We start from the raw sequence: 72,089 nt of genomic DNA, 5'->3' as shown, positions 1-72,089 counted from the left end.
AGGTTTGTTACTTATTTTGTGATTGTTGAAAATGGGATTTTTCTAAACTTTATTAATGGATGCATATATCTCATGTTTTTATCATATAGCATTGTTATGATTGTTGCTATGGTATTAAGAAGTCACACCAAATAAACCGACGCTTCCGCAAAGCCAGGGTGTGACAGCTTGGTATCAGAGCCTCGATCATAGCGAACTAGGATTCTTTCTCGAGTCTAGACTATGATCATCAGGGCTCTCACGAAAACGTTTTCAAACCATTTTTACATTGCATACACTATACGTCCAGATCCAGGGAACAAACCTTTTTACAAACAAAAAGGCACAAATACACATTTCCCAATTTAAATTTATAAGTTCAGTCTGGGAGGTTGGGAAGTTAATCTAGTAGGACTAGGAGGATTAGTCTGAGAGACTGAGAGAGTAATCTAGTGGGACTAGGAGGATCAGTCTGAGGGACTGATAGAGTAATCTAGTGGGACTAGGAGGATCTGTCTGAGAGACTGAGAGAGTAATCTAGTGGGACTAGGAGGATCGGTCTGAGAGACTGAGAGAGTAATCTAGTGGGACTAGGAGGATCGGTCTGAGAGACTGAGAGAGTAATCTAGTGGGACTGGAAGGATAGTCTGAGAGACTAGAAGGATCAGTCTGAGAGGCTGGGGGAATAGTCTGAGAGACTAGGAAGTTCAGTCTGAGAGGCTGGGAGGATAGTCTGAGAGACTAGGAAGTTCAGTCTGAGAGGCTGGGAGGATAGTCTGGGGAAGACTAGGATGATTACTTGCTTACATTAATTGAGACTTACATGCTTATTTGATTTAAGGTTGATGTACGTGCATATGTGGTAGTTGTTCGCATACACTAATTGTTAGAAATTACTATGAATATACATGCTACGCACCGGCACACAAGAAACTCTAATTAACGAACGAATAATCGGACATTGATAACCCTACGACCGCCGCTACAGATAATGAGACTACATCTGCGCCAGAGACAATTACGTCAGATACTGAGAGTGATCCTGATATGCTAATGACGAGGACGACTTCTAACAGTCCGCACTACCAGATTCTGGTGATACATCATCTTTGCTGATGGTTTCTCTGACAAGAATCTTTCTGTCACTCTTGATTCAATCCATGACCACTCCATCACTGGTCATCCCGATGATGGACACACCATGGCTCCGATCCACGATGATGCGCCTCCTGCGGACGTTTCTACTGAAGGTTGGCTACTCGACAAACATTATATGACTACGTTGGCATGATGGTCCTCCTGCCGACGCCCATGACGATGGAAAAATTAGACGAGAACACTGTTACTAATTTCACTTCTTAAGACCCCTGTTAACAGGCCATCCTCCGATTCTAGTATGCATTCAGACTCCTTTGAGTCTGTGATACCTGCAACTTGACAAACAGCTGGATTACAACATTCTGCTACTGACACAAGACGACGATGACATGGCTGCTGCTCTATCACATGCTCGAGAGGCCACACCGTTACACGACCTAGAGCCTGCTCTTGAGCTAGCTTCTACACCTTATGGGTCAGCTTGATGTTGCGCCTGCTGAACCTACACCTTTACGTGATCACGATCCTGTTTCATTTTGGTCTGCCGGACATTGCACCCCTTATATTTACCTGCATCGGCCAATCTCCTCATTTGTGAGATGTTTGTTTTTACACCCGCAACCGCTGACATTACTCCTTTCCCCTATGAAGACCGACGTCCATTGCGCCAAGGTGCCTATAGCTTTCTTTCATGACATACCCGCACCCCGGGAGAGTACTCCAGGTCGGCACCAGCATAACGATCCTTTTTTTTTTGCTACAACAGCACTTTCCCCGACTTCACAGGCCGCACCGTTTGCTATCTTCACCTCAACACAGCCGGACGAGCCATTACGATGATTCCTATTGTACATTGTGCTGAAGTTAGACCCTTACGTATGAAGGCCACACTCGAGATGACCTGTAACATCAACTACAGTCTAAGGATATGAGTCACAGAATGTTGGAGCTTGAGCTGACTTCACAATTGGCAACTTCAAATGCAAAACATTACATAACCGAAAACATGACTTGAGTGTCTACATCACAAGACATCATATTGTCTGAAAAGTTTATGCAAAATACCACGTTCTCCACCCTGTCTATCACCAGCATGCTTTGATCCGCCGCACACATCAAGACTTCTTTGTGCTCTTGCCTTTGCTCTTTCACCATTCCCGGGATTCTGATGCTCACTTCTTTACTATCGAGCGGCAGGGCAGATAATTACTTCAACGTATATACAAGCTCAAGGAGGGACTCACGCATGTTGACAGTTTACTTTTCTTTCCTCCTCCACCTCAGTCACCAGTATAGTTGGTTTCTGGATTATGCAGATTGCATTACTTTTCTTTCCTCCTCCACCTCAGTCACCTCAGTCATGATTTACTAGAGTCGCATCTTTCTGAGGACATGGTCCAAGATAGGACTTCGTGGAGGCGTAGGATTAGGGTTAAGGACTTCTAGAGGATATTGTAGGAAGGTCTTAGGTGTATTTTAGGACTTAAGTTTTTCTTATTCTTTAAATGACTTAACCGGTGATTGACTTTCTTGTGTACATGCCTGAATGATGTTCTATGCTATTATACACGATTTACATTATACTGTGTCAATTTGATCACTAGCTTGGTGTAGGTGAATTTTTTTTTTCTATATTCTTTGACTTGATGTGTTGGTTTGCTGTTCGTTTTGGAGCCGGGGGTCTCTTCTGGAAGCAGCCTCTCTATCCCCAGGGATAGAGGCAAGGTCTGTCTACATCCCACCCTCCCCAGACCCTATGAGTAGCATCGCTATTTGTGGGATTTACTGGGTATGGTTGTTGTTGTTGTTGTTGTTGGGAAAAGACGCTAATGATAAGCTAGGATTGCGGAGACTTTTGAGGACCACTTCTGACTACGTAATTGTGATGCACTAATATACTTGTTGGACAAGGGTAGGGTGACCCTGTGTCCCTCCTGCTGTGATGCATTTTGTAAGACACACTGATTGTGGCCGGAGGATAATGAAAGCCCGATCATCTTTAAATACGCGACAATACTTATGACTAATGACTGACGAAAAATATCGTCGCTATGCTCTCACTAAGCACGTTGATGATCTAATATTTGTGCTATAACTATAATACCACATGTTTACTTGCTACATTCCTATTTGCAAGCTGTGCTATAACTGTGATGATATGTGATTAATTGTTAAACAACTGCATATTTAAGTAAATGTAATATACCTCTGAGGTCTTATTCGTTAAAAAGAGACTTGTGTGCTCGCGTCCTTCACAAGACCCGACCTAACCGACTTTCTTCTAGGAAGATGTCGACTCGAGGGAACACCGATACCAACAACCCTCTGCCGATGACAGAGGCGGAATTTCAAGAACGCCTCTTACAGTTCATCGCACAGTACGAGGCCCTTTGCTCCGAGCGCAGCGGAGGTACCTCAGGAAATAAACCACCCAACGGTAATGTTTAGCCCATTAAGACACATTACAAAATGTTTGGACATTTCCACGAGTGCTTTGCTAATACCTTACGCGAATAATGTTGCTTATATCGCAGGCTGCACCTACAAGCAGTTCTTGGGCTGCCAGCCCCTACATTTCGATGGCACTGGGTGTGCTGTAGCCTTCATGCGCTGGGTTGAGAAGACGGATTCTGATTTGCGTGCGAGCAAATGCGCCCCAGAGGATCAGGTCACGTACATCTCCGGGCTGTTCCGAGATGGGGCTCTGTCATGGTGGAAACTCCAGGTTCAGACGATGGGCGAGGCTGTGGCGTATGCCTTATCATGGGACAAACTGAAAGAGCTAATGCGTAAAAAGTATTGTTCGAGAACAGAAAGCCAGAAGGTGGAAACTGAGTTCTGGAACTTGAAAATGGAAGGTCCAAAAATAGCTGAGTACGTGGAGAAGTTCCAAGTTCTGTCGTGTATTGTTCCATACATGGTAGATCCAGAGTTTAAGAAGATTGAGCGTTTCATTTGGGGATTGGCACCTCAAATTATGAGCATGGTGACGACATCTAAACCTGCAACGATTGCTGAGGCCATTAATCTAAGTGTGGCCTTGACTGAAGAGGCAATTAGGATGAACAAATTTTCGACTTCTGAGGAGAAGAAGGAGACTCATGTAGATTTATATGGAGATAACAAGAGAAAGTTTGCAAATTTCAAACAGGGTACCCAGACGAGTAGCAACAACAAAGCCAAAAAAAGAAAAGAGTACATGGGTAAACTACCTAAATGCGACAGGTGCCGACGTCATCATACCGGGCGATGTAAGAATGGGAAGTGTGACAACTGTGGCAAAGTGGGACACAACAGGGAAATGTGTTGGCGTGAGACGAAGCGTGGAAAGAAAGGAAAAGATGTTATAACTGCGGGGATATGAGGCACTATAGGAAAGATTGCCCAAGGGAGATTAAACAAAATCATGGGAAAGATGTCTAACAACGGAGCTAGGGAAGCACGCCAGGAATCCAAGCATGGATATCGGTACGTCCCATATTACTCAATGCTATGCATTTGCGTTACTTGATACTGCTGTAAATTTTAGCTTCATATCTCTAGAGTAAGAGTATACTTGGTTTAGTAGCAAGTAAGTTAGATAACCCGCACACGATAGTACTAGCTAACGGGAAGCTAGTGGAAGCCAACGAAGCAGGTGGAATTGGCAAGATAGAACTTGGAAAGCGCAGGTTTACGCTAGATCTATTGCCAGTTGAGTTGGGAAGCTGCAACGTGGTAACTGGGATGGGTTAGTTGCCAAGCGATCGAACAAAGATTGATGTTCGCATCCAAATGACGAACGGAGAAACGATCGGGACTCACGAAGCAGGATACACCTCCACAGATCACGGATTGTTGGAAGGCACGAAAGTTGTTGTGGGAAGGATGTGTTGTTCTCCGACTCATGTCGGGGACAAGGGAGCCGAAGAACTAAAACTCGAAGATACCCCCGTGCTCGGAGAATATAATGAAGTCTTCCTTGAAGACTAGCCAGAATTATCTCCTCAACGACAAGTTGAATTTCGCATCGATTTAATTCCAGACGCAGCGTCTGCTGTTGATGCACTTTAGCAACATACACCTTCGGAGATGCAAGGATTGCCAGTGTAACCTCAGTGGTTGCTAGAGAAGGAAGATAACAGACCAAGATTCCCTTTTGGGTAACCCTAATTCTACTCATCAATAGGGAGGACGATACCTTCCGAACTGACGTCAAACTACCAGGAGCAGAACGACCTAACTAACTGGGGTTGATAACTCTTGCTAAGAAGTAACGAATTATTTAACTTACTGTGAGGATTCAACTACTATTTCACGACTGACCGATGATTGAGTGTGATTAGCTGTGACTCCAAGAAGAAAGTATACCAGGGCGAAATTGTGGGACAATGGCTTGATCTTAGACGTAGACAAAATGGTGTTTCCTACACAAGGTACAAACCGGATCTACACGGGATACGAAATCCGGAGAATCTAGAAAACTGATATCTAGGACCTTTGGGAACCCAGGACCAAACTCGTGACTGTTTTACTTAGAAACCATATCTGTCAACTCAATCAAACGTCATCAACTTGACAAACTTGTCACTTCAGTTAACAAAACCGAAAGTACTTAAATTTGCTTCCGTGGAAGTCTTCACTTTTACTTCTAACGAGTAGATATTTGCATCTCTACTCCCCTCAAAGTAGTTGCATCACGCTGATTTCATTCGCTGAGAGCAAACACACGTTTGCTTCGTATACTTGGTCACTTCTCCCTTTTGGTGGAAAAACATCGCTTCATCACTTGAAAACTTATACATAACCCATGCACCTTTTGCTACGTATGCGGTTTCATTTTGAATAAACGCTTCATTAAAGTTCAAATGTTACGTGGCTAAATCTAATTACTGGTTTGTGATTCGAATGACCTACGTATTGTCATTGTTGACTCTTTTGTTATCAAGTCAACACACGTTCTTGAAACCGTTTTCTTTCAAGTTACATGTTTGCTGTCATGCCAAGATTCCCTTGTTGATATGTACGTTTATTGTTGGGTTACGTTGAAACTAAGTTCAATTGCTTGAACTTATCCAGTTCACATGTTTGATTTGAGACGCCATATGATGTATTGAGAACATCATATTCTAATACTTTGGCACAGATTCTTTTGTTTCGAGTCGTAGTAGACTTTTTGGTCTATGACTCCACTAAGTCGTTGATTGCTTTCGATACCTTATGGGATACTTTCACAAAGTAGAAGCTTGCGCTTATTTGATTACTCACCTCGTACACGGATTTAGTTAATTATTTGACAACTTGCCCTAAATCCGTTTTGTTTATCACAATTAAATCACTCTCGACACACTTGCGTGCTGAGTCAAAGGTACATAAATTCATTTCATATCACGGTGTACCTCCTAACGATTCTTTTGTAATCAATCGAATGCCTTGCGGCACTTATTGCTTTCTCACCTTCAAATATAAACAACGACTCTTCGATGCTTCCGTATTCAACCGAAAACTTTATGACATTGTGTAGATCAAATCTTCCGGCTTGTTTCGGTACACTTTCATTTGGTCTCAAACACGGCGAACTTGTTCTATCACCGCTATTATGGAATTATGCCATTGCGACACCTTGTGGTGTCATTATAAAGTTGTAGCCAATGCTAATCATGGTCAACCATTTCACGCAAAACTACATCAACTTTTGTTGACTTGTCATTTAAACATTTCTGATGCAACTACAAATCAAAGCAAGGATACACCAGATTCGCTTGTATTCACTCGGTGTATTCTCGCAATTCAAAATGTTCAACACATTGAACCTTACCACTCGTCTACTCGGGAGTTGACAGATCATTTTACTATTTCATTTGAGTTGATGATTTTGAATTCACATTGCGGATTCTATGTTTCGTGGAAACTCGCTTGCGTATTGCAATCGATCGTTTGAGAGTCTTATTAGTCAAGGCTCCTCTTTTGTGGACCCCCCTACTAGCTGGATTACACCAGGCTATACGTCAAGTACATCTTGTACCCTTGACCTCAGCTGCTATGAGCACACACCTTTTAACCCTAGGATTCGGGTTGATATATATTGGACTCACCAAATATGAGTAAGGACTGATTCGGTACGAAGGTTATCCACCTTGATATCATTCATATACATGTATGTGTGACGTAACCATACGGAGTTAAGGTAGTACAAATTTCGAGGATGAAATTTTTCTAACGGGGGGAGAATGTGACAACCCTAAAATTACGGGTATCCGTACAATTAATTTATATTTAATTAATGCTTAGTTACTGTGCTTGCTTACAATTGTGGTTAAACTGCTACTTGAATTCTGATACATACATACATACACATGCATCACCTTCATACTATCACTCCATTCATTATATACAAACTTTAGTGACAAACTTGATGCCCAATAGCACAGTAGCACAATGAACGGATAACCCAGTAAACGTGCTGACATAGCCAGCACCAGACAGACACTGTCTCTAAGGCCAGTATGAGCCAGGAATAGTTTACTACACTAATAGGGAGTGTAGAGAGGTGAGGATTGTAAAACTGTGTCACTAGGTGAAAGTTATAGTGCCGGGAAGTGCCTAAAACATACTTTAACTGCAAAATTCTGCACCTTTAAATAAAATTCAGCATTTAAATAGGCTAGTATTGTGCAAAGACTTGGGAAAATGATACTAGACACTTTCCAAAGTGGCGGGAATTAATTGTGGCACTAAAAAGAATATTAAAGGCACCCAAAACGCTTATTAAGCACTTTAACGGATCCGTATCCAACCGAACAACCGGACTTTACCCGGAACATAAAAATATTGTCAATGACATTGTTTTTCCTTTTCTGAGCTAGTTAGGGTCCCCGAACACCCTAACACCCGTTACAAAACACCACACACTAGTAACTTATTTTAACTCCTAGCTAAACAAACTAGCACTTAACCACTTGGTTGGAATTGAACTATAACCCCCCCCCTTGACCGATTCGGTTCCCCTAGGGAACATCCTCCACAACTTTTGATTATTTTAATCCAACTTGTTTCATATCTAGAGGACATTATATCCCATGGTTAATCAAAATGGATGGGTTATAAGTAGAACCAAGGGACCACTTCATTCTACATCTCCACCACTCAAACACCATCATACTCCTCTCTCTTCTCTCTTGTTCGGCTGAACCCAAGCAACACCACCATCATCATCATTCAAACACCTTCATCCAATCTACAAGTGTACAAAGGTGCTAAGGGTCATACAATGAAGCTCGGTGTTCTCGGAAGTGGAAGGACCACCTCTATTTGCTATTAACCGCCAAATTTCTTCACTTAAACTTTCCTAGCCTTGAGCTAGTGGTAAGTCTCTTAGATCCATTCATTTTACATCTTATGAAGGTGGTTAATAGTTAAAGTTTGATGAAAATCTATGAACACTAAAAGATGTTACACTTAAATCTCGAACATGAAGCTTCACATAAAGATCACAAGATAAGAGATGATGGTACATGATAAATCTGAATAAAATGAATAAAAATCTGCTGTAAATGATGTAGGGTCTGATGTTAATCGTATTAGAATGAATGGTAATCGTATGTGTGCGTTTCAGTAACCTTTAACCTTCAAACAGCATGCTGATTTACACTTTCAGCCGACTTTAACTGGCTGTAAACGGGTCATAACTTAGCGAAAAATGTATTTTCTGAAGTCTGGGTTTATGTACTATGAAATACAGTTCTAATGGCACTGAAATCATAATTTTTGGACTTCATTTACTATTTTTAATGCGTCGATTTGTAAGAGCAGCTAAAGCTGCATTTTTACAGCAGTAAATGAGGGTGATACTTTCAGTCATAACTCGATTTCTGTGTAGAGTTAGATCATAAAATTTATACTGTAGATGGTCACTGTTGTCGCCATGATCCTCCAATTGGAATTTCGTAAATCGGACTCTCGATGAATTTTAAATAAAATATTCCGTGAACTGCAGTCAGAAAAAGATAGATCTGAATGCACTCCGGAAAATGATTTTCTATAAAATATTGGTGATGATTTGGACCATGATATTTTTACACAATAATACTTGGATCGTATAAGTCATTCTGTAAAAATTTGGGAATTTTAGAAATAAGATAACTATTTTAATAAAATATCCGAAAACAGCCAGTTTTGTGTTTGAAAACTGAATCGGTACAAGTAGTATTTTGCATGCCTAAATGTCGGGTTGGTTATTTGGAAGTGATCTAACGTGTTATATGTTAAAGAAAATGATACGCTAGTAAGCGTGGACGCCTCCATTTATAAAGGAAACTCTGGCGAAATTTTTCTAGAAATATAACGCTTAGAAATATTTTCGGTGACAAGTGTTATAAATATATTTTTTTTAACTTGTTTTCTAAAATATAAATTTCGCCATGATTTTGTTACAAAATAACCAAGTGTCGGAGGTGGATTTTTTGTAAATGAAACCTGTTAAACATATATATTGAGCATATGTATTTCATAATAAAACGCTTGTGTGCTTACGTAATTATTTTGTGAACTAGAGATATATTATTTTTAGGGTAAAAATAATATTACTTGGAATGTCATGAATATACGACTCCAAAATAATACCAACGCCCTCACAAATAAATATTTAAGTTACATTGGTATTGTTTTTACAACGCGAACTCTAAAATGTAACGCGCGTATTTTCAGAAAATACTCTTAATGGTGTATTTTGAAAAAGTATTATTTTGGGGAAATTGTGTGAAGTAAAATATAATATTTTTGGGAAAAATATATATATTTTGGAATTTGTATAATATTTTTGGGAAAAATATGTATATTTTGGAGATGGAATATTCTAGATAAACGAATTAAAAAGTATTTTCAAGTGAGACTTAAAATATATTTTCGGAATTATAAGGCATACATGTATTAAAAACCCCCATCCTTGGGAAGGAATTACGCATATACAATACTTGAGAAGTATAACTATAAAATAGTTGTCTAACTATTATTCCAGAACTAAATACAATTATTATAACTTGGAATAATACCAGAATCGTAACTCAAAATCATACATACTAAGACAAGGCACTACCCGTTTGTCTAATAGGCATTAGACCATTGTAGGTAGTCGTGTTTGCCGCGGAGATTTGGGTTACGAGTACGAAGACGCAATACTGTGAGTTCATGTTCCCCTTTTCCTTTAACTGTTTTCAGTTTTACAACTTCGGGGGTGAAATACATGTTACATACTGTTTACAAATGCTTTTATACATGGTATGATTAGCTAAGGAATTTACTGCTAGATCACGTGAATGGATAGGCTATTATCGTAAGACCATTAATCCTTGTATAAGGACCGAGAGGCATGAGTGATAGATCTAGCGGGTGTTGCGAGCCCCACACATGGGCCAGCGTGTGGCTGCATGTGGTGACTATGTCGTTCCACCGGAAGGACCGGTATGAAATACGCGTTACAGGTTTAGTGCTTCCTAGGCCATGTCACTGATTAATGTATTAGCTACACATTAATCGATCTCTTTTTCCTTATTGCTACATACCGAGAACATACATCTATACAGACACGTTCTAACGATTTATGCATACTCACTTACACATGAACTCGCTCAACTTTATGTTGACTTTTCAAACTACATGTATTTCAGGAAACTAATGGATCTGGCACGGTATGCATGTATTTTCAAGCTGCGTTTGAATAAAGAAGTCATCCAGGGTTTAGAAGGTGTAACCTCTTCCTGGACGGGTTACATATCTGTAAACCTAGTATTGTTTAAAGTCTTTTGCTAAGTCTTTATGAACTCAATTAAATCAAGTTAAGGTTTGTAACTTATTTTGTGATTGTTGAAAATGGGATTTTTCTAAACTTTATTAATGGATGCATATCTCATGTTTTTATCATATAGCATTGTTATGATTGTTGCTATGGTATTAAGAAGTCACACCAAATAAACCCATGCTTCCGCAAAGCCAGGGTGTGACACTTACCATCCAAGGAGATACCCAGTACGGGTTACCCGAGCAAGTGTCTATGCTCAGGCATCTAGATGTCTAAAGAAGGGTTGTGTCATTTATATGGCACAAGTAACGGTTAATGAGCAGAAACCCAAGATTGAAGATATCCCAGTCATTTCTGAATACCCTGAAGTTTTCCCTGAAGAACTACCTGGCTTGCCACCAGATAGACAAGTAGAATTCAGAATCGACATCATTCCAGGAGCAGCGCCTATTGTAAGAGCACCAAATAGGTTGGCACCAACAGAGATGAAGGAATTAAGGACGCAGTTAGATGATTTGCTAGCCAAAGGTTTCATTAGACCAAGCTCGTCTCCATGGGGAGCGCCGATCTTGTTTGTCAAGAAGAAAGATGGGTCGACGCATCTATGCATTGATTACCGTGAGCTTAACAAGGTCATTATCAAGAACAGGTATCCTTTGCCCAGGATCGACGATCTATTCGATCAATTGCAAGGGGCAAGCTACTTTTCTAAGATTGATTTGAGGTCTGGCTATCATCAATTGAAGGTTAAAGATGAAGATGTGCATAAGACTGCATTCAGGACTCGTTATGGTCATTACGAGTTCCTAGTGATGCCTTTTGGGCTCACTAATGCACCTTCCGCATTCATGGATCTCATGAATCGCGTCTTCAAGCCTTATCTGGATAAATTTGTCATCGTCTTCATTGATGACATTCTTATTTACTCGAAGAACCAAGCTGTCCACGAGAAGCACCTCCATTGCATTCTGAAACTGCTTCATCAAGAAAAGCTCTATGCCAAATTTTCTAAGTGTGAATTCTGGCTTCGAGAAGTCCAATTCCTTGGACATGTTGTTAGTAAGCATGGTATCCAAGTAGATCCCACTAAGATTGAAGCTATTATGAACTGGCAAGAGTCGAAGACGCCTACGGAGATTCGCAGCTTCCTAGGATTAGCAGGATACTACAGGCGATTTATCGAAAACTTCTCAAGAATTGCAGCACCCCTGACTTTACTCACTCGCAAGAATAGCAAGTTTGATTGGGGGCCTAAGCAGCAAGAATCCTTCGATATTTTGAAGCAGAAGTTGAGCAACGCTCCAGTGCTGACGTTACCTGAAGGAATTGATGAGTTTGTAGTGTATTGTGATGCATCACACACCGGGATGGGATGTGTGCTTATGCAAAAAGGCAAAGTCATTGCCTATGCTTCACGACAGTTAAAGGTGCATGAGAAGAACCACACCACCCATGATTTGGAGCTGGGTGCCGTTGTATTCGCACTAAAGCTATGGAGGCATTACCTGTATGGAACTAAGTGTGTGATCTATTCTGATCACAAAAGCCTTCAGCATCTGTTCAATAGGAAGAATTTAAACATGAGGCAGCGACGTTGGATGGAAACTTTGAATGATTATGACTGTGAAATAAGATACCATCCAGGCAAGGCAAATGTAGTCGCTGATGCCTTAAGTAGAAAGGAGAGAGTGAAACCGATGAGAATCAATGCCAAGAGCATTGAGATCAAGAATAGCTTGAATGAAAGGTTGTTAGCAGCACAGAAGGAAGCTGTTTTGGAAGCTAACTATCCTGATGAAAGGCTAGGAGTAACTGAAGAACAGTTATCCTATGGCAAGGACGGAATCCTAAGGCTAAATGGGCGCATATGGGTTCTAGTTTATGGAGGACTTCGGGATGTCATCCTCCAGGAAGCCCACAGTTCCAAATATTCCGTTCATCCTGGAGCTGATAAGATGTACCAGGATTTAAAGACAAATTATTGGTGGATAGGCTTGAAAAAGTCTATAACTGCTTACGTAGCTAAATGTTTGACGTGTGCACAAGTCAAAGCTGAGCATCAGAAGCTGTCAGGGTTGCTACAACAGCATCAAATTCCCACTTGGAAATGGGAAATGGTGAAAATGGATTTCATCACCAAGTTGCCAAAGACAAAGAAAGGAAATGATACTATATGGGTGATAGTAGATAGACTGACTAAATCAGCACATTTCCTACCCATTAAGGAAACTTATAGTTCTGACATGTTAGCCCAATTGTATGTTGATAAGATTGTATCTCTGCATGGAGTACCAGTGGCTATTATCTCTGACAGAGATACCAGATACATGCCACACTTTTGGAAAAGTTTCCAACAGTCTTTGGGCACGCGCTTAAACTTCAGTACGGCTTACCATCCTCAGACGGACGGGCAGAGTGAGCGTACCATTCAAACTCTGGAAGACATGCTACGTGCATGTGTAATTGACTTAGGTGGTAGTTGGGATAAGCATCTGCCATTGGTCGAGTTCTCCTACAATAATAGCTACCATACCAGCATTCAGGCTGCGCCTTTTGAGGCATTATATGGTAGAAAATGCAGAACGCCTATTTGTTGGGCAGAAGTAGGAGAAGCTCAGTTATTAGGTCCTGACCTAGTCTTTGAAACGACGGACAAGATTGTCCAGATTCGTGACCGCCTGAAAGCTGCCAGGGATAGGCAGAAAAGTTATGCGGATAAAAGACGAAAACCTCTAAAGTTTAAGGTTGGTGATAAGGTCCTGCTAAAAGTGTCGCCTTGGGAAGGGGTGGTGCGATTTGGTAAAAAGGGTAAGTTAAGCCCGAGGTATATAGGACCATTCGAGATCATCGAGAACAGTGGCTTATAAGTTAAACTTACCGGAAGAGCACAGTGGTATTCACAATGTATTCCACGTCTGCAATCTGAAGAAATGTCTAGCTGATGAATCGCTAGTCATACCACACACAAATGTGCACATAGATGAGAGCTTGAAATTTGTGGAAAAACCTTTGTCGATTGAGGATCGGCAGGTAAAAAAGCTTCGAAGGAAGCATGTGCCTATTGTAAAGGTCAAATGGGATACCCTCAGAGGTCACGAGTACACGTGGGAGTTAGAGTCCACAATAAAAGAAAAGTACCCTCAGTTGTTTCAGTAAATCTCAAGGCCGAGATTTCTTTTAAGGGGGTGAGGATGTAACACCTCGTAAAATCATACCCAATAAAATAAGGACACGTGTCATGTAATGCAAACGTGTTATGAAAAAACGGATCTGGATAAAGATGTACGGTAGGATTTAAAAGCGTCGACATGTTAATTTATACTTCTGAGCGACCTATTAATAAATCCCTAACCAGGATATATTTAATCAACATATAAATTATGCAAATAATTCTGGCTATCCTAAATAATAAATTGATTATAACCTATGACATGGATCCAATGTGAATTCTTGGTATTTCCGACATTTTTTTTAATCTCCCACAAAGATCCAAAGTTGTGTAAGTACATGCAAGGCATGCAAAGCCTGAAAACTTGGTCCCCTCTTCTGAAAAGAAGCACAAGATTCGGACTTGTAAGAAATGCATGGTCAAAACCTAAGAGTTTGCATATTTTTGTCCTCAGACCATCGAATACGGACCGCAACCACCTAGGCTTATGGTCCGCAAGGATCATATCTGGGCGCATCAGACCAGGTTCGGTTACGGACCGCAACCACCTAGGCTTACGGTCCCTAAGAGATGGATACGGACCGCAAGACGTTTTGCTTACGGTCCGTAAGGCTGTCGCTGGCAGCAGAAGTGGACAGCTGCCTGTTCAGCCTGTTCCACCGCCTTATATGAGTGGTTTTCGAGAATCAGGGGCCTTGTAACTGGTTTTTAGCATCATAGGGACACCTGGGAGGATCTTATGAGAATGGTAGAGTTGTTTGGCATCATCCTAAGGAATTGGGTTCACTATATAAGAAGAACAAGTTGCAACATTCTCACTTGCTCATTTGGAAATTTATTCAAGACTTCTCTGGAGCTCTCTGGACAACAACCCACTTCTCTTAGGATCCATAAGCATACTTAGGACTCTTGTAAGTGTCCTTAATCCTTTTTAATTCAGTTTAGCTTAGTTAATTAGCTAAAAGTCAAACCATCGTAATTAAGATTTGACTTCGAGATTAATCAATTATTACCCAGTCAAATCTCAAATTAAAAATACCTATGAGTAGGTAATTATGTGGGTAACAAACCCTTAAAAGGGTACCTTCTGATTCCCATTCTAACCAGGTCAATTGTCGGGTCAAACTTAATCTTAAAAAGTCAACAGAAAGCTTTATTTCAAATTAATACATAATTAGCAATGTAGGATCCATGCAACTTGTTTTATCATTAATATAACTTGGTAATTAATGTAAGAACATGTCTAAACATGTTCACCCCGACAATTTTCAGTTTAGGTCCGCTTCGGAACCGAAAGTCGCATAGTTTGACTTATACTTTGACTTTCAGTTCTGACCCGTTTAAGCCTAGTTTAGGATTGCCTTAGAGCTTCTTATGGACCTAGTTACATGTTAATATAACCCTCTGTGATTGTACGACTTGGTTCATTAGTTGTCCAATTATTATGCAAGTTTCCGTTAATTGCCTAAATGTTGACTATTATGCCCTTTTCACCTTAAAATGTGATTTTTGAAAAAGTAAAAGAGTAGGAACCTTCATTACTGATTTATAAACTTGTACCCAAAATTTGAAATCAGTTTGTGGTCTAGAATAGGAGTTATGCTCATTAGCGTAAATAAGAAACTTTTTAGTAATTTAATGGCATAATTAGCATATAGCATATCTAAACCAAATTTTTGATATCAAACTTTTTACCTACTGATGTAAACTAATATTTTGGGATTTTTGGAGATTTTTATTTATTTTTAGGCTGAGCATAACTTAGAGTTCTAAGCTTATTTCGGTTACTACTGGTTTTGCCCTTTCGGGCTATAAAATGAGTTTTACAAATCTTTTTGATACTAAACCTTTTTCTACTGATCTAGTATGATAAATAAGTTATTTTGAGCCTTCTGGAATTTTAAACATATCAACTTTCTATACAAAACCCGGAAATGGTTTCCAATCGCCTTTTTAAGCGTTTTCAACGCATAGTATGTATCAAAACTAGTTTATATATATAAGGGTTGATGCCTATTGATATTTTTAGTAAAATTCCATATTATAACTGTAAGCAAAAGTTTTAAACTCAGATTTTCAGTTTTGACCTTTTAGGCTTATGTGAAATTACCAAAATGCCCCTACGGTGCATAGTAAGGTTATAATTAATAAATTTCACATATATATGATACCCTACTATTATAACTTATTAAATTAAGTTTATTTACTGAATAAATCAGACCTGTAAATCAGGTTACTATTTAAACTCTTTTATAACCTTTTAAATGACCAAAATGCCCTTACGAGGTATAGTTTGAGTTTAAAATCATTTTGGGCATAATAGAAGATATCTTACTGATGTCACAACATATTTAAGGCATATTAACTTAGGAAACTTGTATATGATTTATATGGTTACTCGTTACGCGCTTTTCGCGTTCGGATCGGCTTATGTAACTAGTTTACATATATTAGCCGAAGCGGGTCAAGCCATATCATTTTTGTCTCAAAATCCAGAATGTGTTTAAGTTACCTATATTAAACAAGCATGCAAGCTTTTCGGGTCAAAACCACATTCTAAACCGGTCTTCGCCTTCCATGCGATTGAACCGTATTCTTTCTTTAAAACTAACCGGTCTAAGCTTAGGCTAAAAAATTAAAGACCCGTTAGTATTCTAATAGGTTATTATAAACCTTCGTTCCAGAATAGGAGACCCGGTAAAAGCTATTTGCACTTGCTCATTGTGACTATACTTGCTCAGGTAAATACTTTTAACTTATTTTCCCTATACAGGCTTGGGGTACGGTATATAAAATACCGCTTGGTCGGGCATTGAATTTTTAATCAAATGAAAGTTAAATCATTGAAATGACCCGTTAAAATTGTTTTGTTTGCTTAAAGCCTTTGGGGGGTTAATGACCATGTCCTGGATATCCTTGGCATCATTTTACGAAATGGCCACGACCTAAGCATGCGGGTGTAGGCGTACACCCGTTAGGGCAAAAATAAATATTAAGGTATAACCGCCGGTTTTAGGTTTAACCGCTGCGGGACTATAACATGTGGTGTGTCTATTGATCTTTAACCTGGTGTCAACCTGGGCTACCGAACGCATAAAAACATGTAAATCTTTTACAAGTTTATATTCAAATAATTATCCCAAGTTATAAAAATCTTTTTATGCCATGTGCATTCAAATCAATTTCAAACCTTTTCAAAATGAGTCAGTTAAATTGTATTTACCAGTGCAAACTGACGTATTTTCCCAAAAAGGTTAAGTCCAGGTACTACTCGTAATAGGCTGGCCTCTCCTTAGCATCAATATGAGTCTCGCAAGCTTGGATGCATTAAGTCCGTTGAACAAGTTTCCTCTTTATTTTGATCCGCATGTGGATCTGTTTCAACTACTTTGTGATACTTAAATATTACAATTTTATTTGGTTGAAATAAATCTATCTTTTGCTTCCGCTGTGCATTTAAATATTGTGTAGTTTGACTATGATGATATCAACTACGTCACGATACTCCCCACTGGGCCCACCGGTAATACGTGGAAATATCGGGGTGTGACAAATGGTTAATTCCGCATGAAGACATCATTCCGTAATTCCGTGCGGAATTAGTCTATAATATCACATGAGTCTTAATTTCGTGTGTTAGTGATTCCGTATGGAGCATGTTTCATGTGGAATTACCATGTCTATAAATAGTTTTAATCTCGTGTCATTTCATACGAAATTACTTGGGTGTTTTCCGACGGCGAAGCTCTGTCGAAGTGTCTTCAGATCCGTAATCGTTTCAGAATCAATACAAAGACAATTATTAGTGTAAATCTAGCTGAATTCAACTCATTATGTCTGTTTCCGCCTTTCATTCTAAGTAGAACACCTCTGATAGACTCATTTCGGGTCCGACAACGATCCTACAACTGGAATCAGAGCACAGGAGGAAGCGTTCAAGCCAATTCAGCTTGATTTCATCTCATTCTCTTTCTTCTACACCTTCTTTTATCAATTGAACAAGTTTGAATGGTTAAAATGATATGAATTTCACACATAACATGCATAACAGTGTTTTAACAAAGCCTTGAGAGAATTGGACCATAATTCAATCAAAATCTTACAAAATCTGTATTTTCGCATGAAATTTTGTTCGTGAATGATGCCATCATCCTAATCTCGTTTGGAAGTGTACTTTAATTGTAACGCTCCGCTTTTTCGTAACTTTACTTAATTAGAAAGCTCATCTTGTATTTCTTTTTTTTTTGGAAACTTGTAATTCTTGTTATCGTATTTCATTTCAAACCATTGTAAATCCGAGACTTCGATCCTAATGAAATGAATCTTTTATATATTGTTTATACATGTTCATACATTGATACGTGCACTCGTTTGGTACATGATTCATAATTCATAAATTTTACACACATACAAGCCACTTGATTAACAAATACGAGACTTATAATTATTTGATACTTCGTTAGACAATTCATATACTTGTTTAAATCCTTGCAACATTCTTTTTATTCTTACAACATGTTTATATACTTGTTTAGCATTAAATTTCATGTCTTATATATATATATATATATATATATATATATATATATATATATATATATGTTAGACATTGTTTTATGTGGTATGAACGTTAACACTTCATAAATACTTAACATATATCACTAATATTATATGCATCTAATATGTAAAAAAAATAAATGAATAAAAATACATGGCTGATGGGGTCGCCACTTTGGTGGTTGAATTGTTGTTGTTGCAATTACTACACATCCACTTTTTTTTTCATTAATTAATTGTTCATCAATAATTAATATATATACTTAAAGATTAATGTTTAAAAAAAATGATGACAATATTTAGGGCTATTAACAGCCATTCGGTCAGTCATCATGGCTATTGAAATTACTTTTTTTTTTTATTTTATTATTCATTCAAACACCAACCTTATGATATTTAATAATAGATTATGTGTTCAGCATATAAGTCAATATAATATGTAGATATCTAAACTATTATGTCACTCCAAAGTAAAAGAAAGTGTTGATGGTTGTTAAAGACGGCCTCGATCAAACAGCATGCGGCTGTCTTGATTGTTTATTTTTCTTATTATTTAACCACCTAACTACTTGTATTAATTACTCCCTCAATTCAACCCTAAACTCATCCCCTATAAATACACACCCTCTCTAAGCCATTCTACACTTTCACAACTCTCTAATCTCTACAAAATCACTCACAAAGCTCTTGCAAATCAGAAATTCGGACAGATTCATACCTCCTTACAAAAGTGAGCATAACTTGCTCAAAACTCAACCAAATCACTTGATTCTTCTTTCTAGTTGCTTGGATAATCTTTGGTCTTGATTCCTTGATCTCTCCTTGGAGAAATCAGACCTGGAATTGCCCTAAAAATGTCCATAAACTTTCTGTTTTGTTTTAAAACTTTCTAAACTCTTGTTTACTTCAAACAAACTTGTGTTCTTATGCTTCTAGTCTATTGTATGATTAGTAAAGCTAAACCAAGGTTGTTTTACACTTAATAGGAGTGACTAAACACTCTAAACTTTCTGTTTTAATCGAGTTCTTAGCTCACAAGTGGTGTCAAGTCTTGAACTTGAAGATGGTGTGACTACTTGGTTAGCCTAGGCTAACCTACATACAAGTCCACACATCAGTTGATGTTTTGTTTAAGTATAGTTGTATCTTTTTCTTTCTTGTACATATCTATGAGGTTCCTAAATGGAAGATTCGTTTTCCTACCTCCTACATGACCTATATGTTAACATATCATTCGAGGTACCAAAGTGGAGTATTTCACATCCCACCTCCTACTTGACTTATATGACACCAAGAGGTACCAAAGTGGAAGGTTCAACCTCCCGCCTCCTACATGACTAAATATAATATTTTGTATATGATATGACTACAATAATAACCCTTAAAACCGAACCCTTGGTGGTGATTATATAAATCCTCTACCAAGTTAATAAGTTTATCACTATGTGTGTAGTTCCTTGTCACGATTCTAATAGGTCTTGAACCTATGAAATCACATACAATCCTTAGGGATTACTATAGTGTCAAGACAAGTGCTAATACCATAGTGAATATTTTCATAATATTTACTTTGTCATTCTTTGAATCTTAAGTCCGAATATCCCATCATTCTTCCAAATTACTCATACACCTTGACTTTCCTCTTGTAGGATAACTTGGTGTTCCCTCCATCAATCAACTCTTCACGGATTCAAGTAGGAAAGCTTGCAAAACCGTGAGTACACTCGACCCATTTACATTTTAAACCACTTTTGGGTTGTAACATGTTACCATACAAAATTACACTTACACACACATAAACATGCTTTATGAACTCAATCCGTTATACATGCTACTTGTTATGCTAGATAATATATGCTTTATGCCATTACTATGTTATACCCTCGCTTAACAATTATAGCGCTATAGGAGTAGCACACCACCCGACGGGGGATTGTTAGGTCATTATACTATACGGTCTCGTCACTCTTGTGGCGAGGGATGCTAAATACTAGTGGACACTTTGGGTTTAGACGTAATAATATGCATGCTAATTACCTTGCTTACAAATTGCCATATGGATTCGAGTAAAATGCTTTATACTTATGCTATACTATTTAAACCTTGTGTACTCACCTTTGCTTTTGCATTGAATTTTATTTTAACATGCTACAGGTTGATGATGATGATGCTATGAAATGAAGTAGCAATGATGCCTAGATACACATATAGACGTTTAGGTTTAAATGTTGTATCAATTTTGATTATGTTGTTATGTATTTCTTTTGAACTTGTTATGTGAATTTCCTTGTATTGTTGACAAATTAAATTATGAAATGAAATCGGTTTATTAAATATTGACACAAATAGTGTTATGAAGTCTCTAGCAATCTTCACACTTCGTCTCATCCCGATGTTTCCGCCATTGGTTGGGGTGTGACAGATTGGTATCAGAGCCATAACTATAGGGAATTAGGAAAATTGCCATGCTTTTGCCCTAATCTATAGTTCTAGGAATTTTGTCTCTTATTTGTTGTTTAAAACTTTTGTACTCTACCATGCATGCTTCCTAGCTACACTTCTTGTTATTAAATTTATGCGCCTTTCCTAAGGCTAACACGAATACACTTATGCTATTTTATACTCTTGTAACATCAACGAGACAAATTTACCAAAATAGGCGTGAAACCCACAATTTGGTAAACGACTCTCACTCTACCTTTAATCTATTTTTGCACGAAATTCACCATTAAGCTAGGAGTGACATCCACAACTTAATGGTAATTTCCATTTCAACTCTAGTGGACCCTTGTCAAAGTGTCAAAATTTTATCTTTGGCCGACAAGTACCAACCACATTTAGGGTACGAGATCGTCAAGTTAGGGGTGAAACCCGCATCTTGTCGATTAAGTCCCATTCCTTGATTTTTATTCACGCCAAAGTCCCGAATGTTCCAATCATTTAGAGATGTGTAGTAACCGGAAGGGTAAGATACCGTTAATCGCTTCTCGACGAGAGTATCTTACTTATAGGCCAAAGCACAATATCTCTAAATCGAAAGGACTTTCGACCCACTTTGGAATTGTCGACGTTTCTCTACCCGAAACAATCCTATGTTTTATTGAGCCTCTCTTTTATGTATCTCCATTTATATGTGATTTTATACTTGAACGTTCATTCATTTCGAAATGTCGTTTTAATCATTTCGCACGTTACCGCAATCATAAACAATAATAATTCTCGTGAACAAACTAAATTTATACCCTCTTTACGCAACTTATGTGTTATACTTGTTGAATGCATGTGGAAACTTATGCTCTATGTGAACTTTACTTGATACATGAACATTTACTTGCTTTTACATACACAAACCTTATTTTCAACTAATGATCAAGTCTCATCCTTTCCTTCTCTTTTTCAATCTTTTAGATGTCGTCTAGTTCCTCCAAGAGACGCAAGTCAAAGAAGGGTTCGACTTCCACCGCCATGTCTCATAAAGATTGCATGTAATTTATGGCCAAGCAATTTGCTAAAGTCCTACCCGACATCGTTAGCAAGATTCAAACCGATTCACCGCATGGCTCTGTTGACTCAAAGGCAGACAAACCCAAACCGACCTTCCAGTTTAAGCAATTCATGGCTTGTAAACCCTTAGAATTTACTGGCAAGAATGGCGCTACCGCCATGATGAACTGGTTTGATGCCATCGAGCTTACTTTCTTGCAAAGTGGTTGCCCTGATGAACTAAGAACCTTGAATGCAACTGGGGTGTTTCATGAAAAGGCACTCGAGTGGTGGACAACTGAACGTAACAAAAGAGGAAACGAGGTCGCACATGCTATGCCGTGGGACGATCTCAAACAGCTTATGAAAGACCACTTCTGTCCCCCTCATGAACTCCAAAAACTGGAGAACGAATTTTGGAACCTTACTCAGAAGGGGAGTGACATGGATGGCCTGATTACGCGCTTTAAACAACTCAGTGTTCTTTGCCCTGGACAAGTTGAGACCGTTCCTAAGACCATAGCCAAATTCGTTCGTTGTGTTGCACCTTCCCTGACAAACCACCTTGCCTCTGCTAATCCCCAAACCATCGAAGATGCTTTTCGTATAGCCACCGAACTTAACAACAACTGCGTTCTTCATGGAACCTTTGACAAGGTTTCAACGAAGAGTGCACGCCAAGCTACAATTGACGCTCCTGATGAGCTCAAACCCTCCCAACCGTCTAAGAAAAGCCAAGGCAAGAAGCGGAAGGCTTCGATCCAAAATTGTGCGGTCGTCACTCCGCCAAACCCACAACCTTTACAAACCGTACCAGCCACTAATCCCACAACCTTTGTACCACAAGGAAACTACGTTGGGTCGTGGCCCAAATGCAACCAATGCTTTTACCATCATCCTACTGGCACCCCCTGTCGCAAATGCTTCACCTGTAACAGACTAGGGCATTTTGCCAACCGTTGTCGCAACAACCTGAAGCCCGATCAAAACCAGGCTATGGTAGCTCAACACCCTGCTCCCAATCAACCTCAGAACCAAACCGTTCGTGTGCGAGCATGTTATAAGTGTGGTGATGTCAACCACATGGCAGATGTCGGTCCTCAACGAAAACAACCACAGCAACCACAACAACAACAGCAACAGCAGCAACAACAGGCTCAACAACCCGCTCAAGGCCGAGCCTTTCTTCTCACTACTGCTCAAGCTCAAAACGCGAATGATGTCATTACTGGTACGTTCCTTGTGAACCATATTTATGCTTCTTCTCTATTTGATACTGGCGCCGATAAAAGTTTTGTGTCGTTAGAATTCGAGTCCTTGCTCAAGTGTAAACGCTCTAAGTTGCCAAAATCTTTCGCTGTCGAGGTCGCTAATGGTAAAACCGTCACTGTCGATTCCGTTCTCTCCAATTGTTCCTTGATTCTCCACGATCATACGTTTTCGATCAACCTTATACCTATGCAAATGGGTAGCTTTGACATCATAGTAGGCATGGACTGGCTTAGGCGAGTTCGTGCTGAAGTTGTTTGTTCTGAAAAGTTTATCCGCCTTCCTCTTCCAAACGGTGATTCCCTACACGTCTATGGTGAAAAGCCTTCTCAAGGCCTTAAGCTTATGTCGTGTATCAAAGCAAACAAGTGCTTACGCAAGGGTACCTTCGCCTTACTCGCCCACATTGTGGAAAAGAAGGACAAAGGCCCAAGCATAAGCGACGTTCCTGTTGTGCGCGACTTTCCGGATGTATTTCCCGACGATCTTCCTGGTCCGCCTCCTGCTCGTTCTGTCGATTTTCGCATCGATTTAGTGCCTGGTGCTACACCTGTCGCTAAGTCCCCCTATCGTTTAGCACCCTCTGAGATGCAAGAGCTCTCGAGTCAACTTCAAGAGCTTCTTGACAAAGGCTTTATACGCCCTAGTACTTCTCCTTGGGGCGCTCCCGTTTTGTTTGTCAAAAAGAAAGATGGATCATTTCATATGTGTATTGACTATCGTGAGCTCAACAAGCTTACTATCAAAAACCGATACCCTCTTCCTCGCATTGATGACCTCTTCGATCAATTGCAAGGCGCGACCTGCTTTTCAAAGATCGATCTTCGTTCTGGGTATCATCAACTTCGAGTACTCGAAGAAGATATACCTAAAACCGCTTTCCGCACGCGTTATGGTCATTACGAGTTCGTGGTCATGCCCTTTGGTTTGACCAACGCACCTGCTGTTTTCATGGATTTAATGAACCGCGTGTGCAAAGCATACTTGGACCGTTTTGTGATCGTCTTCATCGACGATATTCTCATCTATTCCAAGACGTAAGAAGAGCATAAGCGACACTTGCACCTTATCCTTGAACTCCTTCGTACTGAACGTCTATACGCCAAATTCTCCAAGTGTGAATTTTGGCTAAAAGAGGTTCAATTCCTTGGTCATACTGTCAACGAACTTGGAATTCACGTTGACCCCGCTAAAATCGAAGCTGTGAAAAATTGGATCGCACCTAAATCTCCGTCTGAAATTCGCTCGTTTCTTGGTCTTGCTGGTTACTATCGTCGTTTTATCTCCAACTTTTCAAAAATCGCCGTCCCTTTAATCTCCTTGACTCAAAAAGAGAAACCTTTTGTTTGGGGTCCCGAACAAGAAGAGTCTTTTCAAACGCTCAAGGACATGCTATGCAATGCTCCTATCCTAACGCTTCCTGATGGTAACAATGATTTTGTCGTGTATTGCGACGCTTCAAACCTCGGCCTTGGTTGTGTCCTTATGCAACGTGACAAGGTTATCGCTTACGCATCAAGACAACTCAAAATTCATGAGAAAAACTATACTACCCACGACCTTGAACTTGGTGCAGTCGTTTTTTCATTGAAGATTTGGCGACACTACCTTTATGGTACTAAATGTATGGTCTTCACCGACCATAAGAGCCTTCAACACATCTTCAACCAAAAGGAACTAAACATGCGTCAACGTCGTTGGGTGGAATTGTTAAACGACTACGATTGCGAAATCAAATACCACCCAGGTAAAGCAAATGTAGTAGCCGACGCCCTTAGTCGTAAAACTCATGTCAAAAGTATCCGTTGTTTCCAACTCGTCCACGATCTTCAAAATCGCATACGTAACGCTCAGTATACATCCGTTAATAAGGGTAACCTCTACAACGAGATGCAATGTGTTCTGAAATAGTCTCGTGACCAAATCTGATGGCATTTTATACTATCTCAATCGCATTTGGATTCCCAACCGTGATGATCTTCGCAAATTCCTGATGAAGGAGGCCCATAACACGAAGTATTCTATTCACCCTGGTGCCGACAAGATGTACCATGATATGCGTACATCCTATTGGTGGCCTGGAATGAAGAAGGATATAACCACCTTCGTCTCAAAATGTCTCACATGTTCCAAAGTGAAAGCTGAACATCAACGTCCCTCTGGCTTACTCAAACAACCAAGAATTCCTATCTGGAAATAGGAGAGCGTTGCCATGGATTTTATCACTAAGCTTCCTCGCACTACTGCTGGTCATGACAGCATTTGGTAATCGTTGATCGATTGACCAAGTCAGCTCACTTCCTCCCTATTCGTGAAGATTTCAAAGTCGAGAAATTGGCTAAGGGCTACATGAAGGAGATAATCTGTCGTCATGGTATTCCCATCGACATCATTTCTGATCGTGATGCTCGTTTTACGTCTCGTCTCTGGCAAACTTTTCAATCTGCTATGGGTACTAAACTCAACCTTAGCACTGCCTTCCATCCTCAGACTGACGGTCAAACCGAGCGTACTATCCAAACCTTAGAGGATATGCTTCGTTCATGCGTAATAGATTTTGGTGGCAACTGGGATTCACACTTGCCCTTTGTCGAATTCTCGTACAATAACAGTTATCACGCGAGTATTCAAATGACACCTTTCGAAGCATTGTATGGTCGCAAGTGTCGTTCGCCTATTTGCTGGCACGAGATTGGTCAAGCCCAAATGACCGGTCCCGAGCTTATACAAGAGACCACGGACAAGATTTTACAGGTTCGAGACAACTTATTGAAAGCCAGGAGCCGACAAAAGAGTTACGCTGACAAAGGACGCAAACCTATGGAATTCGAGACAGGTGACTTCGTGCTTCTCAAGGTATCCCCTTGGAAGGGCGTGGTTCGATTTGGCAAGAAAGGGAAACTCGCATCTCGCTACGTTGGTCCTTTCAAAATTCTCGAGAGGATTGGCGAGGTTGCGTATAGACTGGACCTGCCCGAGGAACTCAGCAATGTACACCCTGTCTTCCACGTGTCCAACTTAAAGAAATGTCTAGCTGACGAAGGACTCCACGTTCCTCTCGAAGACTTACAAGTTAACGAAACACTTCACTTTGTGGAAAAACCGGTCGAAATCATGGACCGAGGAGCCAAGCAATTGAGGCGCAGTCGAATTCCTATCGTCAAGGTTTGATGGGAGGGAAAACGTGGCGCTGAATTTACTTGGGAACTCGAGAGTGATATGAAGGCGAAGTATCCACATCTTTTCCCTACTTCTTCCTAAATTTCGGGACGAAATTCCCTAAAGGAGGGGAGACTGTACCGCTCCGCTTTTTCGTAACTTTCCTTAATTAGAAAGCTCATCTTGTATTTCTTTTTTTTTTGGAAACTTGTAATTCTTGTTATCGTATTTCGTTTCAAACCATTGTAAATCCGAGACTTCGATCGTAATGAAATGAATCTTTTATATATTGTTTATACATGTTTATACATTGATACGTGCACTCGTTTGGTACATGATTCATAATTCGTAAATTTTACACACATACAAGCCACTTGATTAACAAATACGAGACTTATAATTAATTGATACTTCGTTACACAATTCATATACTTGTTTAAATCCTTGCAACATTCTTTTTATTCTTACAACATGTTTATATACTTGTTTAGCATTAAATTTCATGTCTTATATATATATATATATATATATGTTAGACATTGTTTTATGTGGTATGAACGTTAACACTTCATAAATACTTAACATATATCACTAATATTATATGCATCTAATATGTAAAAAAAATGAATAAAAATAGATGGCTGATGGGGTCGCCACTTTGGTGGCTGAATTGTTGTTGTTGCAATTACTACACATCCACTTTTTTTTTCATTAATTAATTGTTCATCAATAATTAATATATATACTTAAAGATTAATGTTTAAAAAAAATGATGACAATATTTAGGGCTATTAACAGCCATTCGGTCAGTCATCATGGCTATTGAAATTACTTTTTTTTTATTTTATTATTCATTCAAACACTAACCTTATGATATTTAATAATAGATTATGTGTTCAGCATATAACTCAATATAATATGTAGATATCTAAACTATTATGTCACTCCAAAGTAAAAGAAAGTGTTGATGGCTGTTAAAGACGGCCTCGATCAAACAGCATGCGGCTGTCTTGATTGTTTATTTTTTTTTATTATTTAACCACCTAACTACTTGTATTAATTACTCCCTCAATTCAACCCTAAACTCATCCCCTATAAATACACACCCTCTCTAAGCCATTCTACACTTTCACAACTCTCTAATCTCTACAAAATCACTCACAAAGCTCTTGCAAATCAGAAATTCGGACAGATTCATACCTCCTTACAAAAGTGAGCATAACTTGCTCAAAACTCAACCAAATCACTTGATTCTTCTTTCTAGTTGCTTGGATAATCTTTGGGCTTGATTCCTTGATCTCTCCTTGGAGAAATCAGACCTAGAATTGCCCTAAAAATGTCCATAAACTTTCTGCTTTGTTTTAAAACTTTCTAAACTCTTGTTTACTTCAAACAAACTTGTGTTCTTATGCTTCTAGTCTATTGTATGATTAGTAAAGCTAAACCAAGGTTGTTTTACACTTAATAGGAGTGACTAAACACTCTAAACTTTCTGTTTTAATCGAGTTCTTAGCTCACAAGTGGTGTCAAGTCTTGAACTTGAAGATGGTGTGACTACTTGGTTAGCCTAGGCTAACTTACATACAAGTCCACACATCACTTGATGTTTTGTTTAAGTATAGTTGTATCTTTTTCTTTCTTGTACATATCTATGAGGTTCCTAAATGGAAGATTCGTTTTCCTACCTCCTACATGACCTATATGTTAACATATCATTCGAGGTACCAAAGTGGAGTATTTCACCTCCCACCTCCTACTTGACTTATATGACACCAAGAGGTACCAAAGTGGAAGGTTCAACCTCCCGCCTCCTACATGACTAAATATAATATTTTGTATATGATATGACTACAATAATAACCCTTAAAACCGAACCCTTGGTGGTGATTATATAAATCCTCTACCAAGTTAATAAGTTTATCACTATGTGTGTAGTTCCTTGTCACGATTCTAATAGGTCTTGAACCTATGAAATCACATACAATCCTTAGGGATTACTATAGTGTCAAGACAAGTGCTAATACCATAGTGAATATTTTCATAATATTTACTTTGTCATTCTTTGAATCTTAAGTCCGAATATCACATCATTCTTCCAAATTACTCATACACCTTGACTTTCCTCTTGTAGGATAACTTGGTGTTCCCTCCATCAATCAACTCTTCACGGATTCAAGTAGGAAAGCTTGCAAAACCGTGAGTACACTCGACCCATTTACATTTTAAACCACTTTTGGGTTGTAACATGTTACCATACAAAATTACACTTACACACACATAAACATGCTTTATGAACTCAATCCGTTATACATGCTACTTGTTATGCTAGATAATATATGCTTTATGCCATTACTATGTTATACCTCGCTTAACAATTATAGCGCTATAGGAGTAGCACACCACCCGACGGGGGATTGTTAGGTCATTATACTATACGGTCTCGTCACTCTTGTGGCGAGGGATGCTAAATACTAGTGGACACTTTGGGTTTAGACGTAATAATATGCATGCTAATTACCTTGCTTACAAATTGCCATGTGGATTCGAGTAAAATGCTTTATACTTATGCTATACTATTTAAACCTTGTGTACTCGCCTTTGCTTTTGCATTGAATTTTATTTTAACATGTTACAGGTTGATGATGATGATGCTATGAAATGAAGTAGCAATGATGCCCAGATACACATATAGACGTTTTGGTTTAAATGTTGTATCAATTTTGATTATGTTGTTATGTATTTCTTTTGAACTTGTTATGTGAATTTCCTTGTATTGTTGACAAATTAAATTATGAAATGAAATCGGTTTATTAAATATTGACACAAATAGTGTTATGAAGTCTCTAGCAATCTTCACACTTCGTCTCATCCCGATGTTTCCGCCATTGGTTGGGGTGTGACATTAATTCCGCACGAGATTCTAATTTCGTTTGAGTAATCTCGTGTCAAATCTAGTTTCGTGTGAAACTGGGTAATTCCGCACGAAATTACCTGATTTCGTTTGAAAATTTTAATTCCGTTTGAAAGTTGATTGTTTCAGGTTATTTCGCTTGGATCTAATATCGCTTGGGAGTGATTTCATTTGAAGGATATAATCTCGTTTGAAACTGTCTGACGAAGAATTTTACAACGCGTTTGCTTCATCTCCGACTACTCCGGCTGCCATTGCTCAAAGCATGAACATGGAGAACGAAACCGGAACTTTGCAAAAGCCCCTGAAACTTATGGGAATCGGGGAGTATTATGAATGGAAAGATCGATTCGAAAGCTGGGTGCAAGCCAATCATTTGAGATCTTGGGAATGCATTGAGAAGAAGTATATTAGACCGCGTACAGATTTGGGTGTTACAAAAGCAATTTCTGAACTGAATGACAAAGAGAGAGATATGTATAAAGCAGGAAAAATGATGATCAGTTTGTTACAACAAGCTGTAAAGGAAGACATTTTTATCTTGCTTCAACATGAAATGTTCATTGCTTCCACAACTGAAGCATCCTTGGTTTCGCCCAGCTTCATTTCCAACCCGGTTATTGTTTCCATTTCCATTTCCACCATCGTTCCCATTACCAGCACCGTTACGGTTTCCATTCCCGTTCCTATTACCATTACCATTGCGGCCTCCAATACCTTTACCCCAACAATCTTCGGTACGGTGGCCTGACTTTCCGCAGTTCTCGCACTTCCCAACGCGACAGTTTCCCATATGGTGAAAGCCACAGCGGTTACACTTGGGCAGAGTGCCCTGATATTTCTTAGCTCCAGACTCATTTGTAGCTGCGAAGGTTTTTGCTTCCCTAGGTGGGTTAGTGTCACGCTTCTTGTTGTTCAAACCCTTGTTGTTGCTGCGGGTTGCTTGGCTCAGATTTGAATGCTTTCTTTTCTTGTCACCAGACGACTCAGCATGCGTCTCGGTCGTTTCAGTTGGGTTTAATGATAACTTCTTCATGCGAACACAATCTTCAGTAAGGGTGACAACCAGAGTTACAGCCTCAGTGATTGTTTGGGGTTTGGCTGAAGTTACCATGCCGCGAAACTCTGGGGCCAGTCCCCAAATGTAGTGTTCAACGCGCTTAAATTCGGGAGTCACCATGTAGGGAATCACCCTAGACAAATCATGGAACCTTCGAGTATACCCAGTGATGTCAGCACCTACCATAGTTAAGTGCCAGAACTCCGTCTCCAACCTTTGGAGTTCGGCACGAGAGCAGTACTTCTCTCTCATTTTCTCTTTCAGTTCATCCCAAGTCATGCCATACGCGGCATCATCACCCAAAGTTTGAACTTGCAAGTTCCACCAAGTCAGAGCTTCATTGACAAACAACCCAGCAGCAAAAGTGACTTGCTGATCCGCGGTACACTTGCTCATGCGGATAGTGGCTTCAGTCTTTTCCGTCCAGCGCACAAACACCACTGCTCCTCCGATGCCATCGTAGTTCAGGGGTTTGCAGTCGAGGAACTGCTTGAAGGTGCAACCTGTAATTTATCCAATCAATTCACTTGTGAGCAATCGAAGAAATAATGAAACAAGGACCGTTCATAAATTTCTCCATGCTTAGCAAATTGTCTTAAGGTTACCTTGAGCTGCGTTTCCTCCAGACGAATCTCCATGTCCGTTACGCCTAGCATTGCTTGGTCCTCCACTATCTTCCGTGCGGTTCGCCTCGTACTGGGCAATAGCTGCAGAGATCCTTTCTTCCAGTAGAGCGTTCAGCTCTTCAGCAGTCTTTGGCAGTGGGGGAGGAGGAGGTTGATCACGAGCGTTCACAGCTCTTCTGGGTGCCATGTTCTGACAGAACATAACACAATAGGGTTAGACATTTTTTGATTTCGTCTTACGAGACAGTAGTAGTATATATATACAAGCATATACCACATAAGTTTCATCAAACAATTATTACTCTAGCAGAGCATTTAGTAGGCTGGGCGAGGGGTGTTCATGTTTGACCCTTTTCTTGCACTGAGGAAAGCTATACGTGACAAGACTTGCTGTGATTTCTGTGCACTGAATTCCATAATTATGTATGCATCCATAATTACGTAAATCCTTGCATAGTCTGCACAGTTCGTTCCATCCTCGTATCACTTCCTTCAGATGGCCATTGTTTTCAGGTAATGTCACGTATACTTGTGACATTCTACTTTTAGTATATGCATATGTCAATTATCACACATAATTGCAAGTAATTCTTAATCATAGACAAGTGCTACCCCAGTGCACCCTAAGTCTCGTAGTGTCTTTTCTAGACTCTTGTGAACAGTTTCAGTTAGTGGATGTCGCGGGACGTTTTATGCAATGAAAACTTTTTGAAAAATTGTTTTCGTGGTAGGATCCTAGAGATTGTAGATTAGACTCGAGAAGGAATCCTGGTCCACTACAATCGCAGCTCTGATACCAATCTGTCACACCCCTTTCTCCGGCGGAAGCACGAGGTGTGATCATGAACGGTTCTCATTGCATACGAAAGGTAAACATACTACATGCTCGTAAAAATAACTTCAAATACCAAACATTTCATAATTTGAAAACATAATTTAGCGTTTACATCGCGAGATAGCATAAAACATTGTCTTAAAAAGTTTACAAGTTTATTTAAAGATAAACATAAGCGACATCCACAAGCATGAGTAAGGCCGCGCGCACATCCACTTCTAGTTACCTGAGATACATGTGAGTTTTTGGAAAACGTCAACATAATGTTGGTGTGAATTCATGCAGTGATAGTTTTAAATGTTTAAAATACTCGAATGAAAACATAGTATGAAACTTGTAGAATGTATGAATGTTTGAATGTAACTTGTAAAACGTATCTGTAACTGGGTACTATGACTGTTTGAATGTGTGAGATTGCTAGTGGTTTGCAAGGCCACTAACATGTGTCACGACATAGGAAGTCACCAAACCTAGGCATTTTTGTCAACTTTGACTGAGACACAGAAGCACTCATTGGTAGAAGTAGGCCAAGAGTGGGGTTTCCTGAAACCCATTAGATCTAACCTTTTGTTCCGTGGTCTGAATGTATACGTTGATTAATGGTGCTTATGGTACCCTATTCGAGACATGGTCTAGAATGTTTCACTTGAATGTTTTTGTACCCATCATAACACATGTAAACATTGTAAAATTTGTAATATGTATTTCACCCCTGAAGTGTAAAACCAAAACAGTTAAAGAAAAGGGGGAGCATGAACTCACAACTTTGCATTCCTTGCATCGTAAACTTCACCGGATTTGCTTATAGTGCGTCGTGACCTAAACGTGTTTTATTATCGTTAGTCACTAGACTTGTATCGTATAGGCACAAGTCACTATCTTTTAGTATGTGTATTCTTGTGTTAAAAAATATTTTATATTTTTAACTAAGTGTCTTACTTATATTATTCTCTCAACAATAAATATAAGTTTCTTATATTTTGCACTTTACGCCCGAGTTATATATCTGGTATGTTGTATGTGTATTTTTGTTACAAAAATTATGGCGAGATTTATATTCAAAAAACATAGTTTAGAACACACTAGCAAACATTTGTCTAGAAAAGATTTACTAAGTGTTAGGATTTTCAGAAAATTTCGCCATGGTCTCCTTTGTAAATGGAGGTGTCCATGCTAAGTAGCATATCATTTTCTTTAACATGTTAGGTCGTTCTCAAATAACCTACCCGACATTTAGACACGCAAATTACCACTTATGTCGTTTCAGCTTTATTCTTCATAACTGGGCTATTTTCGGGGATTTTAATAAAATAGTTAACTTATTCCAAAAATTCTCAAACTTTTGTAGAATATCTTAAACGATCCAAATATTATTGTGTAAAAGCCTCGGGATCCAATTCATTATCAGTATTTTATAAAAATTCATTTTCCAGACTGCAATCAGATTTATCTTTTTCAGACTACAGCCCACGGAATAATTTATTTAAAATTCATCGTAAGTCCGATTTACGAAATTGCAGTGGGAGAATTACAAATACATCAGTGGTCATTTACTGTACAAATTTTATGAGCTAATTCTACACAGAACTCAAGTTATGACTAAAAACATTTCGCCCATTTACTGAAGTAAAAATTCAGCTTTAGCTGCTGTTACAAAAAGGGTCTTTGAAAATAGTAAACGAAGTCCAAAAATTATGATTCCAGTGCCATTAGAACCGTATTTCATAATAACACGTGATAGACTCAAGAAAATCAAGTTTTTGTCAAGTTACGACCTGGTTACAGCCAACTGAAGTTGGCTGTAATATTTGGACAAAAACTATTTTCAGCTTATTGTGTCCTAACGCACGTTCCATTTGTTCCGCTAACATGTCTAGTGATCAACAACGACCTTTAACATCCATTTTAGCGAGTAAATCATCAAGTAATCAACAACATGTTCACTACAACATCCTACTACATTATTTCATCATGTAAATCTTCATGTAAAGCTTTATGTTTGAATCTTTTATGTTCAAGTTTCTTGTTCTTTAGTGTTCTTCAAAAATTTCAACATAACAAGTCTTTTAACCACAAAAAGATAGAAGTAAATAAGAGTGTTGAAGGTGCTTTCTACTAGCTTAAAGCTAGGGGAAGAACAAGGATGAAGATTGAGTGGTTAATAGTAAACGAATGAGGTCCTTGATGATCCGCAAACACCAAGCTTCCTATAATGCCTCCTTACACCTTGAGTGAACCTTGGATTGGATGAATGAAGATCAAAATATGGTGATGGTGGTGGTGTTTGGCTCAGCCGATTGCAAGAAGAAAAAGGAGAGAAGGAAGTGTGTTGAGTTGTGGGTGGATAATGAGAATGAAGAACTAATGGACTTTATAAACAACTTTCCAACATGAAATTACACATGGGTTAATATGTTTAAAGAGTACTAGACATGATCTAATAAATAATTTTATAAAATCATCGGGTTCCCAATGTCTCCATAACTGGTTGGGGGGGGGGGGGGCATCTAGTTGGATCTTGATTCTTGGTTACTAGTTCTAGTTACATATTAAATGATATGTTTAGGGATTTTAGGTGTTAAGTGTTTTGTATGATGTAATATGGTGTTTAGGGACTATAACTAGCTTGGTAATGTTAAAACAATGCTTCTAATAATATTTTGATGTTCCGGGTAATGTCCGGTTGTTCGATTAGATACCGGTTCGTTAAAGTGCTAAATTGCACCGTTTAGTGTCTTTTAAGTATTCTTTTGTGACACTTTCAATTCCTGACACTTAGGGAAATATTCTAGATGATAAATCATAATTTTTACATAACATTGCAGTGTCCTAATGCTGATTATAGCTGAATTTAAATAAATTTTGCACTTAAAGTGCATTTCGGGTGCTTTTTAGTGCCTATTTTAGCTTCCGGAATGTCTATATGTTAATCCTTGTATGTACTCTTGGGTTTTAATGTATTCTTGTCGTTGGACCTACACCTAGGCTCCAATTTTTATTGTCTGACTGCTTTCTGCCGAATTGTTGACACAATGTGTCTTACCGGTGAGTTTACTAGTATTTCTGACGCAACGCTTTCGTTAATGCATAAAGCAATGTTTTGTAGTATAAAACGTGCATGAATTCACTTGTATAGTATGCTATCAGATAATGTTGACATTAAAGCACATAATTACAGTCATTAGATAATATTTAAAGTGTACAGAAATTACCAGTTTTGGTGCCAGTTGTCACACACAGTTCATTGAAAAAATTGAAAGTCAAGATCTTGAACAGCAAAAGATTGCAAGGATGAACAATCCGAGTAACCAACAAGATGTGAAAATGTATTACAAAGGTAGTGTTCAAGAGGTTGAAATGAGTCCGAAGATTCAAACTGCTTTTAATGCTGGGAACTCATCTGGAACTGTTGATCAAAGTTCAAACAGTAGCAGTGGAATCTCTTCATATCCAAGTGTGAATCCAAAGAGTTCAACTACAAGCTTTCAGCATCAAAGTTCAAAAACTGGAAATGGTTGTGTGATACAGTGCAACATTGCATTGAATCTCCCGAATGGTTAGAGTGTTTCTGAAGAAGTTGCAAGAGATCACATGACATTACTTGCTACAGTTTTGGAGACCTATGAAGGATTGGTGGCTGGAAGGATCGGAAATCCTATGTTGACAAAAGAGGATTACGATCAGATAGATGCAGAAGAAATGGAACTAATGGACATCAAATGGTGCTTGGCTAGTGTCTTGAGGAGAGCAGAAAAATTTAAAATGATTACAGGAAGAAATGATTTTTTTAGATGCTCATGTATCTACTTTGGGTTTTGATAAATCTAAGGTAACTTGTTTTCGTTGCAGGGAAAAAGGTCATTTCAAAAGAGAATGCAAAAATCAAGAAGCTAGTGGAGTAAAGAATCCATTTGGAAAGGATGATTACTATCGGAAAGCCATATATCAACAAGTTGCTCATCAACCACAACAACAACAACAAAAGGAGCCACAAACTGCACATGCTAGAATGATTGAAGATGCAAATAAGAAAGCTTATTATGGTATCATTGATGAATATGATGAAAAGGTGGCAGAAGATTTCAGTTGGGACAAATACATTCCACCTGATTCAAAAGTTGTTGCTTTAGTTGCAAAAGTCATCCAAGAACCTGAATTGTTTACAGAATGGATGAATATGATTGGTGTTAAGGCTAAGAATCAAGATGAAGAGTCTAGTTCATCGGAAGAAAATTCAGAACAAACAACAGTTGTGGATCAATCATCATCAGATTCTAGTTCTTCAGATGATAATCCAGAAAAGACAATAGAGTTGGATCAATCACCAACTGGTGACAGTGGTGATGATGAGGAAGAAAAACAGATTAATATTGCAAAAACTCAGTTATCTCCTGAAAGTTTTCAATTTTATTTGCAGATCGCTTGGAGAAGCTGAAGGAGAGACGAGCAGCAAAAGAGCAGAAAAAGAAGAAATGTGAAAATGTTGATCAAGAAAGAAATTCTGAACATAGTGACAAAGTTCAATTTGCTGAAGAAGTGTTTCAAGTGATAAAAAAGTGTTTGAAGCCAATGAAAAAGTTGTTGAAATTGAGAAAATTGTTGAGGTCTAAAAGATCATTGAAGTAGAGAAGATTGTGGAAGTCATTAAACCTTGCTTAAAGTGTTTAGAATCTTGCAAGCAGTGTGCAGAAAAAGATGAAAAACTAAGTGAGAAAGACAAGATGATTGAAAAGTTACTGTTTGATCTCAATTATGTGAAGGAATCATACGATGTATTGAACAGAACGGTAACTGGTCTGCAAAAGACTAATTCTGAAAGAGAAGATGCATTGACAATGCTAAATGTCGTGATGATGTCGAAGCAGAAAGCTAGCAATTTCTATATTGAAGAAAGTGCAAAATGGAAGCAAGAGTTGGAAACTGAAAAGATAGAAAATGAGAGAATCAGACGATTATTACAGAGTTATTCTAGTTCTGATTATCTTATTGACCGAATTTATCCAACTGTTGTAGGTATGGAAGCATTTAAAGATGAGAAGCCGAAGAAAAAAGGATACTGGTAAGAAACAGAGTGTTAGTTACAACAAGTGTCCGCCTCCGATCTGGGAAGGTTATTCTCCCAGAAAACCAAATGAGGAGCAAGTTCAAAAGGCAGTCAATATAAAACTGAAGTCTGATATAACCGATGAGTAACCAAAAAACATTGACGTCACGTTCACATCGTCTGACACTGAACATGAGTCTGAGTTAATAAAAAAGGTGGTCGATCAGGTGTTGGATACAGATGAGGAGTCGGAGTCAAAGTCTGAGTCTGGAAATTTGAGCTCGTCGGTCAACAGTCCAAAAACGTCGTTTAAACGCGCTTACAGTAAAGAATTTTTGTTATCAAAATCGAATTTGGATGATGAAACATTTGAAGTTGCATATACTTTGAATGATTCTGACAAATTATATTCTGATAAAGAATTTCCAATAAGAAGTGTTCAAATTGAAAAGATTAAAAAGGTTTTCAAAATGACAGAAAGTAATATTTCTGAAATAAAAGATTTAAATCTTACTGAAAAACTTAAAAAATACACTTCAAGAGTTCAACAACGGTTAAACAAGAAAAAAAGGTTACAATTCTGGTTCTGGTTTTCAAAAGAAACCAAACCATAATGGTAATTTCAAAAAGAAAGGTTTTGGTTTTATTCCACCTGAAAATTATAAAAATGATAAAATTTCTAAAACAAACACAAAATTTGTTTCAGGAGGAAGTGCTGAAAAAGAACAGAAGAAACCTTTCTGGAGACAAACAAACCAGGAGTTTCTCATTGAGAGGAAAGGGACTGGAGTTTTTCATAGAAAGGAGACAAGAACCTGTTACAAATGCAATGAAGTTGGTCACATTGCATGGAACTGTTCTCAAGAAACAAAAACAAAACAGGGAGTCTCTGAAAAACTCAAAGAAAAAGTTGTCGATGTTAAACCACCAACTGAAAAATTCAAAATTTTTGAAAATTCTACTTATGAAGTTGGTGAGTGTTCAAGGAAAAATTTTTACAAAAAGAAAGCCAAATACAACCAAATGTGGGTTGTTAAGAAGTTTGATGTAAAATTGGGCGATGATTTTGGTTCCACAAAGCCAGAAGAGCCACAAGTTGAGGTTAACAAAGAAAACTCAGTGCCTTCAGTGGATGATGTTAATTTTCCACCATTGAAGGATGAAAATTATAAACATAAAGTTGGTAAGGTTGAGATCTCGAATCAATTCTATTCTGAAAAGAAAGAATTTGATGTCGAGAAAGCATTTAATGGAAATGTGAAAAAGATTTTTGAGAAAATGGTCGAGGGAAAGGCCAAAGGCGTTAAAGATTTTTATGCGACCAAGAAGGCAACTTATAACCAAACTGAATCAGAGATAAAATCACCCAAGGTTGGTCAGACTTGGGTGGACATTCTTTTTACTTGAAAAATCTGACTTGCCGGAGCTCCCAAGTTTGTAATCGCGGAGCAGGAATTGGCATCATTTTTGATAAAAATTGATTTTGTAAATGAATTTTATAGTTGATAAATTTTACAGGTTGAGGACTTGCCGGAGCTTCCAGGTTGGTAAGTGCGAAGCAGGAATCGGCATCTTTATTGGTAAAATGAATTTGTGTAGATGTTTTATTCCTACAATTGGTACAGAAGTTTGCTCTTATTAGTGATTAATCAAGGTCATTAATTTGGACTTGATGTAATCTTTATACATGTGTTTGAAGAACAAGATGATGAACCCCGAACCTACAAATGGTTAAAACAAAACTTATTTTCCGGAAAAATCATTTTGATTAAAACAAACTTAAGTGTTTTGAAATCTTAATGGGAAAATAGTTTGTTGTAAGGGGGAGTTCTGATTGTTTATGCCAAGAGGATGGCAAAATGAAGCGATTCACAGCAGTTTTCATTTTACTTGTACAGTTTGTTTTCAAATTTCTTTAAATGTGTTTTCATTTTAGGGGGAGGAAAAATTTTAGAAAATCCAAAAACATTAGAAAATTTGAAAAAGTAAAAAACATGATAAAATCAAAAATGAGTTTTTGTTGTTTAAAAGAGGAAATGATAGTACATCAGTGGACTATCACAGCATGCTAAAGAAATGGAAAGTATAAATGTGATAAACAATCTCACTGTGGATGTGTCAGTAGGTTTTTATACATTTAGTAAATTGTTTTCGAGATATAAACCTAAATTCAAACTTGCTTATCTCGTGGGGAACATTTCTTGGATATATGGGTAACCCCCGAAATCTTGTTTGAAAGGTCCCTCTTTCTGAGATACTAGGTTTTTATACTTAGTGATATCTGGGGTATTATCCCGGGACTTCTGATTTTGCGGAAGCAATGGCCTAGTCCCCGTATAATACTTTGCATTTGCTTGAAATATAGCGCTGCCCTTTGTACAAAAAATGATTAAACATTGAAAAATGCTAATCATGTGCTGTTGAAGAAAAGATTCTCTAAAGGGAACACACCAAAAGTCGAGCCGTCATCTCTTTGCTGAACGGAAGTTCTGACCTGAGCTCTCACGGTTTCGCATTTAACCCTTTTACAGATATCATCTAGGTATACTCACCTGTAAGACTGAATATTGGGATCTGGATACGGGAGTATATTCAAGTGGTGGGACACACGAATAAGTTTAAGTGCTTAAGACATTAATCTCGTATTTTGAAACAGTTGAACTTTGTGTGAAAATTTAAGTGGACCAATATATTGACAATCTAGGTGAATTGTTTAGAACTTAAAATATTTAAAGCTTAACGGTGTTGGTGATTTGTCTCATAAACTGATATGATCCTCTTACACAAACTCACAAAAATAGTGTATGTAAATATTTCTTTAACAAAAATTCCAAAAAGATTTTCAGTGTGTTTTAGCATAATTTTTGAAAAATTCAAAAAGATTTTCGACAACTGGTGTTGAAAAGCTGATTTTCAAAATTCCAAGTGCTAAACATGATGATATTTACTGAAGGAAAGTTTGTGTTTAAAAGTTTTTTAAAATGATTAAATCATTCTTTCAAGAGGTTCATCAGAAAGAGATCTACAAGTGGTGTCTGTGATTGTTAAATCCTAAAATCATTAAAGTTATGTTTGTAGTAGAGGCAATGGAGGTTTGAAATTGGAGAAAAGCCAGGTTCCGATACCTGAGGACTCTGTGGTTAGAGAAAGCCAGGTTCCGATACCTGAAGATCTGAATGGATGCCAGGTGACGATCCTGATTACGAGCATAACTCGAGGGGGAGTCTGCTTGCAAAAGGGGAGCCTGTGGATGCAAAAAGCCAGGTTACGATCTTGGTATTACTGATGCTGATGAACTTAAGGAATCAAGAGATCTGATCAAGAGAATTAGAAAGTTGAGAGCCAGATTTCGATTCTGATTTTGTGTAAGTAATGTTGTGATCAAGCATGTTGAGAGGGGGAGTCTGTTGGTGCTGGTAGAAAGAGAAGAGAGATAGCAAAAGCTTTACGGTGTCAGATACTTCAAAGAGTTCAAGAGTATTGATAAAGTCTGAAGATGCGAAGACTCGACACAGTAGACTCGTCAACATCTGAGGGGGAGTCTGTTGGTGCATACATCTGTCGACTTCGTCTTGTATCGAGTCTTGCATTGCACATGGCACGAAGATCGAGGAATTATGACAAAGAGTTAATTTCGCATGAATGGTTAATTCCGCATGAAGACATCATTCAGTAATTCTGTGCGGAATTAGTCTATAATATCGCATGAGTCTTAATTTCGTGTGTAAGTGATTCCGTATGGAGCATGTTTCATGCGGAATTACCATGTCTATAAATAGTTGTAATCTCGTGTCATTTTATACGAAATTACTTGGGTGTTTTCCGACGGCGAAGCTCTGTCGAAGTGTCTTCAGATCTGTAATCGTTTCAGAATCATTACAAAGAAAGTTATTAGTGTAAATCTAGCTGAATTCAACTCATTATGTCTGTTTCCGCCTTTCATTCTGAGTAGAACACCTCTGATAGACTTATTTCGGGTCCGACAATGATCCTACACTATACAATACGATATCACATTTATAGGCTTATACGAGGTCAATACATGACATATACTACGCTATACGATACTGTAGGATCGATATACGACCTGAATGAGTCGATCAGAGTCAAATCAAAGTCACTAGAGAGGTGGAAACACTTTAGTAACTGAGAATCGGTGAAAGAATGGAGTAGAAATAGAGATGTTTACTTAAAACTGGTTTTTCATTGATTTTCAACGTTAATACATGGAGAGAAACTGGCAGCACTTCGTTACAACTTCTCCAATTCATACCAAATGAAAAACCCAAGACCCATATTTATAGGGCCACTATTTCGCACGAAACCAACATGTTCCATTCCGCACGAAATGTCAAACATCCATTTCGTGCGAAAAATGAACATCATAAGTCCATTTCGTGCGAAATGGTTACACACACAAAATCACTTTACATTTACACATTACACCCCTATACAAGCTACTTTGAAACGACCTCGACTGTTGACGTAGGCGATAGACATTATGTACCAACAGATACGATATCACACTTATAGGCTTATACGAGGTCAATACGTGACATATACTGTATAGTATTAGTCTCGTATAGGTTCCATGTAGGCCTTGTATATGCCTATAGGCCTACACGGGACCCAAACCACACCTGTAGGCCTATAAGGCACCTATACTACATCTATAGGCTTATACGAGTGTTGTATGGTATCCTATAGTATCGTATCGTGTTGCATTGTATCGTATAGTGTATAGTATAAGTCTCGTATAGGTTCCATGTAGGTCTTGTATATGCCTATAGGCCTACACGGGACCTAAACCACACCTATAGACCTATAAGGGACCTATACTACATCTATAGGCTTATACGAGTGTTGTATGGTATCCTATAGTATCGTATCGTATCATGTTGCATCGTATCGTATAATGTATAGTATAAGTCTCGTATAGGTTCCATGTAGGCCTTCTATATGCCTATAGGCCTACACGGGACCTAAACCACACCTATAGGCCTATAAGGGACATATACTACACCTATAGGCCTATACGGGCGTTATATCGTATTGTATAGTATCGTATCGTATTGTATAGTGTAGTATATTCGAACTGTATATACATTTTCCAAAACAATTTAACGTTATATAATATTATTTGTATAACATTAACGATTATATATTTTAAGCGATTTAACGTTGGAAACGGGAGAGAATTTATATCACAAATACATCAAAATAGCCAAAAAAAATCTGATGGGTTATATACGCTGCGTATAGCTCTATACGCAGCGTATATAAACCCTTGTTTTCTGTGCCAATGATTGTTGGGCAAGCTCTGAATTCCATGCAACTTATACGTTGCGTATAGCTCTATACGCTGCATATAGGTGTAACCCTATACGTTGCGTATAGGTCTATACGCAGCGTAGGTAAACCCTAGTGTGTAGATAGCCAACCAAGGTGTGCCAATAGTTTGACCCTTTTGAAATTAACTTGAAAGAAACCAACTTCATAAGCTAAGTCTTAGAGTCTAGAAGACAATGTTCCGAAGTCTCAGAACTGATGTTAATTGAACCTTTTTGATCACTTAACTATACAAATAATTATATTTTGCCTCTAATAGTATGTGCTCAAGGAAACGCATGTAAATTTATGTTTTCATATACATGGCTAAGAGTTCGAAGTTTTACTTCTAATATAAAAACTGTTTATGAATATTCATCTCCACCACTCGACCACCCCACCTGATCTCGTCCTCCGCCATTGCGATAAAGAAGTTAATACCCTCTTCTGGTTTTTTCCACGAAAACATAATCCTTCGGCTTGCCGTCGGATACGTCATAAGGCTTTATGATGGATGGAATGAATATGATGGATGGCTTGGTTTAGGTGGTGGAGATGGAAATAAGAGAATTTTCAGGATGATTGTAAGTATTATTTTATAGAACTTTTAACATCTTTTTTCTTGAATCTTGAGTTTACTCTATAAATATACACTAATCTGAGATTTGTTCTTTTACGATGATAGTTGATTTTGCCAATTTGTTCTTGAATGATTCTGAGTTCTTACAATCAAATTTGGAATTGAAAATGCAGTCGATTAAGGAGCCGTTGTTGGTTGTTGTTTAGTGTTCTGGAATGTGCCGTTTCCAAAGCAACAAAGCTTGATTCTGATTTTTGACTGTTGTAACATCCACCAAAAATGGATCTATGATACCCGATTCGTATTGCAAAACCGGACCTGGTGGAAATAAATAAAAATGGGAATTTTTGAAATTTTTATTTATCTTACTATTTTATTATTTAACATTGTTTATGTATCGCGTTTGATGAAAAACTGGGCTAAAACATTAAACATATAAAGGTTTTCGGTTAGTTCGGTTAGATTTACAATAGGGAAGCATTAAAGCAGTTAATTTTTTTAAGTTAATTAAAGTTATAAGTTAAGGGGTTAAAGTTGTGATTAGCATAAACTATAAAATGAAGGAAATTATTAACTGGGTTAGGTTATTTAATCGAAACCAGGTTAGCTTCGTTAGTAAAGTGGAGGGACTGTTTGTGTAATTATTAAAACTTGTTTTAAAAGGTGTGGATGGGATTCGAACCCGGGTCTCCGCCCCAACAACCACTCCACCTTGCCGTTTTGCGTTATATCATGAAACTAGAATGTATATAACATCTCGTAAAAATCGAGTTGGTTCATCCCCAACGCTCAAACATCCCAAAAAAAACTCAAATTCTTGTTCTCCAAGTCTTGAGTTCTCATACTTTTGGTAATCATTTGGTATCCTAATATACCCTAACTAATCCTCACTAGTACAAAACCAATTTTTGATGGTGTAAATTTCATGTGATATAGCACCAAATAACAACAACACACCACTTAAAAATAAATTACACAACACCATTAAGTGATATAGCACCAAAAAATTATTTTTTCTTAATAAGAAGTGTGTTCGATTTTATATAAAAAAACAAAAATTCAAAATTCATTATCATTTCGATTCCAAAACTATTCCCCTCCCAAAACTAATTTAGAATTTCGCATTCCCGCTTCCCAAATCCATTAACCCTAAAAACTCAAAACAGCCACAACAATGGCTTCTCTAATGTCACCTACATTTTTGAAGAACTCAAGAACAGAGGAGAGAGGGTGGCCGGCGCGGCGGTGCCACTCGTTTTCCGACGCATGGACTGCTTCAGTCTTATAATCGGAGATGGGAGAATCCGATGGTGATGTCGATTTAGCCAACAGGTCAGTGGTGGCGGTTACGAGTTGAAGATCTAAAGTTCCGGTGAAGTTCGGCTGATCTCTGACGGTAGTGTTATATTTCATCAAGCTTCCGCTTGTGTATTTGTTTGATACGCTACTCTTTTTGTTTTTTCGTTTATACACGAAGGATCTGATGTTTCCATTTGGATCTTTAATTTTTTTTCTCATATAAGATTTGAATGTTTCATGGGATTTGATACAACACTAAGCTTGGGATTGCTTATCCAAACTGATGGTTTGAATAAGCAGCTTGAAGTTGCATATTTCCACATGGAATTTCTTTTTAGACTCTTTTTTAGCACCTGATGTTTATGCTAAGGGGGTGGGTGAATTTTGGTTATGATTTGAAAAGAACTTCCATGTGTATGGCTAATATAAGGGCTGTGTAGAACTATTGACCTTGATACTTAGCTTCACAATTAACAGTAGAGACTGATACAAGTTTTCAAGCGGTGGTGGTGGTTGGATGTTCTTTATTATTTATAAAATTTGAAAATGATTATGAATTGCTACAACTTACTCTGTGTTATCTTGTTAGAATTAGTTTTATGGATTCACTAAACAACATTTGAACTTGAGGTCATGGTGGTTGGAACCTTGGTTTTAAAATGAGCGCATGCAGCTTGATTCTAAGCCTGAACAATTTGATGTCATGGTCAGTAATTCTTCACCAATCACTAGATTGTTTTTTTAACTCTCGTGCTATATGAATCTATTTTGGTTGTGTTTTTTTTTTTAACTGTCAAACAGGTTGAAAGCTGTTCAAAGCTTTTTTTAATGCGCACACACAACCTTCTAATAAGTTTGTTCAAATATTTGGACTATTACTATCATGAAATTGTTTTTTTCTAACTTGTGTACTATATCTATCTATAACTGAATCGGTATGGGCTATGTGTTTTATCACAAACGGGTTAAATCGAAAGTTTTAAATCGGTCAAACAGGCTGAAAGCTGTCCAAAGTATTTTTTTATGCACTCAACCTCCTAGCAGTTTTGTTCAAACAATTAGATTATTTCTTAATATTGTTTTTGCATTTGTAAGTCACTCGTTAATTTTTTTTATAAAATGAGCAATTGATATATAAAAGTATAAAAAGCTGAGATTTACTATTTGTAGGTGGCTTCTAATTATGGAAACCTGGTGACAAATATTGCTGCTGGTATTGCTGGGGGTACTAGTGTCATGCCTGGAGGTTTGTATTGTTACCATCTAAGCTTTTTGTGATTCAGAATAACAAACAAGACCAGTTATGCAAATATGCTTTTGTATTAAATTAAAAATATGTTAGATTGACATTTTGGATAATTTGCAGGTAATGTCAGGGATGCTAATGCATAATTCGAGCAAGGTGCATCAGTTGGAAATGTTGGAAAAACATAAATTTGAAGAGAGAAAGATTGCTAATCTAGTTGCATTGTCATCAGCCACATGAAAGAGTTTATCGACTCTATACAATATGATTTGGTTAACTGAGTGAGTTTTCTTAAATATTCATAAACTTTGTTTATTGCATTAAATTATATATATTTGAAATCTAACTTATGTATTTATTTGTTTTTAGCTTTGGAATGAAGAAGGGTATTTTGAAGAATCTCAAATTGAGAATTTAGTAGTAGATTTAATGTCGGGATTTATTAAAAAGATATTTTGATCTTGTAAGCATTAGTTTGTGTTTCATACTTTTGTAATTCCGTATACTTGAACGGGTTGTTGGGTTGTGTAATACTAGTTAACTTTTGTTGTGAGCATGTGCATTTGTGTGTAATTGGAATTATATTGGGAAATATTACTAAAAATTCTGGAATTTGGCAAAAATATTAAAAATTTATATTTTTTTTCTTGTCTTATTTTTTGGTGCTATGTAGATTTGTTTTTCGGTGCTATGTAGATTTGTTATTATTTGACACATGTTAGTTCTATATTAATTTTTTGGTGGTGTGTTTGAAGATTTAATGGTGCTGACTTGTGTTTCATCGTTGATTTTTTGGTGGTGTGTTTGGAGATTTAATGGTGGTCTTATTGAACAGCACCAACAAATCTCATTATTTGGTGGTATATTTGTTGGTGCTCTATGGTACAACATAAAATAAAGCATAAAATACAGCACCAAAAAGTTGTTTTGTACTAGTGCCTAATACTAATATATGTCGTTAAAACATCTAAATATATAATTTAATTGACTAATTTCATATTATAATCATTTAAAACTAATTTCAAATGTGTTAATTACTAAAAAAGTAAACTTTATAAATATTACTTATATTTTTTCAGAAAATATAAAATATAAATTTGTTTCACTAAGATTCTAAATATATTTAATTAATGTTTTAACAATAAAAAACATGGTTGTAAAACAAGGTCTCCAAGGCCGAGTACTCCCCGAGTAGTCGCTACAAGGTAGGTTGCCGAGACGACTTTCTTCAACTCCGACTAATTACTCGGAATCGATCAAATGCGGTCAACATCGGCCAAAATCGGATCTAGTAGGTCAACTCGGGCCGAGTTTGACTTAAAATAAAATAAAACATAATTTCTATGCCTATCATATTAAAGAGTGAATATCAATTTCACGTATTTTCTTATAAATATTAGTTAATTTATGTTATTTGACATATATTTAATTTCCGAAAACTAATTTCTTCATAATTTGGCATGTCCGAGTACTCCCCGTGTACTCTCCGCCTAGGCCGAGTACTCTCAACTCCCTGATCGACTGACTAGGGAGCGCCTAGCGACTTTTGCAACCATGATAAAAAGTAATCGATTTTTATTATTGTAAAAGTATCTCGTCGGGAAAGCTTTTAACTTTCCAAGTGATGTTGATCATTGATCTCATCTGGATCATCCAAGATCTAGGAAACCATGGTGACACAAGACACGTGCTTTACAAATAAAACGAATCGGTTGAATTAATTATTTAATATAATTTGTTTATACAAAATCCCCAAATTTATAGATTTAGTTTAGTTTATATTTATTTGTGTTTTAGTACTTCGTATTTAATATTTTAGGGTAGTTTTGTTATTTGGAGTTTTCACTTTCATTCGAGCGCTTGTTTCAAGGAATCACAAAACACAACCCATGAGTAGATCTTTCCTAATTCCTCTTTTTTACAATTTAAATGTTATGAGGCGTAGTATGTGTCATTTATCACATTAATTCATTTACTACAAGTACTTCATTTATAAATACATACAAAGTTCAATGTGTAATTATGTGGTAGTTGTGATTTGTTTACTACTTGTATCCCTAACCATTAGGCTAGAGGGTATGGTGATGGTCCTCCAAGGGAGAATGATCCGCCACGTAGGCGCCACGTCATAGTCATCCCAAGGATGGTCCATCCCACAAAACTAGAGGGTATGGGAGGATGATCCTACCCCACCACTTTTTTTATTTTTATTTTTAATTTCTATGCCCTATGTATAAGTATTGAAGCCTAATGTACAAATCGGAAACAAAGGGGGCCCACATGTTTGGTCCGTCGCAAACGGCAATATTCGGACGATGAGGACGGGACGGAGGGGGGCCGGCGTGGTGTGACGCGCGTCGCCGAACCAAGACGGGCTGGGAGACGGAACCATACCGTCCAGCCTTATCACTAATCAGTATCGCTAATCATTAATCACATGGATCCATTGGCTAACTAGGTTCCCCACGACTATGGCTTGTAGCCTAGTATTTCCACCACATTTAGATTCGCTTGTCGGTGGGTTTGAGTCTCACATTTACCGCTTTATTATATTTATCACATTTATCGCAATTTCACATCATCATGTTGGTTGTTTGGTTGTGTTTGATTTAATTATTGGTATTATTTACTTTTACTTAATGAAGATGGTAAAGATGCTAACAAGATTGAAACACACTTGGGACAAATTGAGCTTGAGGAAGGAGAGGTTCAAATAAATAAAGAAGAGGATATAAACGAGATCATTAAGGTAAAAGATAAAAGATGTTACAGTAAGTGCCTGGAAGAGGGTGAATTTACGAAGAAACATCATGGTCAAGCTGAGCATGTTTTGTTAGAAAAACTAAGATATTAAACACCACCTTTTGATGAACACGAATTGCATATTGATATTGACGTGGGAATCACGAAGGGGGTAGTTGAGTTGATGAGGTGGAACGTGAAGAAGGAGAACTTAAGTTGATAGAAAACATTAACAATAAGGTTGATGATGGATGCCATAATGGGGTTAATGATCAAGTTGAGGTTCAGTCATCCTAGTCTAGGGATAAGCAAACCGATAAAAGAAATGCCAGGTGTCAAATCGGTTCTCCTTTACATACGAGTTCAAAAGGTGGTAATGGTGTTCGTTAGCCCAATTTGTCATGGCTTATTTTTTGGTTCATCAATATACAATGTTTCGGAAATAGAGAATATCTGGCTATACATGCATAGATCATAGAGGGAAAATGCAAGGCCCCTTTTCTTTATCTTAGTTGCGTAAATGGATTAAATACTTCCCAATGGATTTAAAGACACACGAAATAATCCAGGAAGAAAAATATAGTATTTTCTTAACCAATGTTTTACAGGGGCAAGTTCAAGAGATGATCAATAGAGTTGGCTCTAAGATTGACAAAGTCTGCGGAAATTCCAAGATGAAGGATGACAGTTAGGCCATTTTGCATTTGTGGTATAGTGCAACGTGTTTCAGTTCTATCATTGGGGTTTGTTCTCGTATTTTCGCCTTTGGTTTGTAGTTTTGGTTTTTGTTTCGCATGGATCGTTTTGGTTTTTAATTGTGTCTCGTTCTGTCTAGTTTCTGTTGGCCTTAATTGTGTGATCAAAGTTTGACTAGAAGTGCAAGGGTTGATTATGCACTACTTTAAAGTTATTTAGATGGCGGTTACAAGGCGGTTATAAAGTTCGGGGGGTGATTATGTCATTTCAGAAGTTTGTAACCATCACTCAAGGAATCGATGTGTCTCTTGGAGACATCCCTCTAGATCGACGGCCACAAGGAAGACAAGAAGAGACGTGGCTTTTGGATCAAGAGACGCAACTCTTCAGAATCATTCTCAACCACATGTTTTAGAGACGTGACTATTCGTGAAAGGACACGACTCTACACTCGCACCCATTGAAGTCTATAAATAGTTTAGGATTTTCATTTGTTATTGTAATATGGAATCTTGTATCTCGCATCTTGTAACAATCAGGTTCTATTGTTCACTTATTAATACAATTTCATATTAGGGTTAATCCCTCTCTTTTGTTCTTTGTTCGATTGTTATTTTGTTCTTGATTGATGGGTTGAATTCATGGTCTCCTGGGATCTATATTGGTATCAGAGCCAAGGCTCAAAGAATCAAGATCATGGGTTCAATTCTTCAATCAAGGCAAGGATTATGTGGTTCGGAAGAATCATATGAGGGAAAAGGAAAATCGGTTGGTGCCGGTTTCGGTGATGAAAGGACGAGCGGTGGAAAGTGCGGCCGGGGCTGCAACAAAGGGAAGAATGTTGCGCAGGGGAAGCCATCCACGAGTTCGTGAAAATCACCCATTAAGAAATTTCCCAAGAAGTTGATCACGAAGTCGCATACAGTTAAAAAATATTGGGTTCAGAGATTGCCCAAGAAAAAGATACAGAGAAGGAAGAGAGGATGCCATCACAAAGATCAATCGCAGGAGACGGTGTTCGTGTCGGAATTCCCTAAGGACTTGCAGGGTTGAAGATTGTTGATGGAATCATAGCGGGAACATAATGGTTTGCACAGTCATATGTAGACATGGATGAGGACGCAAAGTTTTTTGGTGTAGTGTGTGACGCATGACACCAGGATTATAGGATTATAGTTTGCCCAGGAAGAAGCATGCAAAGTTCAAGAATCAAACTTGGATCAACAATTAGGGGGGTGAATGTTGGCCTTAATTGTGTGATCAAAGTTTGACTAGAAGTGCAAGGGTTGATTATGCACTACTTTAAAGTTATTTAGATGGCGGTTACAAGGCGGTTATAAAGTTCGGGGGGTGATTATGTCATTTCAGAAGTTTGTAACCATCACTCAAGGAATCGATGTGTCTCTTGGAGACATCCCTCTAGATCGACGGCCACAAGGAAGACAAGAAGAGACGTGGCTTTTGGATCAAGAGACGCAACTCTTCAGAATCATTCTCAACCACATGTTTTAGAGACGTGACTATTCGTGAAAGGACACAACTCTACACTCGCACCCATTGAAGTCTATAAATAGTTTAGGATTTTCATTTGTTATTGTAATATGGAATCTTGTATCTCGCATCTTGTAACAATCAGGTTCTATTGTTCACTTATTAATACAATTGCATATTAGGGTTAATCCCTCTCTTTTGTTCTTTGTTCGATTGTTATTTTGTTCTTGATTGATGGGTTGAATTCATGGTCTCCTGGGATCTATATTGGTATCAGAGCCAAGGCTCAAAGAATCAAGATCATGGGTTCAATTCTTCAATCAAGGCAAGGATTATGTGGTTCGGAAGAATCATATGAGGGAAAAGGAAAATCGGTTGGTGCCGGTTTCGGTGATGAAAGGACGAGCGGTGGAAAGTGCGGCCGGGGCTGCAACAAAGGGAAGAATGTTGCGCAGGGGAAGCCATCCACGAGTTCGTGAAAATCACCCATTAAGAAATTTCCCAAGAAGTTGATCACGAAGTCGCATACAGTTAAAAAATATTGGGTTCAGAGATTGCCCAAGAAAAAAGATACAGAGAAGGAAGAGAGGATGCCATCACAAAGATCAATCGCAGGAGACGGTGTTCGTGTCGGAATTCCCCAAGGACTTGCAGGGTTGAAGATTGTTGATGGAATCATAGCGGGAACATAATGGTTTGCACAGTCATATGTAGACATGGATGAGGCCGCAAAGTTTTTTGGTGTAGTGTGTGACGCATGACACCAGGATTATAGGATTATAGTTTGCCCAGGAAGAAGCATGCAAAGTTCAAGAATCAAACTTGGATCAACAATTAGGGGGGTGAATGTTGGCCTTAATTGTGTGATCAAAGTTTGACTAGAAGTGCAAGGGTTGATTATGCACTACTTTAAAGTTATTTAGATGGCGGTTACAAGGCGGTTATAAAGTTCGGGGGGTGATTATGTCATTTCAGAAGTTTGTAACCATCACTCAAGGAATCGATGTGTCTCTTGGAGACATCCCTCTAGATCGACGGCCACAAGGAAGACAAGAAGAGACGTGGCTTTTGGATCAAGAGACGCAACTCTTCAGAATCATTCTCAACCACATGTTTTAGAGACGTGACTATTCGTGAAAGGACACGACTCTACACTCGCACCCATTGAAGTCTATAAATAGTTTAGGATTTTCATTTGTTATTGTAATATGGAATCTTGTATCTCGCATCTTGTAACAATCAGGTTCTATTGTTCACTTATTAATACAATTGCATATTAGGGTTAATCCCTCTCTTTTGTTCTTTGTTCGATTGTTATTTTGTTCTTGATTGATGGGTTGAATTCATGGTCTCCTGTGATCTATAGTTTCTTATTAGACCAGTTTTTTAAATAACTTTGTCCGTTTAAAAAATAATTGGATAAGATCTGAATCGTACATACTAAGGTCAAAATCTAGATCATATGTAAGATTATATATTTATATTCTTGTGGAGATGATCGACAGGTTTTCACCCACAAAACATTAAAAATCACGATTAAAAAGATATATATTATTAAACATGGCTTCCTTAATAATGTTTCGCTAAGGTTACATTCTTATCATATATATTCAGCCCCATAAAGCTGTTTTCTTATTGAAGTTCTTATATATAACATTAAGAACATAACTATCGAATTACAGTTAAGAGTAATTCAATAAAGTTCATTCAAAGGGCATGGTCACACCGGTGACCACCTCTACCAAAGTTTTGAAATTTTTATCAGAACTTCCATTCGCGACAGCCTTGTAAGCAAGATCTCTCAAACCTTCAATTCTCTCATCTCGGTTTTTAGACAGCGAGAGAGCTTGTTCCAAAGCACAACGCGTCGCATGTTTTGTGAACTTCCCACCTTGGATTCTCAAGCCGATTCCCCAGCTCTCAACCATCCAAGAATTTATATAATGATCTCCTAGAAATGGTCTACATATCATCGGGACACCAGCTACAAGACCCTCCAAGGCCGAGGTCCATCCACCGTGTGTAATAAACACCCCTATAGCAGCATGATTCAAGACTTGATCTTGTGGTGCCCAGGGTACAACTTTCCCAATCCCATTAGCGCTTGTTCTCTCCAAGAAACCTTTAGGGAAATGCATATGGGAATCTTTGTTTATCGCCCAAAGAAACGGGGTTTTGTTCTCTTCGAGTGCTTCAGCCAACTCTACAAGCTCGTGAGGTGGAGGCCTGCAAAGTCTTCCAAAGCAAATGTAGGTAACTGTTCTTGTTTCTTGATTATCTAGCCATTTCATGCAAGAAAACTCATCAGATTTTGACGGTGATTCTTCACCAGATATGAGATTGAATGGACCGATGTTGAGGAAATTGTTCAACTTTGAAGAGAGGTTTTTGGTTAGATCAGGGTCTAGTTCTTGGAAAGAATTTATGGGAACCGCGGTTGCTCGTGCTAGGGATCTTCCCATTTTATGTAGCATGGTTGCGAATGGTGATTCGAGATTTCCCAATACAACTCCACTAGGTAAGTCACCTAGTCGAACTGCTTTGAGTCCGGGGATCAAGTCAGCAATTTCTTGGTTGGGCCCTGCAGAACCTGTGAACACAGAGGTCAATGAAACAAAAAAAAAAAAAGAAATTAAGAATAATAATAATAGGGCTTTAGGGAAAATAAGTTGGCCCATATTCCGTATAAGTGATGGAGTAACAAACTTATACCTGACAATTTCTTTTTTCTTTTTTTAGGACTGCAACCTTCAAGATATAATAGATTTAATTCGATCTTCGTTTATACCTTTCTATTTTATTCTAGAAACTATGGTTGGAAAAGTCGTTAGTCGCTTGCTAGTCAATTGACCGGGGAGTTGAGAGTACTCGGTTTAAGGGGAGAGTACTCGAGGAGTAGTCGGACATGTTAAATTATAAAGAAATTAATTTTCTGAAATTAAATATATGTCAATTAACATAAGTTTACTAATATTTATAACAAAATACATGAAAATGATATTCATTCTTATTCTTTAATGTGATACACATAGATACTATGTTTTATTTTTTTAAGTCAAACTCGGCCCGAGTTGAGCTACTAGATTGGATTCTTGCCAAGGTTGATCGCGTTTGATCTATTTCGAGTAATCAGATGGAGTTGAAGAAAGTCGTTTTAACAACCTACTTTGTAACGACTATTTGGGAAGTAGTCGGACTCGGAGCCCCTGTTTTGCAACCAAAGATACCAACTACCAAACCATGAAGACTTTATACCAAGTACCAAACCATGAAGACTTTTGATATATAAGGCACATGGATGAAGTACTTTTTTCTTGAACGGCTAACTGTTTTTCACGTGTAAATCCACCCTTTCGGAGCTATGTTCAAAGGCCGACTACTCGACCACCGCTAGAAAGCGTAGCACATCCCTGATGCGTAGAAACCCCATGGAATAGGTAAAACTGCGCCCCGCTCAGACTCAAACCCGAGTAAAACCCCAGACCAAGCCTTCACCGAGATGGAAACAACCACTGACCCACATGGATGAAGTACTTGATACGAGGTAAAGTTTCTCGTAGGCATCATAGGTAACTACAACAATTAAAGTTTCTCGTAGGCATCATAGGTAACTACAACAATTAAAGCTGACATATGGCTCGATAACTCTTAGACCATCCGTAGTGGGCTATATTTGGGCGTTTTCTCCCCCCAATCACGCCAAATCAGCCCCCCCCCCCCCGGCGTTATTCAGCGTTTTTTGTCAAAAAAAATTCCCTTAGCGTGTTTTAAATCACGCTCTCAACATTTGTGTTTGGCCAATAGCATTTAATATTCCCTTTTTTAATCCAATAGGTTTTTTTGTTGGTTTTTTTATTTTTATTTAATTCTTTACACCCTTTAACATAATGCTCACATCCTCACTGCACCCATTTTTGAAAAACGCCCAATAATACTCCTTGCTGACTGTACTGGCACATGACAGAAAACACTCTAGGATAAGGACATTATTCACCCAAACCACTACATATGGTGGTAGCATATGTACCTAACATATAAGCCGCCAAAATTGGGTTCACTTGGAGCATTCATAGAAGGTCCACCATTATCTACTTTATTTTTAAAAATTTCTCTCTTTTTATGAAAAACATTAAATTTTTTATTTTTATTTTTATATTACTTATAAACACTAATTTTTATTATATTTTTCGTATATACACTCACAATGATTTTAATGGAGGATGAATAGTAGTTTTTCGTATATAAAAACGTTATTGTAGCGATTTTTCAAATTATAGACTTGTGGTTTTGATATGAAGTGAAAAAGCAATCTCGTTTTTACATGTGGTGCAGGCAAAAAAAGCAAGTTTAGACCACACGGTGTTGAAGGGTTTGAAAATGGGGCGTTATTCGACACGTGGATGACATGTAAGCACACGTCAGAAAAGTGGCGTGGTTGAGGCCAAAAACCACGCCCACACCGTATGGTCTTAAGAGCATTTAACCTTACCGCTGGTTGCCACTTGACAATCGTTCCATAAGAGCATGAATCTCTGGTGTAACACACGGTGGGACGAAACCCGGTTGGGCTTAGGAATCGAACTGACAACCTCACATAAGTCCTATTTCAAATCTTTCATTGTCTGTATCCACCACATATGACACAATTGGGAATTGAACTTGAGTTTTCATTGGAAAACCCAAGCCTCTCACCACTAGGCCACAAGTAGAGGGACATATGAAATGTTATATAAGTTTAAAAATTTCAAAGAATGGGGAATTTGAAAAAAAAAGTGTCATTCTTCCAAAAATCCCCATTCAACCCTTTTTACTACACTTTGTTTGAACCATTGATTTGTTTAACCAATTGTCCATTTACTAATATCAACTTTATAGTGAAAGCTTCCTCTATACCTAGGAGTGGAGCACATTTGTGCCTAATGAGATCAGTATAGAAATGTGCAGCAAGAGAACAAGTTCCGGCTGGCCAAAACGCGACCCAAGGAATGTTCATTTCTTCGGCCATATCACCCGAACACCCAACAAAAGCATCCACCACCAGACAACTAACTCTCAGCCCGGTATCCATCTCGGCCACTCGAACCCCCCTCGTGAACTCGTCCTCCGCCACTGTGAGAAAAAAGCTAATACCCTCTTCCGGGTTTCTGATAGAAACATGGTCCTTCTTGCCATCAGATACATCATATGGCTTTATGTTGTAACAACTGAGCTCAGAGAACAAAGCCTTGTTAGACGCTTCGGTGCTGAAAAAGGAGAAAACCACCTTAGGGGCCGCGGAAGCTAGTCTACGGACCAGGGTTAGCATGAGAGCAGGGTGTGAGGCAAAAGGGAATGCAAAAACTGCAACATGTTTCTCCCATATGATGTTGTTGCTGGTGATCTCCATTAGGTTGTTTTGATTCTGGATTAAAATGTGATGGTGGAAGGAAAGTTGCTAATATTCAAGTGATTGATTTATTGGTTATGGGTACGAGTATTTATAAGACTATATTACAAATATCTACGAGTTTCTACTTGTTAACATGTCACGTGTTAAAGGTAACTATACCTTTTAACATGTCAAGTGTTAAAGGCAGTAGTGGCGAACCTAGAAATTATTTGTTGGGGGTGCGGATAAGATGTTCAACCATATTTTCAAGGGGTGCGGTCAGATTTTTTGCCTAAAATATACACTAAAATTTCTTTTTCAAAGGGTGCGGCCGCCCACCCTGACCAAAGAGTAGGTCCGCCCCTGGTTAAAGGTAACTGAATTTTACCTAATGAAGGACATTCAATTTTAGGGCGACAATTTTAACCTAATAGAATATCAAAAGAACTGCCAATGGGATGGTGGTCTATTGACAAATGCAAAGTCTTTAAACACCTTGGGACGGGGAGGTATTAGGTTCAAATCCCACAGATAGCAGAGACTAAAAGAAATTTGCCGTTAAAAAAAAGAATACCAAAAGAACTGGCTTTAAGTTGAATAGTATAACTTGTTAATTAAACGAGTCAATCCAAACTAGGCCTAGCAATAAAAACCCATTTGGGTTTTTTGGGTTATTTTAGGTCATTTTAAAAATAAGGATGGGGCATGATGGGTTAAGAAATAATTAAGGATGGGTAAGGGTAAATGGGTAACTCTAAAAAGAGCATCACAAACAGATTCTTCATCCTGTTCGAGTGTTCGTAGATGTTAACTTCACAAAAAAAAATCAAAAAAATAAATAAAATAAAATAAAATCTAACAAATTAAAAAAAAATCAGAAAAAATAAAAAAAAATTAAAAAATTAAAAAAAATACAAAAATTGAAAAATTAAAAAATTCCAAAAAAAAATCAGAAAATAAAAAACAACAAAAAATAAAAAAATTTAAATTTAAAAACAAAAAAAATCAGAAAAAAGTAAAAAAATCAAAAAATCAAAAAAATAAAAATCCTAAAAAAATAAAAAAATAGAAAAAAATAAAAAAATGTTAAAAAAATCAAAAACAAAAAAAAGATTGAAAAATCAAAATATCCAAAAAAAAATTGAATTTTTGATTTTTTTAGTTTTTTTTTTATTTTTTAAATTTTTTTATATGTTTTTTATTTTTTTATTTTTAAGTTTTTTATTTTTTATTTTCCTGAATTTTTTGATTTTTTGGAATTTTTAATTTTTTTTATTCAAGTGATTGATTTTTTGGTTATGGGTGGGTACGAGTATTTATAACACTATTGATTGATTTATTGGTTATGGGCGGGTACGAGTATTTATAACACTATCGTATGAAGGACATTCAATTTTAGGGCGACAATTTTTTTTAATAGCCAACGAATTCTCTAAATGGGCTACTGGCAAAATTCACCATATCAGGATACACTTGTCTTTGAACCAGGGAAAACCCTCACCTAGAGCCGAAGCCCGTGAACACTCGCCCGAAAGCACGATAGTACAGTAAGCTAAAACCCGCTTAGTTTAAGGATCGAATTAGCGATCTCCGTCTTCTCGCTTAGTCTCCCATCATCACCAATACCAACATAATTGGCTTTAAGTTGAATAGTATAACTTGTTAATTAAACGAGTCAATCCAAACTTAACAAAAACTATTTAATAAAATTTTAACACGAGATGTTTAACAACTTTAAAAGTTTAATACTTCAACTTTTAACTTTTCCTTTAATTATAACTTTTTCTTAGAATCTTTTTTTTTTTTTTTGGACCGGCAACAACATAAATATTATATTAAAACTGATCTAGGAAGGAGCTAGAGCACATGACCATTATCAAAAACAAATCAAAATATAGTACCAAGTATTCCAATCTAACTAACAAGTGAGGTGTTGTTCTATTCTACTTTCAAAGAAAACTATTCGTCATGATATCCATGAAGAACATATTTGGCCTGCTAAGAACTCTGTTGAAAGGGTTCTCATTCCTTTGCTTCCATATTAACCAAACTTCCATCAAAATAATTGCTAGCTAGTGGTTTCCACCCGCGCTTCGCGGCGGGGCAAACAGAACCCTTCCCTGATAAATACCACCCCGAAGATGGCACCGCAACCGATTGCTATTCCAGAACTGATCCCCCCTTTCAGGTCGTCAAACGCCGACTTCCATGGGTTGTCGCCGGAGCACAGCCGTAGCTCCACTCTTTCTCTCCAGTTTTGTCGGAGATGGTCGCTGTAATTCGGTACCTACAATAAGGCATGTGTTAGTGGTTTATGTATGGGCGGTCTTTCTTTTTTTTTTTTTTTTTTGGTGCTTAATTGGTTGCTTACATGTGATTTGGTGTGGCGTAAAGTAACCTACACACTTTTTTATATATGAGGTTTTGTATGGAGCATTTTTTGTTTGATGAAATGAGCTTTTGTCCTTTGAAAACACATTTCAGTTATATATCTATCTATACTATATAATAAAAGAAACCAATGAATGGACACGTGTCATTCATTGAGACTATCCATTTTTTGGTTTTTGATTAAATTAAATAATTTAAAATTTTGTGGATAAATGTCGATCATCAATTCTAATTAAAAGAGAATATTAAGTCAAACATAATCCTTATTATATAATACTAAAATTATTGATTATATTAAATTTAAAAATATTATTATTGAAAGTCAATTATTTTAAATTTACTCATTTACTAACATATTATGGTTATAATAAATTACGGGTTATAATTTGTTGTTGGGTGAATAAACGAGTATGCTAGAAGATAATAATCTGATTTCTAGATTTTAAATATAAAATAATGATCGTTAAATTAGGTTCTTTGTAGTCTAAGAATGCCTTATATAAGACAAAAACTATAAATAAAATAAATTATATTTTTTTAACGGCTAAGCATTTTTTTTCTCTCCATTAATTCTAAACTAAATAACTTATATGAGTATAGTCTACGAGTCTATATCTATACTATATAATAAAAAAAAACTTATGAGTGACACCTATCATTCATTGAGACTATCTTTTTTTTTCCTTATAATTAATAAATAGTACATTGAAATTCATTTTTAAAGACATGTTTTGATGACTGTATGTGTTAACCGATTAAATTATATTTTATTTAACTTATGTAATACACAGTTTTATTCAACCTCTATAATACGCAGTTTTATTCAACCTATGCAACACACGTGTTTTTTTAAGATATAAATTTTTTATTACCTAATATAATTAATGGAGAGAAAAAATGCGTACCATAGTCTACAAATGCCTTATATAAAACAAAAACTATAAATAAAATAACTTATATTTTTTAACGGCTGAGCATTTTTTTTCTCTCCATTAATTCTAAACTAAATAACTTATATGAGTATAGTCTACGAGTCTATATCTATACTATATAATAAAAATAAAACTTATGAGTGACACCTATCATTCATTGAGACTATCTTTTTTTTTTTGTTTTTCCTTATAATTAATAAATAGTACATCGAAATTCATTTTTAAAGACATGTTTTGATGACTGTATGTATTAACCGATTAAATTATATTTTATTTAACTTATGTAATACATGGTTTTATTCAACCTCTGTAATACGCAGTTTTGTTCAACCTATGCAACACACGTGTTTTTTTAAGATATAATTTTTTTATTACCTAATATATAAAATTATATTTATTCAACCTGTGTAACACACGGGGTTCTAATCTAGTTTATCTATATACATAATTATAAGGGTGAAGGGGGTGCTCACCTAATAGGTGAGTCCCCTCTCTTACGCCAAACCAATCCCCGTGTGCCACGTCAACTCCCCTCTTAAACTCCCCTAACACCCCCATTTGATGGCGCCACTCCCCTCTTAGGTGAATTGGGTTTTTTTTTTTAAAAAAAAAAAAAAAAAGAAAAGATGTGATTGGACCAAGTCTCCCTCTCTCCTCTCTCTCTCCTCCCTCTCTCCTCCCCCCTCTTCGGCAGCCCACCACCGATATCTTCCCTCTCTCTCTTCACCGCTTTTGTTGGCGGCACTCTACCGAAGCGGCAGGGGGGGTCCCCGATTGCAAATCGGTGGGTACCCCGCCCACCCTAAGTATTGGATATAGTCATGGTAACCTTGGAATTCTATGTCCTTGTACAATACAGCCCATCAAAAAGCAAAGAACTTCAATAGATTTCATGTCTATAGGTTTTAAAAATCATTCACTAAGCACATTTTTGGCCATAAAAATGTGTTTCAGAGGGTACTAACTGAACATAGCTGACAAAAAAATAAAACGAATAGAACCACCTGGAAGCCATAAAGCTGCACATTAGAACATAGCAGCCTGATTTCAACCTGATATCGGTTGCAATATGCTTGCCAGATAATATGTGAAAAAAAAATATAGAGAATGTAATTAAATATTTTTTTAATTGGAAAGATAAATCAGAAGAGAGAAAAAATTAATTAATTAAATGAAGATAGAAATATATAATTATACCCTTGTGTCTATTAAAATAATTGTAAGTTACAAAAGCTAATTACAATCTTGTCATTAAAGAAAAAAATCTAGATCTACAAAATCAATGATCAGGATAAGTTCATTTTGTTCACAAATAAATCATTGTTCACTCATGAACCCTACCATATATATATATATATATATATATATATATATATATATATATAGAGGAAGTATAATGTACAAAAGGATTAATCGTACTTCACGTACGCTAATATGCTGACCGTCAGATCTGATTGATCATCTCGCAATTAAGATTTAATCATTAAGGGAAGATTAGTATTTTTCATTCTTGACACAGGGGTAATTCAGACATTTACTAAAAACAAGGAAATTACGCGAGTTCGTTATCTCCAGCATCCCGGTAATTACGATCAGTATCAGTTTCAATTAATTTCCATTTTCAAATTATAAAATTAGCGGTTATTGGTGGGCGAGTAGGGTTTCATCAGTTTTTTCTTTGTAATGGATCCACAGAGTAGTAATGCTCGAAACATAGATGATGTCGAATTTGAAGATGCTGAGGTCGATACCGGACATGATGATGCAGAGCAATATCGGAATCCGACATCAGACAACAACGTTACCTTAGACGATCAGACTAGTAAGTTGTAAAGTAAATGACTTTTATTAAATGTGTTGTTTTTTATCTCCATCATTTTGACAATTATTAGTTTTCTTAAATGTATTTTTAATCACGAGTGTTTGTTTGAATTCAAGAGAAGTATAATTTACTGGTTGTTTTTTGTTTGTGCGGTATTAGATTCTGAAGCGTTATTATATTAGATGCGTTATTTATAGTTGATGCGTAATTATTTTTTTGTTTCAATTTTCGTAATTTTATGTTATTTATCTGTATCTTTATAATATTTTTTGTTGTCATTTTTTAAATGTAGATGAAAGATTGTATATCCCAGAGGTAGCTTCATCATGTGTTCCTGTTATTGGAATGGAGTTCTCTTCCATAGAACAAGCATATGTTTTTTATCAGACATATGCCAAGAAGGCAGGGTTCTCCGCTCGAAAAGGAGGTGAACATCATGTTGGTGGTATTATCAAGTCTAAATATTTTGTGTGTTCAAAGGAGGGGCATAAACCACAGGTATTTGATGATCCTTATTCGAAGTTGTCTAAGCCATATAAACGTAGGAACAGACCGACTATTCAAACCGGCTGTAAAGCACAAATTAAGCTTTGTTCGACGGATGGGGTGTTGTTTAAGGTTGATAAGTTTGTTCAATCGCATAATCATTCATTCGTGTGCCCCAAAGATATGCATTTATTACCAGCTTATAGACATCTGTCTGAGACACAAGAAGAGATGATATGGGAGCTTGGTACATTGAATCTTGGGCCAGTGAAAGCCTTTAATATAATGAGAAAAAGATACGGAGGGTTTGAAAATGTAGGCGCAACTAAAGACGATTGCAAGAATTTTAGAGCTAGGATACATAGCTATATCGGACAGTATGATGCAGATATGGTTATCAATAGGTTGGCCGATAAAAAGCAGTTTATGGTTGATTATTCATTCTTTCATTCGGTCGATGAAAACAAATGATTAACTGGCCTGTTTTGGGCCGATGGCTTGTGCAAACGTAACTATGCTGAGTTTGGAGATGTCATATCGTTTGATGCTACAATTAAAACCAACAAGTTAGTCATCACTTCAATGTTATTCCTGTTATTTTTTTTATAATCATCTTGTTTTTTTATTCATTTTTGAATTCACATTTTGAAGGTATAAAATGGTTTTTGTACCTTTTACTGGTATTGATAATCACTGTCGGAATGTGACGCTTGGAGCCGGGTTGTTAGCATCCGAAAGCATTGAATCATACAAGTGGCTTTTACAGTCATTTTTGAACTCATTTGGTAAGCAGTCGAATGTGGTTGTCACTGATTAGGATCCCGCGATGAAACAAGCCATCGAAGCAGTGTTCGATAAGAGTAGGCACAGATTATGTATGTGGCACATAATGAAGAAACTTGCTGATAAGGTTAGGTTCAAATAGAGTCTGCGTGATTATTTTTAGAACTGGCGTAATAGTTGTATTGGTTTCATATCTTTATTTGCCCAGACTAAAAATATTCATCATGCGTTATTATATTCATCATGCGTTATTATGTTCATTAATCATTTTTTTCATTACCCTTGTTCAATAAGTTCCAATTCTTTGTTTTAATATGTCGGACATCAGCTGTGCAATAACGAAGACTTTAAGAGACGTATGTGTGACATTGTATGGACAGATTCGATTACGCCAGAAATGTCTGAGAGAGACTGGAAGCTGATAATGATTGATTTCGGTCTAACTGAGAATAAGTGGATTGATGATATGTTTGGCATGAGATCTTCGTGGATCCCAGCGTTCTATCGTCATGAGCCTATGTCTGGGCTTATGCGGACCACTTCTAGATCAGAGAGCGAAAACCATTTTTTCTGTCAAGTGGCGAATTCTCAACTTACCCTTGTTGAGTTCTTTAACCATTTTGATGGTGCAATGGACATTCAAAGATTCAACCATCGGAAGAATGACCATATATCTAGAAATACAATCCCAGATAAATTTTCTGAATCTACTCTAGAGGATGATGCTATGAAAATTTACACCAGGTCAATTTTTGCTGATCAACCGGAAGAGTTACAAGGAACACTGTCCGAGTGCCTTCCTATGGAGACTAAAATTGAGGAACCTTTTTTGAAGATAAGTATGAAGGATTGGAAAGATCACGGCGACGGTTTATTAGAGGTAATAATATATACACCAGCTAATATGCGTTTATTGCCAAACCATGTGTCCTTTTATTTTATTTTTATTCTTTTTTTTGTTTAGGTATGTTTCAAGAAGGGGGAGGATGTAATTGCATTATGCACTTGTCGCAGGTTTGAACAATATGGATTGTTGTGCAAACATATATATTTCGTGTTCAAGATGTTCAAAGTGAAGGAAATTCCCAACAAGTATGTAATGAGAAGATGGACTAAAGATGTGGTACCGAATGATCTTAATAATACATTTGATATTACTGTTGACGATGATGATGCGCATAAAAAGGCCAAAGAGGTTGCGTATGAGATTATGCAGATTGGAGAGTATATTATTGGTAACCTGATCAAAGATTTCGATCATCTACTTATAGTCAGGGATCGGATGAGAGAGATGAAAGAAATGGTCGATGAACTTCGCATAACCAAGCCCATCGACCCTAAGTTCGATAGATATTCAAGGTTAATTGGTTACGAGAAACCAAACACTGACGATCCACCTACAGTCCGTGTGCCAACTGGTATTAGAAACAAAGGACGCGGTTCACATAAGCGTATTAAATCAAAAAAAGAGAAAATTATTAGTCTTAAAGGCAAGAGAGGTCGGACATGCAGTCATTGCAATATCAAAGGTCATGACATTCGAACCTGCAAGCTGTTAAAGGGTGAAGCTACTGCTGCTGATAAGGATGCTAATAAGGAGGGGAGGAAAAGAAGAGCAATTCAGTTAGAGAAGGATCCTAATTTAGTTGATGAAGAGGACGAGGAGGTTGAAATTGGTGACGAAGAGGAGTATGAGGAGTCCGACGAAGCAGAAGATAGTGATTTTGAATGCGAAGACGAGTAATTTTTGAACAACATAAACATTCCATATTTAATGATTTTGTTATGACAGAACTTTATGTAATCTATGACATTCACATGTTTTTTTTACATGATATGCGTGATTAAATATCTCAATTGATTCTTTTTTACCCCTTTTTTGTGATTAATCATAACCATACACAGGACTATTTGAAATGGAGACTTCAAGTGACCAAACACTGATTCTCATCTCCATAACTAGCGTAATAAAAAAAACTCATGCGTGATAATAATTAACATGCACTTTTTTTCATATCAATATTGCTAAAGCAACATTCAAAAAAGTCCGAGACATCAAGTGACCAAACACTGATTCTCATCATCATAACTAGCTATGGGTGGATGATTTACCAAAATATACCCCCACATATGAGTTCAATACACATAAAACGAGACTTAAAACTACCATTGTTCAAAATACCAACAACACATTAGGTCATCCCGAAAATCAACAAAATAGTGTATTAATCAGCCATACCATCTACTTCGGTGACATTATCTTCCCAACCTCCTTCTCGGACGTCTCCATCTTCTCTTCAACGGTCTCCACTGCATCTTTCAGATATGAGTATACCAAGTTATCTGCAGATGCTTGATCCTTCATCAGTTGTATTCCTTTCTCCCTCAACAAAGACTTTGGTTCTTCCAGCAGCATTCCCCACACTTCCTGGTTTTTTTTTGTTGTTCTAGGAGCCTTCCCTGCACATCCAGAATACTGTTACAAGAGTTAACATTAGAAGCAAGTTCCGTTAACCTGCGGGTATTCAAGAGCTCCTTGATTGCTTCGTTCGTGGGATCTGTCGACATTGTTGTTTTTGAAAAGAGTTTGATATATATTTTTTTTGAGCATATGTCTAATGGGGGGTGAGTGAATCATATATGTGTGTAATCTGGTTAATTAATTTGGTAGTTGAGAGATATTTTGGTAAGTAAAATTTAATATTTTACATCATTACAAGTCATATCAACTTAACAGTAGTCTATCTAGTTGTAGGGTTTCATTATTTGGAGTGATAAGTATTTTATATATCAAGTTGTATACTGATAATGTTGCCTAATTATCACTTCATGCGGGATAAAACTTGGGCATGCGTTATTTTTTTACTTCATGCGGTATAAATTGGGCATGCGTGATTTTCGAACTTCATGCGTTTTTTTATATAAAAGGAATCTAATTTGTATCATGCTTGATTTTATATAAATCATGCGTGATTTTACATAAAAGGAATCTAATTTGTATCATGCGTGATTTTTTGTTACATAACATATGTACTTGTAATGGGCCAAGAAAACTACAAAAAAAAATAAAAAAACAGCTGTCATGGTCAATAATTTTAGATTGTCCTCTTGCTTTGCAATTCCCTTTTATATATGGTTGGAAAACCGTTCAATTTTTATCCGTTCAATTTTTATTTTAAAATATGGCAGATTCTTTTAATTCATCGAGTGGTTCTTCTTCGTCATCTGGTATGCGTGCTTATCTAAAAAAGAGGATCGAGGATCAAATAGCCGAAGACAAGTCTTGTAAAGACTTGTTGGAAACTAACATTCATAGGGTTAGAGAGAACATGAAAAGGAGAGAAGAGATTGTGAATTTGTTGTCTGGTATGTCAGATTCAAGTGTCAAAGAGGTGGCTATGATGTTTATGGTTGATCTTGGCAAGCGGGATGAGAAACAGTTAAAACAACTTGCGGACGCCATTACCGTCTTAGGATGCTCTATGGAGTTGAAGATCCAGTTTTTGGAGACTTATTTCTGATGGTTATTATGTATCATCAATCATCTGGGGTGTGAAATCATGTCTATCTAAGTGTTTTATTTTTTGTATGAAAGTTGTGTGTTTGAATAATGAAAATGTCCGACTAGTTTATGTTTATAACCAGAAATTATTAGAATTAAAAATAAAAATAAAAAATCCAACATGTCAAAGATGTTTGGAACAAAAAACAACAAGATAGTAGTCCTACAACTTTTCATTTTGTTTCCCCTTTTTGAGGTTGAAGAACTGATCCAATCTGTTATTTATTTTGTTATCTAGATCGTGCAAAACATCTACGGGGCTCGATTTCTTCGTAAAGTCCTTAGCTTTGTCGTATACCTCTTTCCTTATAAGATTGTAGTCGGACAATACAATCTTACTAAGATACCTGTACCGCAAAAACCTTAGTTGTGAATCTTGAATCTTCTTTTGGTCTTCAGTAGCAAACCCTGCATTCCATGGAGATTTGCCCTTGTATGTCTCCATATGTCTCATAGTGAAGACACCACAGTCACAACCGTTTTGAAGAGTTCTCCAATCCATTTCCTTTCGAATTATTTTTACTTTTTCCAACTTTGTTATCCACTCTTTTTGTCCAATTTTGCCTTTTAGGTATAGTATTAGAACTCTCCGCTATAAGCACGATAAAAAATCATATTAGTACCTATTCATCATAATAATAAAAAGCTACTTAGAATTTCCAGCTTTTCGGGGCGTCCACGGTAGCGTTTGGTAAACGATTCGGCAGACCTAGAGTTATCTATTAACTCGATATCTCCATTTTTCATGTGAAAGCATAGGCACCAGTAATGATCTGAAAGTAGTACTGGAATGAAGATGAGATCAACTTTGTCAACTTTCTTCACCTGATACTTACACAATATATCGTCTACGCTTGGTCCGAATACCTTCAATCGATCACTATCTGTGATTTTTGGCTCAAACATTTCGTCTTGCTGCAAGAATTTTGGTGATTTTTCTCATTAAAATCCATCGCGCCATTAAGCGTTAACAAGAGTGATTATAATATAAAAAACTGCAACCATGCGTGATTAACATATTATATTTTCATCCTTGCGTGATTATTGTTGAAAAACTTACCAATATTGTAGTTGGCAAGAACAGCCTGTAGGGTGATGATTTTTTGTCCCTTTTTTTCTCTTCAAAGTTTAAAACATCTACAAATGCGTCCATTCCACCATATGATATGTATTGCGATGGGTGGAAGGATTCAAAAATGATTTTTAGCGTTTCGACTCCACTGTCAGACTTGTATATCAATGTCCTATTTTTTAATACCAACAAAGAACAGTTTAAAAAAAGATTAAAATTTTAAACTCATTATTAGGGTTAAAAATCTTACCCAATATCTCCGACCGGAGCTAAGAGATAACAGATGATTGTTTGGTCACGTTCCAGAAGTGGCTCATATAAGTTGGTTACCCTGTTGCAGTAAGGTGATCTGTATGCGTCACCTAGTTCTGCCATCCGCTTTTCGTTCTTTTCCCTGAACATGTTGATACGCGTTCTCACTAGGCGTGTATGCCTCTCGTCATCCGTTTTATTTGTGTTCGCTGACACAGGAGTCTTTTGATGTCTTTCACTTGATGTTTGTAGGATTAGAGCCAATTTTAAAAGTGTCTCAACCGACTGCATTTCTGCTTCTGTCACTTCATCAGTTTCATCAGCTGATGTTGTCGGAGGCTTTTCTTTACCATAGGCGTCGGTTATTGTATTCTGTTTATGTGCTTGTTGCTGACTGCACTCTGCCAAATTTACAGGTTGGTCCATGTTGTTTACCACATCTGCTTGTGCCACTGTTTTTATGTTTGATTTGGTTAATTTTTTGTAATCACAAGTTAGAAAAATGTACCTTTTTTTAGTAATGAACGTATTTTAGTTACCTTCTGTAGTCTGCCTGTATACGCTTGGTTCGATGGGGTATTATGAACATCATCATATCCTATAAAATCACAAACGTTTTGGTTTTTATTAAACATAATTTCCTGTAAATATTAACAAATAAGAGAAATTCTTATATACCTTTATCTTTCCCTGTGTTTTCATGTTCCAAGCTTGCATCTCCATCGCCCTCTAACTCTTGAATTGTTTCGCCACCCTGTCCAACTTTGTTTTGAACCGCCTCATCACCAGCAGAGCTTACTTCATCAGGTCTCGAAACTGTATTTTTAACCGCATCATTCCATTTTTTACACCTTTCCATAATTTCAACATCCCAGAAAAACTTCTCCTTTACCCCCTTAACGAGATTATTCATATCCGTAACCAGAGAAATGTATTTCTTTATATTCTTGTCCATTGTTTTCAACAACACCTGCAGAATTGGACATTCAAAAAGTTCATGCGTGATTACCAGTATAAGAAGCCAAGTTTCATTTTGTTTAATAGCATGCGTGATTATCAGGTATGTGTTACTCCTAAAAAATTGGACCAACAGCTTAAACTTGTGGGTAGTAAATAAAATTAGAAGCCCATTGCACTTTTCATGGCATCAAGACTTATGCTAATGGACCTCCTATGTGACAGTCATATATATTTTTTCCTTAGGTCAGACTTATGTCAGCCCAAACCAGAAGCAGCATACGTTCATTTTTTGAAACCCCAACTGTCAAAATTTGAAGTCCCAAACCATGCGTTATTAATTTGTTGTCCAAAATGCGTTATTACATGTACAGTAGTTATTTTCTAACATCATAAACAAGTATTATAGCATGTGTTATTCACAGTAACAAAAACAAAAAATCCAGTTTACCTTTTTACTTTTTTTTGAGGCTTCCCACGCAGTGTTGCAGTAGTTAATCTCTTTTTGCGTTTGTGTCCCTATGTCCATTTCATCTAAATTCAAAGCTGAAATATGTTCATTAGGATTCCACCCATCAAACCAATCCGTATTTGATGGTATGTCACCTTCGTCAATCGGATCTTCCCCATCCAGGTTTCCAGCCAGGTTTCTTCTGTTGTAGACATGTGTCGTATCCACTAGTGGTATTATGTACTCATCCGTATCTTCCATAGGCTGATCTAATGTATCGAATTCGGTGAGGTTTTCTTGTACCGCAGCTGCCTCGTGTAGCGGGATGTTGTCAGCGAAAAGGTCAGTGTATAGCGTCAAAGTGTTCTGTTTTACGATTTCGAATGGTGCGGTCGTAGCCTCTTGATTTTGATGATCATCGCCATTGATGCCTGAGGCAGTAACATGTTGTTGATCCTGGCGATTATCATTTGCTCCTTCGTCTTTCTCCACTTCATCACAATCTTCAACATTTAGCGGCCCATTGTTGTATAAATATTCTTCCACGTCGTCGATCATACCAGATGTTACATACTGTATGACAGGCATTTTGACAGCTTCATCGAAAATTTTGTGTCTTTTGTTGAAATAATGGCTGTATAGAAGCTGCATATTGTTTTTTGAAAAAAACCAAATTATTAATATTAATATTGTATTTAGCCTAACTTTTAAAGATGTCTACATAACATACCGTTAGGAATGCAACTGGTCCATTGTATTGTGAGTCTAACTTTTTCCAACCTTGTCTTGTTCGTTTCAGCGATTCTAAAACAAAGGAGCACCAATCCAGCTTTGGAATGTCTTCCTCTTTGTCAATTGCGAGTAGAAAACTTTGTTTAACAGTTGTTGACTTGGTTATCTCTACAAACAAAGTGTTCCAGTAGGCTAGGAAATTTAGCTTGAATAATCGTCCGCCAGCGGTTTGCTTTTCCATAGTTCTTGCAAGTAAAGTATGAGTAATTTTGTTGGTGTCTGGCCACTGGTTTTTGAACTCATCAATGGTTGTTTCTGCGCCTTGAGTAGCCGTATTTTTCTCCACTATTGCTCCTTTCCTAGGCTTATTTTTTTCTCGTACAATAACATTACCCTTTGGAATACCAAACACGTCATGTACTGAATCTCGGGTGATTTCTATCTTGTGATTTCCTATGTTTAGTGTGCTGTATTGCTCGTCATAGTTTCGTACGAGCTAATACCCTAAACGTGTGCTTATATGATAAAGCTTTATATTAAGGACATCACCAAATCCAATGCTCTTCACATCCGCCACCTGCGCTTCAGTAAAGTTCTTAACTGTATCCAAAACCTGAAGGACTGCACCGTAGGCTTATTACATCATGATGATAATCATAGTACGGTCTTGGTTCTGTCCTAATAGGTTCTGCATCGGTAATCTTCCGTTTCCCCTTGATAGGATCCATCTGCTTTTCGTTTTTCGATGGTTTCTTTTTTACTGGCTCAAAGTCATCATCATCTTGGTTAGTTGGAGTATTTGGCCTTTTTCTTGTGTTTTCACCCCTTTTGACTATCAAGTCTCTAATAGGTACTTCAAAGTCATCATCATCATCTTGTAGACTTAATTTTGTTTGCTTTTTATGAACCTTTAATTTGTGAGGTTGCTTTGTCATCATCGGCTGAATCGGTGGCTCAAAATCATCATCATCATCATCAGCAACCCCTACATCATATTTCAATACAAAAATTAAATCAAACAAAGAATCATGCTAATGCCGCTTGTCATCTCAAAATCTCCAATTTCACAATTTAAAGCTAGAACCGCTAGGTCATATCAAATATTCAACATATGTAATAGCAATCATGCTAATGCCGCTTGTTAGCTCTAAATCTCCAATTTCACAATTACCTCAGAAGCCCCAATATTAAAAGTACCATATTTTTAACTTGTAAATTTCCCAATTCACAATGTAACCTAATTCAATATTAGATATCAATCATGCTAATGCCGTTTGTTAGCTCAAACGATACAATTTCACAATTAGATCAGAAGCCCCAATATCAAAAAATTCTATATTGTCAAGTGGTAAAATTCCCAATTTCACAATGTAACCTAATACCGCTAGTTCATTCAAAGGAATCATCATCATCTAATGTTAAGCCTGCTAATCCCGCTACTACATATCAATGAATCAACAAAAAATTACGCTTGTTCATATCAAATAACGCTAGTTAACCAACCCTAATTTTGCCTTAAAAAAACTTCAATCAACATCAAACCTGGAGTTATGCCGCTAATGTGCACCGGCTTCACCGGATCATTTCTTTTCTTGCTCCGTCTTTCTCGTTTAGCTTGTTCACCATACAATGTAACCGCCGATTAGTTCAACTACAAAGTTGGGACTGACTAACAAAATAAAAGGGTTCAGAAGATGATTTAATCGATACCTCTTAATGCCGTATTCGTCATTCTCAAGTGAAATCGATGGTCGTTTGTTGTTCACCGTTGATAATCGTCTTTCTCCGTCGGTCGGAATCGTTTGAAACTCACCGAAATTTTTGATGCTCAAATATGGTTTTTTGATTAGATACTGAGATTTAGCCGGGTATATAGGTATAGGAAATTGACCATTTTAGCCTTTGGTTAACATAATTACGTTTTAAACAGACTTTTAAACTATTATTTAATCACGCTTTTAATCCCTTGATCCTACGGTCAGGATTGTCACGTATGTAATGTACGATTACTAATAATGTAGGTTAACCGCTCTCTCTCTCTCTCTCTCTATATATATATATATATATATATATATATGTGAAAGTTCATTGGGGAACACTAAAAAAGTGGGGAACAGCGGGGAACCGACTCAAACGAACTCCGATTGGACTCATTCCAGCAGTGTTGGAACCGGCTCGTCGAACCCTAACTAAGACCTCTTAACCCTAAACCCTAAATCCTAACTCCTAAACTCTAAACCCTAAAGCTAAAAAATAAGGCTAAAACCTAAGCTAAACCGTAAAATTTAAACTATAAACCCTAAAAGCTAAACCCTAAAGGCTAAACCTAAAGCTAAACCCTAAACCCTAAAGCTAAATCCTAAAGCTAAACCCCAAGGCTAAACCCTAAAGCTAAACCCTAAAAGCCAAACCCTAATATATTTAAGGTTTAGGGGTTATGATTTAGGGTTTAGGGTTACGAGATCCTAGTTAGGGTTCGACGAGCCGGTTCCAACGCCGCTGGAATGAGTCCAAGCGGAGTTCGTTTGAGTCGGTTCCCCACTGTTCCCCTCTTTTTTAGTGTTCCCATTGAACCTCACACTATATATATATATATATATATATATATATATATATATATATATATATATATAGGGTCAAGATTTAGAGAAAACGGTGGAAAGTGTGAGAACGGAGCGAACGCTTATGGATCGTCCGATCAAAACAATCTATGGACTAGATTGGCGCGGTGGCATTTTCGTAAATAACACGAATTCTATTAAATAGACACGCTTCATTAAGGGTAAAAAGGTCTTTACACTTCTACACCAAAACGCCAAACTAATGAATAAAACGCCATTACCGGCCAAAATACATCCCTATATAAACAAAACATCTCAGACATAAAAACACAACCCCCGAACCTGAAACGCCATATTTTCTACTATATACCAT

General features: G+C 37.3%; 3 protein-coding genes and 2 long non-coding RNA genes across 5 annotated transcripts; 4 read left to right on the top strand and 1 right to left on the bottom strand.

Annotated features, from left to right (window-relative positions):
• Positions 1 to 23,057: 23,057 nt before the first annotated feature.
• Positions 23,058 to 36,984, top strand: LOC118481020 (myb-like protein AA). Its single transcript, XM_035976099.1, has 3 exons — positions 23,058 to 23,292; positions 35,998 to 36,261; positions 36,935 to 36,984. The coding sequence occupies exons 1-3, from the start codon at positions 23,058 to 23,060 to the stop codon at positions 36,982 to 36,984; spliced, it is 549 nt and encodes a 182-aa protein (XP_035831992.1).
• An 8,584-nt stretch (positions 36,985 to 45,568) lies between these two features.
• Positions 45,569 to 45,971, top strand: LOC110871365. Its single transcript, XR_002553679.2, has 2 exons — positions 45,569 to 45,699; positions 45,788 to 45,971. It is a non-coding gene; the product is annotated as an uncharacterized LOC110871365 (long non-coding RNA).
• Positions 45,972 to 51,896: 5,925 nt separating this feature from the next.
• LOC110873490 (kaempferol 3-O-beta-D-galactosyltransferase) lies at positions 51,897 to 55,782 on the bottom strand. Its single transcript, XM_022122433.1, has 2 exons — positions 55,241 to 55,782; positions 51,897 to 52,937 (listed from the first exon to the last, which is right to left on the bottom strand). Exons 1-2 carry the CDS (start codon positions 55,731 to 55,733, stop codon positions 52,051 to 52,053), a joined length of 1,380 nt encoding a protein of 459 aa, XP_021978125.1. The 5' UTR covers positions 55,734 to 55,782; the 3' UTR covers positions 51,897 to 52,050.
• A 4,750-nt stretch (positions 55,783 to 60,532) lies between these two features.
• On the top strand, positions 60,533 to 61,323 carry LOC110871364. The gene is made up of 3 exons (XR_002553678.2): positions 60,533 to 60,620; positions 60,734 to 60,860; positions 61,153 to 61,323. It is a non-coding gene; the product is annotated as an uncharacterized LOC110871364 (long non-coding RNA).
• Positions 61,324 to 61,529: 206 nt separating this feature from the next.
• Positions 61,530 to 63,873, top strand: LOC110870393. Its single transcript, XM_022119576.1, has 4 exons — positions 61,530 to 61,750; positions 61,998 to 62,131; positions 62,510 to 63,009; positions 63,094 to 63,873. Exons 1-4 carry the CDS (start codon positions 61,530 to 61,532, stop codon positions 63,871 to 63,873), a joined length of 1,635 nt encoding a protein of 544 aa, XP_021975268.1.
• The last annotated feature ends 8,216 nt before the right edge of the window (positions 63,874 to 72,089 follow it).

Source organism: Helianthus annuus, chromosome 8, assembly GCF_002127325.2.
Source record: "Helianthus annuus cultivar XRQ/B chromosome 8, HanXRQr2.0-SUNRISE, whole genome shotgun sequence".
In the NCBI taxonomy this organism is placed as follows: domain Eukaryota; kingdom Viridiplantae; phylum Streptophyta; class Magnoliopsida; order Asterales; family Asteraceae; genus Helianthus; species Helianthus annuus.
This window is presented reverse-complemented; position numbering and strand designations above follow the sequence as displayed.

What these genes read in the sequence shown, in the direction of transcription:
- LOC118481020 (XM_035976099.1), top strand. Translation starts at nt 23,058, where the DNA reads ATGGTAGCTCAACACCCTGCTCCCAATCAACCTCAGAACCAAACCGTT. An exon ending in CGCGAATGATGTCATTACTG is followed by an intron (nt 23,293 to 35,997) that starts GTACGTTCCTTG and finishes AAAAGGTGGCAG; the next exon opens with AAGATTTCAGTTGGGACAAA. An exon ending in ATCACCAACTGGTGACAGTG is followed by an intron (nt 36,262 to 36,934) that starts GTGATGATGAGG and finishes CAACTGTTGTAG; the next exon opens with GTATGGAAGCATTTAAAGAT.
- LOC110873490 (XM_022122433.1), bottom strand. Translation starts at nt 55,733, where the DNA reads ATGGAGATCACCAGCAACAACATCATATGGGAGAAACATGTTGCAGTT. An exon ending in CAAATGTGCTCCACTCCTAG is followed by an intron (nt 52,938 to 55,240) that starts GTATAGAGGAAG and finishes CTGTGTTCACAG; the next exon opens with GTTCTGCAGGGCCCAACCAA.
- LOC110870393 (XM_022119576.1), top strand. Translation starts at nt 61,530, where the DNA reads ATGCATTTATTACCAGCTTATAGACATCTGTCTGAGACACAAGAAGAG. An exon ending in GCAGATATGGTTATCAATAG is followed by an intron (nt 61,751 to 61,997) that starts GTTGGCCGATAA and finishes CACATTTTGAAG; the next exon opens with GTATAAAATGGTTTTTGTAC. An exon ending in GTCATTTTTGAACTCATTTG is followed by an intron (nt 62,132 to 62,509) that starts GTAAGCAGTCGA and finishes TTGTATGGACAG; the next exon opens with ATTCGATTACGCCAGAAATG.